This window comes from Columba livia, chromosome 1, assembly GCF_036013475.1.
Source record: "Columba livia isolate bColLiv1 breed racing homer chromosome 1, bColLiv1.pat.W.v2, whole genome shotgun sequence".
Classification (NCBI taxonomy): Eukaryota; Metazoa; Chordata; class Aves; order Columbiformes; family Columbidae; genus Columba; species Columba livia.
This window is the reverse complement of record NC_088602.1, coordinates 39,336,681-39,408,769: the sequence shown is the minus strand read 5'-3', so window position 1 is coordinate 39,408,769 and position 72,089 is coordinate 39,336,681.

Sequence of the window (72,089 nt, the reverse complement as noted above, 5' to 3'; positions counted from 1 at the left end):
ATGAATGATCATTTCATTGAATCTAGCTGATCACCTGCACTCAAGGTTATACCGTTAGCATACTTACAAGTATGCAAGTATCTTTTGATGTATTTTACCTCTTTTTGAGGAAACCACATGTGTGACTAAAAGCTGAACAGACTGGTCGAATGGTACTTCTTATTTTTATCTGTGTATATCCAAGATAAATATGAGTAATCTAACCTTTATGAGATCCCTAAATAAAGAGCATTGACATAACTTTGGGACATTAATGGGGGTATTTGATTGTGGATTCTACTATGGGATATACTCTGCCTAAATTAAGTTTCTAGTTTGCACCTTAATTTCAAATGAGTAATGAACGTGTACTCCTAAATTAATTAATTTTCCCATACAACTTTTAGGGATAGATAGATAGATAGATAGATAGATAGATAGATAGATAGATAGATAGATAGATGAGTTAGAAGCATAAACAGGGGAATTCTATCCACCTCTGCTAGGTACCCAATTCAGTATTTATGTGCCCATGACTATGACTAGACACTGAACACCTAAAAAGGGAAGGTTGAGTCACAAAGTGTCTCCAAAATAAGTTTATTAGAAAAAATCTCCTTTTTTTAAACCAAGTATTTACTAATGCTACTGGAGTAGGCACATAATTAAACAGTGAAATAACAAATGATGGCAAATACTTTAAGGAAGTGAAGTTCATATGAAATTCTACTTTAGTTTACAGGTCTTCAGAATGAATATCTGTAACGAATATCTGTAACAGACTACTTAGGTTTTGGTTTCAGACAAAGAAATATGTTGGGAAGTAGGAGTTGTCATGAAAGCATAGGGCAAAGTGTCACTGTGCAACATTACATACAGGACAGAACACGGTCATGTACATACGACCACTTCCACTGGTAACAGCAACAGAGCAGTGGTGCATGATTAAACCTGTCTGCCTTCACGTACAGGAAATACGGCTTCTCCAAAAGCTTCTCATAGTTCCAAGCAGGAGATAGAGTATTTATCCACTATGCTGTGGAAAGCTTATAATTTTCCTCCCAGCTTTTCTCTAACATTCTTAATCAGATTTCCTTTAATGTGTATGTCTTCAGAACTCAAAAAAGACTGAAACAGTTCCCTGCTCTAGTTATATGTGTACTAGACTATCCCCAGTTTTACTGGGAAACTCTATATGAATTTGGAGACTATACAGGGTTGGGTTTGGTTTTGTATTTATTTTCGTTTCCTTATACAGTTTCAAATACTACATGTCACATGGAGGAGCAGTGCTTCTTCCAGCTTAATCCCATCCAAAAGCTGTTAACACAGAACTGCCAGCCTCAGTGGGATGAAAAAGAGGAAATGCTCACCATTTGGCAGATCCATTACAATCTAAGACCTATACTACATGTGAGTTTAAACATCAACATGAGTACACAAAGAGGAAAGTACAATAGGTCCTGACTCTGCTTGCCTTCAGTTATTGGCAGAGGCACACAGCAAGCATTGGTATTCTGGATGACTATAGGCCCTGAAAAAAGTACACATCAAGATACACATTCTGCAACATACTGCTTACTTGAGATAAATTGTTATACCAGTTTGGGAATATGGATTTTGAGGTTTCAAAAAAGGAATCCAAAATTACCTGCCGCATTGACCAACCTTTCTCTTCAGGAAAAGAAGAAACTGTATAGACCAGAGAAAAAGAGAGGAAATCATAGAAGCAGAAAGAGGTCAGAGTGAAGAAGCCAGAGAGCAGGCAAAGCCAAACAGCTGAGTACAACAAGAAGAGTGCTGGTTTATGAAAGAGACTAATGTCTGCAAAACTAATGTGCTGTCTACAGATGTGAGTCATAAAAGTACTCTATTTGAGGGAGGAGTAATACAAATGAAAGCTTTCCTTTGAATAGATAGAAAATGACCATGCAGCTGATAGGAATATTTCTTTCTGATGTATTATGCTCTTTCATAAAGAACGATGCTTTGTTGAATAGAAGCAATGTGTTGTGCTTTCCCATCATGATCCATGTAAAATACTAACTCAAAATTATCACTTTTTTTTTTCTACTGTATTACTTTCACTGTATGTAAAACAAATCCTGTTTCCCTTTTATGCTTAGAAGAATAAAGAGGCTTTCCAAGAGTTAGTGAGCTATTATAACACTTAAAAAAAGAATATATATTTTTAATGAGAAAATTACAGTTCACCATGACTTTAAAATATTAACAACAATGGCTGAATCCCTGTGAAGATACTTGTATGACATATAAGAAAGTACATTTAGTATTAGGTATTAAAAAAAACAACAACTGAGATTCAATCTGTAAATGTAATAACGTATAAGCTGTGCATAAGAGAAAGAAAAAAAAAATTCCTGTTTAAAAGTGAGATTTTTCTCCTAAAAATTTAGCTGGAATTCTACCGAAGTCAGTGGAGCTACATCTTTTCAGATTTGATCCACTGACTATGTTTAGATATTTTCCAGAATGTCCAGTTATATCACACTAATTTTTATTAAAATAAAATCAGATTAAATATTCTCCACTGTGTATCTTCTCAATCATATAAAATACGCTTGTGATCTAAGTATCATTTGTGTTCTTTACTTATCTCTAAATACACTTAGACAATTTCCTCAATCACTTAAGCCGTTACTTTCAGTCTCTCTGAGTTTATGTTCATTCAGATACCAGATTTGTTCCTTCACAAAACATTTAAGGACATAGACTGTGTTTTGTTTAGAGATACTATTATGAACTGTCATCTGCCTACTAATTATGAGACTAACATCCTCTATTTCATCCTTTTATGAGTCTATTGATTATTCTATTGATTATTCCATTGATCTTTCTATTAATTGTGTGCTTGTGCTTTTGGACTTGCAACAGAATGTGACTTCTATACCTTGTTTCCGTATGTTTGCTTCAGATATAAGCATTAAAAGCTGGCAATGTGCTTACTGAAAAGTCAACTATTTTAATTTTATTATATGATAAGTAGTTGATCCACAATAAAGATTGTTTTATCTTTGCAGTCTAAAAGACAAAAGAGATTAAATTTGAAGGAGAAAAAGTGTGTCATTGTTACAGAAGGAAGGGAGGAAGGAAGGAAGGAAGGAAGGAAGGAAGGAAGGAAGGAAGGAAGGAAGGAAGGAAGGAAGGAAGGAAGGAAGGAAGGAAGGAAGGAAGGAAGGAAGGAAGGAAGGAAGGAAGGAAGGAAGGAAAATAAAACTATGTAAGAACAGCCCATAGAAAATATTTAATACAACAGCATTTCAGACTGGTCTGGGGACTCATAAAGTAAAATTTAAACAATGAAGAATTAATACTTTCTGAATGTAAAATGTCAGATACAATATATGTTTTAATATAGTCTTCTTCTGATTGTATTCAAAAGACAGTGACTGACTACTGTAATCCAATTTACCAACCACCGGAGATGCCAAATGTTATACTATAAAATACACAGGAAAAGAATGTAGAGGCAAAATGTGTAGTCGCTGACACTGCAAAGGACTAAGAACTCTGCATATATTCAAAATCCCATTGACTGTGTAGGAATATCTAGGGCTGTGGATCAACCATATAGTGGCTAAAACTTTTTCCCTTTTCCTCCTAGAGAAGATACTCTCAATAATAAGGTTTGAAAATCTTAATGTTTGTACCCCAATTTGAGAGGAGAAAACCTTCCTTTAAAAATTTATCTTTGTTTTAAGTATATATTAAATATCTTTAATGATGTCCACAGCTGCCCAAACCACGTGGTAAACTTTCTGCAGCCTTCTATCCCTGTCGAGGGTTTAGATTGCGGGGTGACAATAAAACCCTGGCAGATAATTGTCGCCCAACGTGGGGCAAGAGAAAGGGGTAAATTTGAAGATTTTTGGCTTTTCTACTGCTCTGACATACCTTTCAATTTTCTTGGCACAGTGCCAACCCATAGAGTTGTGATTCTCATGCGTCTGTTTGCTTCGGATATTATTCAGTGGTATTAAGGCAAAGTGAATTACAGTGATTTAAAGATATTATGGCATAAGTTGTATCAGTTATTTTCTACATTGTGCTCACTGATTCCATATCTGTGTTGGGGTTTCTTTTTAAGTTGAAGTATTCATTATATAACAACAAGAAACTGGACAATGATCATGATGATATTGTGTGGTTTGTGACTGGTTTATTTCATTATACTGCAGCCACTAATGAATTTCTACTTGTTTTTCCTTTTCCTTGAAAGCCTCTGGTAGAGATTAAAGAGCAGTATGGCTCTGTGTTTGCTAATTGGTCAAGCGAATCTTTAGAAAGGCTGACTAACAACACTTTTGTTTTTTCACTAGGACAGTTCGCAAATGTTTTAGAGAGCTTTGAATATCCTTGGAGCTTTGATAGAACGGTGATGGTATTATCTGGTTTGCTGAATGTGTGTCAGTTTGTGTTACTCTTAAGAGAAATGAGGTTCAATACAAGGTTTGTGTCTCTTTTTAGTCCTGAGATTTGCGGTGCGTCTTCAGAAGCTTTAGCAAAAAGCACTCCGAGCCGCTCGAGAAAGAGCAAAACAGCGAAAGCTGCCACTGCAGCCACTGTCCCCCAACCACGGCTTCACAGGCTGAAGCTACAACTCCTCCGCAGAGCTCCTCTGCCAAGGTCGCTGCAGATAACATTACTTCTCCAGCCTCAAAGGCTAACAAGGCAGGCCCCCTTCTTCACACACTGGTCAGTGTTGCTGCTGTAACCACAGCAATCACTGTGACAGTCATTCAGACTCCGGAAATGAATCCAATGATGGTGAACCCATATCAGCATCAGCTGCCGGTTGTAAGAAAGTCACTAGAAAGACTACCCACATGTGCACAGGGCCAACATCAACCCAAGGGGCATCATCAGGACAGGGAGGAGATGAAGTGACCACCACTCGGTCCTTTTCTCCAGGTGAACTGAGAGATCTGTGAAAAGACTTTAGTTGTCGTGAAGGCAAGAATATTTTAACCTGGTTGCTCCGATGCTGGGACAATGGGGCAGAAACAATTGTATTGGAAGGTGGTGAAGCCAGGCAGCTGGGATCTCTGTCAAAAGATTCCACCATTGATAGGGCAATTTCAAGAGAGTCTAATGCCACTACCCTCTGGACCCAACTCCTGGCAGCTATGAAGGTAAGATTTCCCTACAAGGAAGATTGTATATCCAAGTTAGGGAACTGGAATACTATGGAGAGAGGTATTCAGTTCCTGAGGGAATTAGCTGTGCGAGAGATTATATATTTTGGACCAAACAGCCAAGAGGGGACAGACCCAGATAGAATCAATTGTACACGACCTCTGTGGTGTAGATTTGTACAAAGCGCACCACCTGCATATGCTAAGTCATTGGCAGGAATGGTCTGGTCAGCTGGAGGTATACAAGATATTACTGAAGTGATTGAGCAGCTCCGGAACTTTGAGGACAGCCTTGCTGGTTCTCTACGGGCTTGTGTCTCTGCTGTAGAGAAACTGTGTGAAAAATCTGATGACTGGTTTGAAAAGCTGTTGCAAGAAATCAAAGAACTCAGAGAAGACACATACCATTCACAACCTGCACAAACCTATGTTTCAGCTATTAGGAAAAGGTGTTTCCAATCTCAAGAGAGAGGACAGAGACAGCCCACAAAAAGAGGTTCACTGTGGTTCTTCCTACATGAGCAGGGAGAAAACATGAATAAGTGGTATGGAAGACCTACCTCAGAACTTCAGGAACGAGTATGTGAGATAAAAGGAAAAACTCCTAAGAAGGTGGCTGCTCCAGTTTACAAAAGGAGCAGAAGAGATTCTGATGCTCTTGAAGGAACCTCTAATTCACACCCAGAGACTGTGCAAAACAGAAATTAGAGGTGCCCTGCCTCCAACCAGGTGGAGGAAAGGGATAACAGAGTTTATTGGACTGTACAAATACGATAGCCTGGTACAACACACCCCCAGGAGTACAAAGCTTTAGTGGACACTGGTGCTCAGTGCACAATAATTCCTTCTAATTATAAAGGAACGCAATCCATCAAAATTGTTGGAGTGACTGGGGGATCCCAGGAACTGACTGTTGTAGAGGCTGAAATGAGCCTAACTGGAAAAAACTGGCAAAAGCATCCCATTGTGACTGGTCCAGATGCTCCGTGCATCCTTGGCATAGACTACCTCAGGAGAGGGTATTTTAAGGACCCAAAAGGGTATAGGTGGGCATTTGGTATAGCAGCTGTGGACACTGAGAAAATTGTACAGCTGTCTGATTTGCCTGGTCTTTCAGATGATCCTTCTGTTGTAGGACTGCTGATGGTTGATGATCAGCAGGTGCCAATTGCTACCACAACGGTGCACCGCCGGCGATATCGTACCAACCGAGACTCTTTGATTCCTATCCAGAAGTTGATCCATCAATTGGAAAGCCAGGGTGTGATCAGTAAGACTCGCTCACCTTTTAACAGCCCAATCTGGCCAGTGCGTAAGTCTAGTGACGAGTGGAGACTAACTGTAGACTATCGTGGCCTGAATGAAGTTACGCCACCACTGAGTGCTGCTGTGCCTGACATGTTAGAACTGCAATTTGAACTGGAGTCAAAGGCAGCTAAGTGGTATGCTACAATTGACATTGCTAATGCATTTTTCTCTGTTCCTGTAGCAGCAGAGTGCAGGCCGCAGTTTGCTTTCACCTAGAGGGGCATCCAGTTCACGTGGAATCGCTTGCCCCAGGGGTGGAAACACAGTCCTACCATCTGCCATGGACTGATCCAGACCACGCTGAAGCAAGGTAAAGCTCCAGAACACTTGCAATATATTGATGACATCATCGTATGGGGCGACACAGCGAAAGAAGTCTTCAAGAAAGGTGAGAGAATAATTCAGATTCTTTTTGGATGCTGGTTATGCCATAAAACGAAGCAAGGTCAAGGGACCTGCACAAGAGATCCAGTTTTTAGGAATACAATGGCAAGATGGCCGTCGTCAGATCCCAATGGATGTGATCAACAAAATTGCAGCAATGTCTTCACCTACTAATAAAAAGGAGACACAGACTTTCTTGGGCGTTGTAGGTTTTTGGAGAATGCATATCCCTGACTACAGCCAGATTGTGAGCCCTCTCTATCGAGTGACTCGTAAAAAGAACCAGTTTGAATGGGACCCTGAACAACGACAAGCCTTTGAACAAATTAAGCATGAAATAACTCATGCGGTGACCCTTGGACCAGTTCGGACTGGACTAGATGTTAAAAATGTGCTCTATATCGCAGCCAGTGATAATGGACTTACATGAAGCCTCTGGCAGAAAGCACCAGGAGAAACCCGAGGTCAACCGTTAGGTTTTTGGAGTCGAGGATACAAAGGATCTGAGGTCAACTATACTCCAACTGAAAAAGAGATACTAGCAGCATATGAAGGAGTTCGAGCCACTTCAGAAGTGATCGGTACTGAAGCACAGCTCTTCCTAGCACCTTGACTGCCGGTGCTGAGCTGGGTGTTCAAAGGGACGGTTCCCTCTCCACATCATGCAACCGAAGTTACTTGGAGTAAATGGATTGCATTGATCATGTAATGAGCTCGAATTGGAAGTCCCAATCACCCAGGAATCTTAGAAGTGATTACAGACTGGCCAGAAAGTAAAGACTTTGGGATGTCTCCAGATGAGGAGGAAGTAAAACGTGCTGAAGAAGCACCACTGTATAATACTCTTTCAGAGACTGATAAGCAGTATGCACTGTTCACAGATGGATCCTGCCGTCTTGTAGGAAAGCATTGAAGGTGGAAAGCTGCTGTGTGGAGTCCCACACGACAAGTTACAGAAGCCACTGAAGGACAAGGTGAATCTAGTCAATTTGCAGAAGTGAAAGCCATCCAGCTGGCTTTGGACATTGCTGAAGAAGAGAAGTGGCCAATACTTTATCACTATATTGACTCATGGATGGTAGCAAATGCCTTGTGGGGGTGGCTACAGCAATGGAAGAAAAGCAACTGGCAGCGCAGAGGTAAACCCATTTGGACTGCCACACTGTGGCAAGACATTGCTGCTCAGCTAGAGAGCCTGCCTGTGAAAGTTCGTCATGTAGATGCTCATGTGCCTAAAAGTCGAGCCACCGAGGAACAACAACCAACAAGCAGATCAAGCTGCTAGGATTAAAGTAGCTGAGGTGGACTTGGACTAGCAACATAAAGGTGAACTTTTCCTAGCTCAGTGGGCCCATGATGCTTCAGGGCATCAAGGTAGAGATGCAACATATAAATGGGCTCGCGATCGAGGGGTGGATTTAACTATGGACACTATTCCACAGGTTATTCATGAATGTGAAACTTGTGCCGAAATCAAACAAGCAAAACAGTTAAAGCCTGTATGGTATGGGGGACGATGGTTAAAGTATAAGTATGGAGAAGCGTGGCAGACTGATTATATTACACTTCTACAAACACGTCAAGGTAAGCATTATGTACTTACAATGGTGGAAGCAAACACTGGATGGTTGGAAACATATGCTGTACCTCATGCTGCAGTCTGAAATGCTATCTTGGGCCTTGAAAAGCAAGTCCTTTGGTGACACGGTATGCTGGAAAGAATTGAATCAGACAATGGTACTCATTTCATAAACAGTCTTACAGACAATGGGGCCAAAGAACATGGTATTGAGTGGGTATATCATATTCCATATCATGCACCAGCCTCTGGGAAAATTGAAAGGTACAATGGTTTGCTAAAAACTACACTAAAGGCACTTGGGTGGTGAAACCTTTAAAAACTGGGATTCACATTTAGCAAAAGCCACTTGGTTGGTCAACACCAGGGGATCAACCAATCGAGCTGGACCTGCCCAATCAGAAATTCTTCGTACTGTGGAAGGAGATAAAGTACCTATAGTACACATGAAAAGTATATTAGGAAAGACAGTCTGGGTTACTCCTGCCTCAGGCAAAGGCAAGCCCATTCGTGGGATTGTTTTTGCCCAGGGACCTGGCAGCACCTGGTGGGTGATGCTTAAGTATGGAGAAGTTCGATGTGTACCGCAAGGGGATCTGATTTTAGGTGAAAATATGCCATACTGAACTGCATTATGTGAATTGCCATGCTAACAGTGTTTAGTAAGTGTCTTTCAGATCAAGACTGGTGATGAAACCAAAGCTAGTTTCTTTGAGTGGCGCCTAATAACTTCTTTGAAGTTGATGTCTTAACCCACAAATAGTGGTCATGAGATGCACTTGATGCGCCATTTTTCCTGCCCTGGGAGACTGTTGTGACAAAATGAACTTAATGAACTTTTCAAAGGATGGTCCACTGATTAAGATTAATTACTCCTGTGTATATATGTACATATGTATAAATATATATATATATATATATATATATAGTAGTAGTGATTAATTAGATTGTGTTGATAGATTGTATTGATAAGGTTTAAGTATTCAGTGAATGGCATATTATAAGGGGTGGAATGTCCTGGTTTTGTTAAAAACAAGTTTCTCTTTTAGTGATTTTGCCTGTTGGCTAATGCCTTCATATTAGCTGCATTTTCCTGGAGAACCAGGCACATGTTTTGGTAAACCTAGCAAACTTATTTATAAACATGGATGAACATCTCGCGAGAGGGGTGACGAGAAACCGGTGACCAAGAAACTGGCCAACTGTGTATAACATTCCGTTCACGTGAATACTTCATATAAAAGTGGGAGATCATGAGGATCTCGCCCCTTTCCCTTTTCCCTTCTGCTTATGGCCGACATTAGGAGAGGACCTTGCTAGTCGTCCCTGCGAACTGAGGCCTAGTGAGAGACTGAATCCAGCTCCGATTGGCTGCAGAGTCTAATCCAGGACTTTGGTTGCCGGCTCTGCAGTTGCTGAGATTTTCAAGATTGGTTTTGTATATTTTGTATTATTTTCTCTATTCTTATTAGTAGCGTTAGTAAAACATCTTTAATTTTCCCAACTTTCTTCTCTCTGTCCTTCTTTCCCTCCCGATCACCTGTCCTGAGTGGGAAGGGGGGAGAGGGAGGGGCAAAAAGGGGGAGGTGGGGGGAGGGGAGGTTAACAATACATCTGCTAGGGTTTTATTGTCACCCTGCAATCTAAACCCTCAACAATTCCCTACTCCCCTTCAAAGCTCCAAACCACTAGTAACAGTTATTCTTTTTCTAAACAGTGTTCTAATGCTTTGAGTGTCTATGTAAGCTCAGATACTTTTACATAGTGAAAGTATCAGATAGAACCACCTCACGGAACACTTAATTAGGCCTGAATCATTTTTACATAGAGGCTTAAATCCCGTATCCAAATCTTTGAGAAATAAGCCAGAATGAGAACAAATTATGTGTCAAGAAGAGGAAAAAGGGTTTCTAGTAGCTGCACTTTACAAAACTTCACATCTTGAGTTATATACTTAGTATATAAATATGAGAGCAAAGGTAACAACAATATTATATATGACTAATATGACAACTTCAGAAATTTTGGTCTCAAATTGAAACCAAAATTTTAGTTTCATTTCAAATAACAGGTTATTTCCAGAAGCATAAATTCATTTTGTCAGACCATATATTTAAAAGTAAAAGTTGCTAGTAATTAAGTAATAACAGCAGTTTCTGGAATTTGTATTTGAGTGACCAAATAGTCTCATTTTTTCATGAAAGAGAAGCAAATTCCAGAAGCTCAGAAATTAACAGAGAGGGTAAAACGCTTTCAGTAATCACCTATAATTTCCAATGTACAGCTCAAAACATTCATTTATCAACAAAAAATGGAAAACAATTTGCATGCAACTAAAGTATAGATCAGTTCATAATATAAAGCTGTAAACAACTTCACATAATCAAGATGATTAGTATTGACCAATATCACATTAAAAAAAATAAAGAAAATAAAGACACACACTCTTAGTCGCTTTTCTGTGTTTACTATATGAGCTGGTCCCACTAATATTGTGGAAGAGATATTTTTTTTTGGGAGGAAAAAGATCCATTATGTATATATATACATATATACATACACATAAATAATGGTTCATAGAGAACTTGGTGTGATCTTCTAAAAACAAGCATACTCCTAGCAGGTTGGTTGCTTTGTTTGTTTCTTTGTAAGATCAGAGATTTAACGTATCATAATCAGTTTACTGGTGGATATTGCTACTCTCAAAATCTGAAAATCTGATTATGGGCAAAAGGGAACTTAAACACATAAAAAACTTTCCTAGTCCAATTAATGTTTTTTAATGCTCTAGAATTCCACATTATCTAGTTAATATAATAGAAATGTAAAAATTGCTGACAGAACTTTCCTAATATCTTCCCCTTTCCTGAGATGGTATCTTATTCTCCCACAATGCCTCTGGGTCCTAAAGTCAGTAATCTGAGCCTTCCTCAGGAAGTGAGGTAGAGGCAGGAAGTATTTACAATGACCCAGCAGCACCACGATCATTCCTTGCTGGGTAGAGTCTGATCGTCGTGGTAGTAGAGTCTTCTTCCCCAGGCTTAGAATTTCCTTGCTTTTCTTTTTATATGATTCCTATCACAGTCACCTTCCTTCCCATGGGCTTCCATCTGAGGCTGCACAATTCAGACGTATCCTGGGGCTATTGATGCAATGTGATTAACTAGGGATAGCATATGATATATGCACTATCACATCTAAATTATCATATTATATATGGTACATGGGAGCTGTTACAAGCTAGAACTGGCTCACTCCAGGACAAGCTCAAACAAATCCTGAGACCTTGCAATGTCTATCAGTATAATATCTATGGCCTTCTACTAGTAATGGTAGAGTAACATTTACTGGGCTGTAGTGTGCTCTTCATCTTTCTGTAAACACAGGCATAACTTAATATTTTATAGAAAGTTCACTGATGTGGAAAACCTTGTGAATACTACTAAAAGATTCTGAGACTGAGCCCCCCACTCTATTTTTTCACCTGTATAATTTGGCAGCTATTTCTTTTGAGTTCCCTATCAAAATTTTTTGTGTTCTTGCACTCTTATTATTTTTATAAACATAATCCTTCCTATTTCTTTTACACAAGAAAATGCTGATTTGTATTTTTTTAATTATTTTTAGTCTTTGTTCTAATGATGTTTGTGCGTTTCACTGGGAACTGGTTTCTGCGTTCCCCTACTTCTCAGATCGGCTCCAGCCTCACTCATTGCAGGCACAAATTTCTACTGAAATACTCCATCTGGTCACTCTTCCATTTGCCCTCCCCAACAGGAAAGTGGCAGAATGTAAAATGAAAAAGCTCATGAGTGGAGATAAAGTCAGAGAGATTACTTACCAATTATCACCAGAGGCAAAACAGAAAATTAATTTGTTTCCAATTAGCATAAATACTTAATTAGTGAGTACTGGGAAACTAAGAAGACAAACATTAAAACACCTTTCCTTTCACTTTCCCAGGCTTAGCCTCTCTCCCAGGCTGAGCTTCACTGCAACTCTTCCCCCTCCTTGATATTGCCAGAGGTTACACCCAGTCTCTTCAGTGAGGCAACTGGCAGCACCGTGGGTTGGGGTCAGGACATAGTGGTTTGTCTCTGCCTTTTCCTGTGTTCCAGCATGGGATGCAGTAAATATGGAAGTGTACCTGCTCAAACAGGGGTTTATCCATAGATCACAGTCCCTCCAGAAGCTTGTTCTGCCATGTTCTACTCCTCTGACCTTCTTTCTTTTGTTGTTCCCCTCTCCTCTCTCACTCTAGTATTTTTTGCCCTTTCTTAAACCTATTTTCTCTGTATGTGCTACCACATTGTCTGAAGGGCTCAGCTGCACCCTGCGGTGGGTGGGTTGGAGCCGACTGGATCCAGCTGTGTCCAGCATGGCGCAGCCCCGGCCTCTCCTCATTGAGACCCCTGCAGCCCCCACTGACAGGCCCCGGACACCTGCACGAAATACAGTGACCTTTTCCAGTGATGCATGAGATTTCAAAGATGGTAGATAATATTTTTCCTCCTTTTTTTTCCTCCTTTTTGATATTTTTGTTTAGTTTTTGTCTTGTGGTACTCCTAGATTAACTAGCCATATCTAAATATTGTTGCCTCTTGGTCTTCATTGTTAGCATCAAACAAATTTTCTTGAATTTTTAAGTAAAACCTGATGTTAAAAGAAAAGAGAAAAGAAATAAGCTGAAAATAAATTTTAAAATTAAAAAATCTACAAGAAGGCAGCATTTCAGCAAAACTACAAATAGCCAAAGTATTCTGTAAATGTTGATCAATGAACATCTTTTTTTTTTATTCAGTTTTTAGAGTTTTAACTTGCAACAAATTAACTTGTAAGTATATTCCAGGATATCTTCTCTCCTTAGATTTGTTTATCAGCATTACAATAAGTTGTCTGCAACAGGAAGAAATGTGTAAGTTAATCCCCATTTTTCAAAATTCAGAAAATAATTGGAATTTGCTTATATGAGTAGAAGTGAAACTATATATGTAGTGGTTTCTTTCAAATTTAAAGGAACAAAGCAAAGATTTGCAAATTAGACATTTTCCCGCTTTGTCAACATGAGAAAATGCTGAAAAAATCCTCCTGAAGTCCTTCAAGGGTCTAGTGATATCTATGTGTATTTAACCTTTATTAATTTTCTGAAGTTGTTACATATGCATTAAAGGAAATTAATCAAGAGAAACTTTCATCACCTGCCCTACAGAGATTTCCCTTGGGCATTATTAAAAAATGCATGCATTGATGTATTTGAGAAAAAATAAAAATGAGTGTACTGCTTTCATTTTTTATTTAAAAATATTTTGGTACTTTGCATGCCTTTCAAAATCTACACTAAAATATGCTTGTCTTATTAGTTATACAGTGATTTGCAGCTGAAGTTACAATTTCAATGGCAGAAATCAAAATCACTCTTACCATCTGATGTTAGAAATATCACATTAAATGATGAATATCTAAACTTTTCACAGAAGTTTCTTCTTTTGAGCCTCCCAATTAGAACTTAAGTCATTCATCTACACATTTTCATAAACTTTCCTGTAGCTGGCTTTGTGCTAAATGTTGCCCTAGCATCTTCTCTCATTCTTTATTACTATGCATTTACATAATAGTCTTGTGTTGCAAAGATATTTGAAGTAAAATTCTTCTGCATCAAGAAGAGAACTTTCCATCAGGGATAAGAGGGTAGTTGAAATGAAAAAAAAAAAAAAAGGCAATCCGATGCTTGCAATTGAATTGCTAATTGCATTCAGACCTGACTTGATTTTTTCCAGCACCAGGAACTTTTCAGCTCTTTATGTCTTGACGTTTGGGCTATTCAGAATAAGTAAGCATGTAATTAGATACATAAATAACATTTTAAAGGAAATTACTCAGTATTTGTTGACCCTTAACTAACTGCATTTAAACTGACTTGGGCACCTTATTTTTGGAGGATGAATTCAAGTGTATGCGACACTACAATGATAATATGTACAAAAAGCCTTTACCTAACAGTATGTTTAAGTAACATAACTTCACTAGGATCTAAGTTGATGCTGAGAAACTGAGAACATTTATTATTTTTTTTAAAATATAACAAAAGGGGGTCTTAATAAGTAAATTAATACTTAAAAGTCTTCACCAAAGTAAGAGAAATATAAAATTTAATGTTATGTACTTTTAAAATTCTTGTTACATTTATTTATGTTGAATATATAGGCTAAACATTATCTTGTTTGCAAGTTACATTTTCTGTTATTTCTGATCAGATAAAGAATTTTTTTCAAAAAATAAAAATAAAATGAAAACATGTAATTTGCTTATAAATCCTTTAAACTTTAATGTGAATATTTGATTCTGGATCGCTGCTCTATGAATCATATTGAAAGCTAACTTTATGCCTTGAGAAACCAAAACCAGTAATGTGAACATCACCAAACCTGACCAAGTATCATTTAAATTGGTCTTAAACTGAGGAATAATAGATTAAAAAGAATATATAGATAGGCCTAATATTTATATAAAGGTATATCTTAAAGGAATAGTTCAAAGTAAGCTAGAGGTAAGCCATGTATATATAAATAATTTTGCCATAGTTCGTGCCTGTTGCTATTGTTACAAAAGGGAGATGCCTAGAATGGTTACTGAACACAAGATTATATAGAGAGAACAAATGTTACTAACACTGATGTAATAAAATTGCAATAGGTCTTAATGAAACTTATTTCTGGTTGCTTGTTAGCTATTGACTTGATAAAATATTTCTGAAATTGAGGTTTGAAAGCCCTTATTATAATCTGCATCTATCGTTTGAAATGTGATGGTTCCCTAGATGAAACTAATTGAATAAGTATTTTGCAAAAAAAAAAAAAACATATTAATTCTTTTCCAAGTACATTGATACAGTATTTTATGCATATTTAGAAAATTGCTGGTAAATAACAGTACTGAGTGTTACAAGATTTATTCAATAAAAATGTGTATTGTAATTTCAGACATATTGGCATTCAGACATTAGCCATATTGCATTAAAACAAAGGATAATGATTAAAATAATAGTGTATTTATTGTTGCAGTATTGTTTAAATTACATGCAAAGTTATAAACAAGATGTAAATCAGATCTATGAGATATTATTCCTGCTCCAGATAGCGTGTACATATGCACAGAGGCTCATATGCACAGTTCCTGTGAATTAGTTTTTAAGCAATGTATCTTTAGTGCTGCCATCAAGGAAATTCTTGAAACTTTTGTTCATTCATTACCATGTTCTATCTGCTTCATTCTTTCCTCTTATTAATGTCTTACTACTGTTTGATTTTTTATTATTGTTTTTGTGTGTCATCTTGCATTTGATATTTTCTTTTCTTCTTTGATTCTCCTTCAAAGATTCACCTAAGGAACTAGTCTATGGCAAAACTTAATATCATAGGTAATAAGCGTAACAGAATTTGTTAAACTAAATGTATCAGGACCATCTGGCAAATCTCAAAGTAACACCATTTCATATTTATTAAATAACATTATATCCTCTGATTTCATTTTTTCACAACATCTGCTCAGTACACTGTCTCAAATTTTCCCTTGTTTCATCAGAAAAATCAGAAAAAAAAGAAAAAACACAACAGAAAACCACATGTCTTAAAGCAGTTATTTGAAGAAAATTAATTATCTTCCTAATTCTATTCAGAATTATACGGTTTGAGAATTTCTCTCCTTTCTGTCCTTAACTTCTGTAAGGTCTGGTGACATATTTAAATGACACCAATTTAAATGACACTAAGTAAGGTTTAGTGACGTATGGCTACATCAGCCATTACTGTCACCAGAACAAACTGATTGGTTTTTAAACCTAAAGATATGAACTAGAGTGATTAACTAATTCTTCCTTAGTAAGCCTGGTCTTCAGGTACTGCCCTTACAATATGTACTATATAGTAAATACATTTGGTTTTGCTTATTTTTATACATGTATAATGTGGAAATGTTACAAATGTGGAAATGGTACAAGGCAAGGCCTAGATGAAGTAAAAACAATAAATCAACCAATCAATCAGCCCAGAATCTTTAATGACATTTCCTTTAAAATTTTACAGTTGAGGCATAGGTTTGTATGGCATGATATTCAACCTCAGAATTGTGCAAATGTAGATGCCTACAGTATCTACCTGCAGGCAAGGATGGCCTGATTCCATCCGCCCATGCAACAGCAGATCCACCTGGGGAACCCTAAGGCATTGGACACATGCACAAGTCTGGCACAGAGACACAGGACATGTAGTAGGGTGGAACTCCTTTGAGCATCAGTGTCAGGCTTTTCAAAGGCATTAGATGACTAGGTATGGGTTTCCAGATAGCATATATTGATGGGATCTGTAGAGCCAGTCAGGTGTCCCAAAAATAAACATGTGGACAGCAGGAAATAAAATGTGCAAAGGAGTTCAATATCACATCTGGAATTAAAACAAAACAAAACAAAACAAAACAAAAAAACAAAACACTCAAATCTGAGAAATGGCTCTAGGTTTGTTCAATGTGAATAATTTTAAGAAATGAGCACTTAGGTGAAAAATAATTTAATCAGGTCTCATTTTGAATTGAATTTATCTTCTAGAAATGTCTGTTTTCCTTTGATTTCTGTTTTACAGAATTACAGAATCATAGAATAACCACTCAGGTGGGAAGGGACCTCAAAAGATAATCTGGTCCAACCTTTCTTAGGAAAGGGAGCCTACATGAGATTACCTAGCACTGTGTTCAATTGCTTCTTGGAAACCAAATGTGGACTCTACCGCATCCCTGGGGAGGTTGCTCAAGGGAATGATTGTTTCCACTGTAAAAAAATTATTTCTTTCATGAGAGTGAAACCTTTCCCAGTGCAATTTATACCCATTGCCCCTTGTCTTCTCTGTGTGGCTCCTTGTGAACAGACCCTCCATCCTCTTTGTATCTGCCTTTTAAATACTGGTCCCCACTGAGCTTTCTCTTCTCCAGGGAGAAAATATCTTCACAGAATCACAGAATGTTAGGGATTAGAAGGGATCTCGAAAGATCATCTAGTCTAATCCCCCTGCCGGAGCAGGAACACCTAGATGAGGTTACACAGGAGTGTGTCCAGGCTCATTTTGAATGCCTCCAGAGTAGGAGACTCCACAACCTCCCTGGGCAGCCTGTTCCAGTGTTCTGCCACCCTCACTGAGAAGAAGTTTCTTCTCAAATTTAAGTGGAACCTTTTGTGTTCCAGTTTGTACCCATTACCCCTTGTCCTCCCACTGGCTGTCACCGAGAAGAGCCTGGCTCCATCCTCATGACACTCACCCTTTATATATCTGTAAACATTAATGAGGTCACCCCTCAGTCTCCTCTTTCAAGCTAAACAGACCCAGCTCCCTCAGCCTTTCTTCATAAGGGAGATGCTCCACTCCCTTAATCATCTTTGTGGCTCTGTGCTGGAGTCTCTCCAGCAGTTCCCTGTCCTTCTTGAACTGAGGGGCCCAGAACTGGACACAATATTCCAGATGTGGTCTCACCAGGGCAGAGTAGAGGGGAAGGAGCCCCTCTCTCAACCTACTAACCAGCCCTCTTCTAGTACACCCCAAGATGCCATTGGCCTTCCTGGCCACAAGGGCACAGTGCTGGCTCATACTGGCTCATGGTCATCATATTGTCCGCCAGGACCCCCAGGTCCCTTTCTCCTACAGTGCTCTCTAATAGGTCATTCCCCAACTTATACTGGAACCTGGGGTTGTTCCTACCCAGATGTAAGACTCTACACTTTCCGTTGTTATATTTCATTAAATTTTTCCCTGCCCAACTCTCCAGCCTGTCCAGGTCTCGCTGGATGGTGGCACAGCCTTCTGGCTTATCAGCCACTCCTCCCAGCTTTGTGTCATCAGCAAACTTGCTGATAGTACACTCTATTACGTCATCCAAATTGATGAATATATTGAAAAATACAGGCCCCGGTACTGACCCTTGAGGCACTCCGCCAGATACAGGCCTCCAACTAGACTCTGCCCCACTGACCACGATTCTCTGGCTTCTTCCCTTCAGCCACTTCACAGTCCACCTCACTACCCATTCATCCAGACCGCAGTCCCTCAATTTAGCTGTGAAGATACTGTGGGAGACTGTGTCAGCCTTACTCAAGTCAAGGTAGACCACATCCACTGCTCTGCCATCATCCATCTTCAGTCTTTCCTCACAGGTCACATTCTCCAGCCCTTTAATAATTTCCTTGGCCCTCCTTTGACCCTTTCCAGGCTATCTGATCTTTCTTGAATTGTGGGGAGCAGAACCCACAGTACTCCAGGTGTGGCCTGAGAAGCAGTGATTAGAGTGGGATGATCATATCTCTACCTTTGCTAGTGATGCCCCAGTGGATGCAATCCAAGGCCTAATTTGCCTTTGTTGCTGCATCAGTGAACTGATGACTCATGTTCAACTTGTCTGCCAGGTCTCTTTCAGCAGGGCTGCTCCACTGCCACACAGATCTCAGCCGCTACTGAGCTTGTTCTTTATGTCATCCAGATGCAGAACCTTACACTTAGTCAATTTCCCACTCATATCACAGACAGCCCATCCAATCTGTATCTTGCCAGTTTGTCCAGGAGAAGGCTGTGGGAAACAGTGTTGAATGCTTTGCTGAAGTCCGGGTAAACAGCACCCACTGCTCTCTCCATGTTGACTGAAAATATTACTTCAGGTTAATTTGCCTTTGGTAAATCTGTACTGGCTTTTCCCACTCACCTACTTTGTTTGATTTGTACTAGGAGGACTTATTTCATTACTTTCCCAGGGAATGAATCAAATCTCATGAGCCTGTAGTTTCCTAGGCCTTCTTTTGACCCTTCTTGTAGATGCCATTTGCCCTCTTCCAGTCAACGGGGATGTCCCCTGAGCTACAGGACTTTTCAAATGTTATAGGCAATGGACTTGGAACTAGTTCAGCCACTTCTCTTAAACCCTACGGTGGATTTTGCCCAGGCCCATAGATTTATGTTGGTTAGGCTCTTACAAGAGACTAGAGACTAGCCTTTCCTCCACTACTGGTTGGTTGACAGATGTGTTGTCAAAGCTACTTGGTCCTGTGATCAAGTATTTCAATGTAAACAGTATCTAAATGATTTGTTCCAACACAGCAAACCACACTGTTGATGTCTAAAGTTGTGTAATGTGAGTTTACAACAAAAACTATTATAATAAGAGTGTCAGTGGCACACTATCACACTATCATTTTTTCATATTATGTGCTTTTTGCTGTTTGACGTACTAGGACAGTATGCCAATATACTTTGAAACCTGCCATGTAACTAATACTGCTAATAATGTTGAACACATGCTAAAAAATTTGGGCTCTGTCCTTTCTACCACTAAAATATTGTCAAGATTTTATTTGCAGTGAAATTTTATGTGATATTGTGGCAATACAATTAGTCAATTATAGAGTATGTATATGTCCTTTCATGAGTACAAAGCAATAAATTAAAAGGTAGAGCTACATGAAAAAGCACTTCAGTTGTTACATTATTACATTCTCCTAATTCTATTAACAAACAAATTATGCCTGTATTTATGCAATACAATATCAAGTGAGAAAAGATATGGAAACTAAGGACTTTGACTTTTTCTTTATTTTGTTAACCTTACCAACATTTTTTACAAGTGATTTTTAAAATTTGTTTTAATACCCATATGAAGAACAGAAATAACTAGAAAAACATTAGTTCCTTCCCTTATTTTTCTGGTCTGAGTGTAGGTGAAGGGAAGAAAGTGATTTAAGGAAATGGCTAATCACTGTGTCAGCTATACATTTTGCTAAATAAAATCTAAAGGAAAAAGAAAATGGGTTAAAATAAGAAAAGTAGAAATTTGAATATTAATCAAAGATTTGGAGGACCAATTTTGGACATATCTAATTGCATATCTGAATGTGGAGCTCAGAAAAAGGACTGATCAAAGGATAAAATTTGCTTTGTGCTTAAGATCTTTAATTGTTTAAGTATTCCAGAATTTTGAGTTATGCTTTACTCTGTTTCTCTCTGAAATGGTCAATGAAGATGTTTAATATGGAGCACAAACTACATCATTTTAAGGCATTCTACAGACACACAAGCTAACTAAATGTGTAAAGCAAAGTCATAATCTTTCAAAACCTCATCTGCAATAATATAATTACATGATTACACCTCTGAGGTTCTCATTTCATCTTACTTTAACCTGCTAATCAAAAATGTTTTATAATAGAGATGAGTGATGATACCCTTGTATTTCGTAAGGTTACTTGAATTTTAATTATATGCTGTTTTTCGAAGTTCACAATACATTTTCAATTTACTATAGTTTGACCTTGGCAATAAAAGTTTCATTTTGTCAGCTAAAAGTGTAAGGAATGTATCTTGTTGTCTTATAGAACAATTCAGAAACGATAATTCAATTTCTCTTTAAAATAAAAATGCCAAAGGAACAGTAGAAATTAATTACAAGGTTATTTATTTCTGTTTTTGTTTTTGTTTTTTTTGTATTGTTTGTTGTTGTTGTTTTAAGGAAAAAAACAAAACAAAACAAAACAAAACACAAAAAACAGTACTATAACAAGAACTGGAAACTTACTTAATCTCTGACCAAAAATCATATGGGTTTTTCTAACAGAATTGTATTTCTGATACTATTACATGTCTTAGGTCTACATTTGCAAAGTATAATTATGTAACTAGAGTACAGTAGTATTAACTAAGTATTTCTGGGGCTATGAAGTGTTTAAATTAGCACAGATATTTGCCAAATCTGTTAGATGACTTTAATGGATATGGGGAGAGAAAACCTCACAGTATCTTTTCTATTTCAATTCGGGCCAGGCCAGGTTGGCTTTCAGCTGCAAGTCAATAAAATAAGTAGTTAAAAAAGCTAGGGGAATAACTGTTCTGGTGGAAAGTATACCTCCAAAAGTGAAAAAGAAAAAAAAAAAAAAAAAAAGAAGTATTTAAAGCAGTAAGTGTAAGTCTATGACTCATCATCTCCGCATGTTTTGAAGCCAGTCACTGGGGGAAAAAATGCACAAAGTATTTTTCTGCATAAAAGAAATGTGAAACTATATTCTATATGTCTGTTTTCAAAAGATTGATATTATTCTGACCGCATAGAATTAAACTAAACAGAATATGTTAGATTGAAATTAACAAGAAATTAAACAATAACAAAGATAGGAAAGGATATCTTATTGAAAGTCTTTGATAGAGCCATAGAGAAGCTGTTCCTTTGAATATACCTTGTCTGATTTCATCTGGGAAACAGGATTTATTTTACTCAGGACTAAACCTACTATCAAAGGAAACTGCAAAACCTTTACATTTCTGAATTTGGAAAGAAGAAATACAGAAACTTGTCAGACTAGTGTATGTATATGCATGTGAATTTATTAAAGTGTCTGTGTGACAGAGAAAAAAAGGAGAGTCAATGAGATGCTGTTATAACAAAAGAGCATTTTTTTTTCCTAGATGGGAATATGATTAACTCAGATGAGAAAAAATGCAAAAGGCAAGTTTTCAGAGGCTGTGTGCATGAACAGGTTTATGGTTTTTTATCGTGCCTCTCAGCATTTTTTTCACTTTAGTTGTTGCTTTTTGTGTTAAAGTGAGGAAACTATTCTTTTACTCTTTGAAGCCTTTTTTTCAGCCACTAGCACCGTATCCTGAAGTTAAAAGGCTTACTTATGTTAAAGCTGGTTGGGCTTGTTATGATAGCATAGATGAATAGAGAACAGGATGGGAATGAAGAATCATTGTATTCTCTTTCAGGGGACTGAATCAAATGGCTTCATACTGGAAGAGGTAAAGAATTGTCTGATGAAGGAAGACTATTTAAGACGAATTTATAGTGAACTGAAAACATGGCAACCAACAATGGCAAGAGATTTAAAGTGAGCTATATCTAAAAAGCAGAAATGCAATAAAAGAGACTTCTTAGCAAAGATGTTTCTTCTGCATAATAAGATGTCAGTTATTGTTAGTGGACCAACCTCATTATCTTTTCTGGTACAGAGACTTTTTTTAATATATTTGCATACACATACAATCTTAAGGCTCATCTCCAACTAATAATCCTTTTATTGGAAAAGGTCTTTCTCAGGCCTTCCATTCCCTCTGGCTTTCGTCCTAATGATCGGTTGTAAAAATACATCATGAGGAAAACAGTGATTGGAGCTCTCATAGATTACACATTGATGATAGACATCTTTATAACACTTTTGCTTTGATAATACACTATTATAGTATTCCAGTAAATCAGAGAGAAAAAAAAAAGCCATATTAAAAAAAATTATATATATATATATGCTTGAAAGTTCAGCAGAGGAATGAATATTTTATATTATATTTTGTAAAAAATAGAAGCATTGCTTGAACAGGTGAACCTCAACTTTTAAATAATCCACATTTTCTGAGAGTTAAATTTAAAATAAACAGGAAACAAATTATCTTATTTGTCTAAGGCCAAAACCATAAGCCTTCAAGTAGCAAGTATGTAGTAAAATCCTTACAAAAATTTGCAAAATCATACTCCCATTATTTCAGTCAATAAAATTGGATATGCCTCAGTAAATAACTCAACAGTGTTTTCATGATCACATGCTTATCCATGCACTTGTTGATAATTAACAGAATTTCACTTAGACAGTAGGTGAACAGATTTCATGTTAAGAAAACTCATTTCTCTTCCCATTTCCAGTGCAAATTTCTGGTGTGATACTGAACAAGTGTCTTTAGCAGGCTACATACACTGTTTTCCTGCTTTCTGAGCTCTCAGTTTAATAAAAATTCTGAGCATGTGGTTGCGCATCTGTGTGTGATACTGAGTCTAAAAGAAAAGACACAGCATCGAGAGAACATGTAAGGGCCTGCTAGATGTGTCCCTAAAAATGAACAACATTGAAAGTGGTGCTTTGGCTTTCTGTCTCACATAAGGTCTCTTCTGAAAAGAGGAATAATTTGAAGTATTCAACTAATATGGAGGACAGGAGTACTAACTAGGAGTTATCTTCTCTTGCTCTTCACAAGCAATTCAAATCTTGGTGAGCCTGAACTTTTTGTTTCAAGAGACTCCCATGTTCCATTTCCTATCTGGGAAAATTCAGGTGATTTCTATGTATACTGAGAGTTTCTTTTAAAGACCAGAAGATATTAGCAAACCTGCATATTACATGTAATAAAATAATGACTGATAGGACAAAATAAGAGTAAAAAAAAAAAAAAAAAAAAAGGCAAAACAAAACAACCACCAAAAACCAATATGAGAGTATTTAATTACAGACTGTACAATTAAACAAATGTATAAAAATATTTTAGTCTTGTTGTGTGTCTGATATAAGCTGCTTTTGTTCACTTTTTGTTCAGTTTTGTAGAAGAGGTGGTTTAGGGGAAAGATTGCTGCACTGTAATACTGGAAAACCTGATACAATATAAATGTTATGCCTATTCAGAGCACAGGCATAGATCAAATTATTTCCTGGTGTCACTTCCAGCCTAATTTTTTCTGTGATTCTATTTCTGTGCAACGTAAGAGAAGACTGTTATGTCCACATTTAAGCAAGGTACTATCTTCTGTATCATGTGACTAAACTTAGAGTTATAAGTTATGAAGTATTCTTTCAACTTCTTGGCTATTAAAGGAAATGAGTTCCCCCTTGAAGCAGGCATATAGGGAAATTTGGCCCATGAAAGTGATTTTGATAATATTAGTTACAATTAACTGACAGAATGGACAGCTAGAACCATCTGTCTGCTGTGCTTCTTTATCTGTTAAGATATGTTAACTGATGACAGGCTTTCAGTATGTGTGTTGCAAAACTGTATATTACATCATTCTGTCTTACAAGAAGGCCAAAGTTCATCCACAATAGATGTAACATTTAAAAGTCCCTGACATTCAGATGAGCATTGCTTCTTATTCATAAGGTAGTCAACTTCATTTAATCAGAAGGAAAAAGCTACCTAAGAATTTTCAGTGCAATCACTCACAAGTGGGAAATTGAAGGTTGGTCTTAGAACAAGATTTTTTGTGATACAGAAATAAATCTTAAAGACAGTCCAGGATTTCATCAGTATTCCCATACCAAACATTAAGCCACTGGCTACCTTGAAGAGTGGACAGTCACTGAGTAGAACAAGAGATTGCAGATGAACACCAGTCATCATAGCATAGGCACAGAATAACTTGTCAGTTAACTACTTATATTTAACAAAGCATTCAACTGAAGATTATTTTAATGAAGATTTTAATGTACCTGATTGCCACTGTTCATCCTATCTTCTTATTAAACTCTATTCCTAATGACTTTCTGTGTGACCTTAGTTTATCTTCTGTTGGAGTGAGGGGGACAGCGGCTCACTGTTAAAACAAGACTGACAGGTGAGGAGATGGAGACCAGCATGTGGAAAGACACAGCCTCTAAGCTGGAGACTGCATGATCTTCAAGTCAGTTTTTGAAGGACCAGCCAAGTGTGGCAGGACCTGTGACTTACTTAGTCATGGTATGTATAGGTTCCTATAAGCAAAGTTTACTAGTGAGTAGCTCTGAGGAGGAGCAGGATTAAGCCATTTCTGTCACTCTTGTTTATTTGAGTACTGCTTCATTTATGCTGATGCTTGTAAAAGTGTTGTTCACCTGCATTCAGCTGTTTGTGTCCCTCTGTGTCTGTATTGTGTGTTTTTGTTTGGGCAAGACTTCTGGGAGTGGATGCTCAAGCTCACTGCTGGAAGGACAGGCCTATGAGAAGCACAGTGGTCTCTCCTCCAACCAGCTGGGAAGGGAGGAATCTCGTGAGTCTTCAAGTCAAGACTAGGTTTTCTTTTCCTTTTACAAATACTAACTTTTTTACATTAAAAAAAAAAAAAAAAAAAAAGGTTGTTTAGTGAAAGAAAATTTCATAAATGAGAAGAAAAATATATCAATAATATCAATAATCAGCATTTGTTAAAAGTACCTTGTCAGTTTGTTGTTTTGTAAGGATGTCTTTGAGGTAATAGAATCATACATTACATGAGTTTGGGCACAATCTCCTTAGGTTCAGAGTCATAAGACCTGACTTACATGCAGAAATGAGAGCAATGGAATTAGAAATGAATAGAATCCACTTAGGAACTGAAATGTCCTTTAGATGCTCTTATGCCTCTCTTTCAAGTATAAAGCCAAATTTCTGGCATTGGTGTATCCTTTGGATGCTAAGCCTTGAAGAACACAAATTTTGTCCTGAAGTCTGAATTTCACTATAAAGATAAAGCTCAAAAAAAACCAATTTGCAATAGTTGCCATTTTGTTATGAAAATTCATGTCTATTTGAAAAAAAACCAAAACAAAATAAAATGAAATGCATGTTTTTGTATTTATCTGTGTTAACAGTTAATTGATTTTATTTATCCATCTCTTATAAACTGATACCAATAATTATAACATATTCTTTTTAGTAATTTATGAAGATCCTCCACTGTATGAATCTGTAGTTCTGTAATATAAAGTTATATATATCCAAATAGGATGGAACAGTCTTCAAAACTCCAGACTGGCAGATCAAAAAAGATGCAATTAGGTAAAGAATGAAAATACTCCTACCAAAACCTGCCATTTTTGTACATAAAACCAAGAAACTGAATTAACTATTGAATGTGTAGCTTACAAAACAAGCAACCTCAGCATCTGTAGCTTCAGTAGACAAGAGAAAAACATAAGGACAAGATTATAAAGAAAATTATATAAAAAAAAACCAAAACACAAACAGTTGTGAAAGACACTCTGCTGTTCACAAAAAAAAAAAAACCCCTGTACTTAAAAGAAATAAAAATTGTCCACATAATTTCTAGGTCTGTATGGTGAAAAAAAAGAAAGGATCAAGATAAACAAAAACCATGATTGATATACTTTAGGGGGAGAACACTTATTCTTTGTATGTTTTAAATTAAAAAAACTACCATCAAACTAGAAAAGAAACATGAACCTCTACCCAGAAGCATTTCAGATGTTTATAATGTAATAAATCCTATATTCCTATCAGGCCTTTTCCTGATAACCTCAGGAAAAAAACAGAAAAAAATTCATTAAGTCCTTAATTCAGTATTTTTTTTTTTTTTAATTCTATGTTACCTTTCATTACCTAAAATTAGGTTTCTAGTTAACTAATCATCTGGGCTTCCTCTGTAACCACAGAGAGAAGAGCTACTAGAGGGTGAACCTGTATATGCGTCTTAAATTCTTTAATTCAGAATGGCATTCATATTCCTCTGGAAATACCTATCTTTCTGCCTTAATAATAGAGGGGGTTTACATAATAGATTTAGACATAAGTTACATCCTAACTGCTGAACAAAAGCAGGTCAGGGAGTGCACTCCAACACTGACCATTTATTTTTGCACATTGTTTAACTTACAGATCATTTCCTGACTCTGGTTTTGATTATTCCAATTAGCCATGTTCATGAAAACCTGACACAAAGAATACTGGCTTTAAGTATCATGGATGCCAAACATTTGACATTTGTTCTTAAGTCTAGGGTTTAGCTGGTCCTCTTTTATTTAGCTGCCAGGCAGCTAAAATTAAGTGTGGCAAGGTAGAAGAAATATAAAGCTGTTATTTAATAATATCTAATTAATCTTTTTGAAATATGGGCCATTTGGTTGGTGGGTAAAACTGTGTCAATTTATGACTTTCGTGTGGACCCTTTGATCTACTTTATGTTGTGGTCCTAGGAAAGAAAAATGAGAAAATAAAAGCTTCTAAGCACATGATATCTAGGTATTCTCTTGAAAGATCATGAGGAGCATATTAACTTCATATACTTTTCCTGTTTCTTTCATGAATTAAAATATGTTTTGTCAGAGATTCTAAATTGAAAACAAACAAACCCAAAGAAAACAAAACTATAAACTACTATAATCTATTATTCCTGAATATGTGTGTTTAGATGACCTGTGTGGGAAGGGAGGAAAGACAAAGGTAGTGACCAGTTAGAAAACAGGCATTCAGTTAAAATTTTGAAGGAAAAAAAAAAATAAATAAATTGGTATATATATATATGTGCATATAGGAGTACAAATATGATTGCAAATAAGAGGGACATTGCCTTTAGAAAATAATGTTTTGACATAAATCTGCTATATTGGAATGTTATAAACACTGCTATTAATGTGGGTCTGAAATTATTGTAGGATAAAAATGTGATTCTTCTTGGAGTCAAAGAACTACTATTTACCTGAGAATAGACAAAATGACGTAAAGAAATCAACAGTAATTGGAAATGCAGGTAGGTAATAAGCTTACTCAAATTTATGAGTAACTTGAACCTAAATATTTCAAATATCAGACAAGTTAGTGACTCCAATGTTGAAACAAGCAAAAATGTAGCTGTATTAATTATGTATTGTAAAAATGAAATACAGGTCACATCCTCAGATTTCATGGCTCTGCAGAGATCATTTGAATTCAGAGGATTGCTCTGATTTACATCAGGGGAAATTTGGACCATACAGCGTCCTCTTTCCTTCAAGATATATTTCGTTGTCATCTAACCATAGCTACAATATGTATACCTTAAAGAGTATAAGAAAGGATGTGTTGCTATACATCTGGAATATTTTCACTGAAGGATTTAAACTGAAATATCTGGATCATTGGTTTAAAACCATATTCTATTCCCTGAACAAGTAAAATGTGAAGGGCCTTGTGTATTCTTTGAATTTTGAACAAACAGTAAGTTCAGTGACTCTCGCATGCGATTCAGGACGTGTTTGTTACTAAATAATGGTTAAACAATGCAAAGAACTTCAGAAATATAAGGAGTAGATAAGGCTATTCATATGTGAATAGCACATTATCATCAGCTGAATAACAGAATGGAATATCATTTATCATTGTCAGTCACTGGCAACTCATGCAGAGTGTAAAAAGCTGTTGATTACTGAATAATTGTGAATAATTTCCAGATAAAAATTTACCACTTTACTTTGTTCTCCCATTGCAGTAATAGTAATAATGTAATACCCCATTTTCTTACTACATTTGCATCTATTTTATATCATTACTTAATTATTTTTAATTGCCAAAGAAAAAATAGCAATAAAAACTGTGAAGAAAATCAGTAGAATTTTGAGTCTGGCTTCTGTTTAGCCTTAAATGTCTTCTGTGTGGTAAAATAGGCCTTCAGCTTCCTAGGAATCAGATCTGTTTCATGACATTTAGCAGCTTCTTGATAATAGTTAACACATTATTCCTAACATTGGAGAACATTTTTTTTTTTCTTACTGTGCCTAAAGAACAGTGTTCTTTAATACTCTTCTTCTTAACACTAGAGGAATTTAAACTTCTATGTCATAATAGTAATGAGTTATATTAACTGGGTGAATAAATATAAATATAAATATAAATTTAAATGTAAATGTAAATGTAAACGTAAATGTAAATGTAAATGTAAATTTAAGGGATTTACTCCACCCCAAGTAGGCTTTTAAAGTTATCTGTTGACAGGAAAAGCTCAATGCCTGGGAAGACAATGCAGTAGCACTATCTGCTCTTCACAGAATCACAGAATCACAGAATGTTAGGGATTGGAAGGGACCTTGAAAGGTCATCTAGTCTAATCCCCCTGTCGGAGCAGGAATACCTAGATGAGGTTACACAGGATTGTGTCCAGGCGGGTTTTGAATGTCTCCAGAGAAGGAGACTCCACAACCCCCCTAGGCAGCCTGTTCCAGTGTTCTGTCACCCTCACTGTGAAGAAGTTTCTCCTCATATTTAAATGAAACTTCCCATGTTCCAGTTTGTACCCATTGCCCTGTGTCTTATATTGGTTGTCACTGAGAAGAGCCTGGCTTCATCCTCGTGACACTCACCCTTTATATATTTATAAACATTAATGAGGTTGCCCCTCAGTCTCCTCCAAGCTAAAGAGACCCAGCTCCCTCAGCCTTTCTTCATAAGGGAAGTTAAAGTTGAGTAGAGTTCAATTTGCTCTCTTGTTGAAGTAGAGCTGCCATGTCACCAGGAATGCAGTTCAACAGGAAAATAGAAAAGACAAAGCTGGTCTCTGGGACTGTGCCAGCCTGGGTTTACAATCCTTTTTTGTGAGGGTGTGTGAGACTACAAATGCAAACAGAAATAGCCTGCCTGAAGGCTGTAAAGCTTTGGCTAGCAGAAATTCCCATCAGCAAGGTTCTGTTTTGTAACCAATATTTACCTGAATGTGGGAGAAAAATAGTACAATTAAAATAAAAATATATTACAGAGATCTCAATTATTTTCATTTTAATTTAATTATATAAAATCTAGAGGTTGTATTTAACTCCAGATTGTAACACCAAAATTTAGCTTTTTAGACTAGACTAGACTAGACTAGACTAGACTGGAATATTTCCATTGGAGTGGACCTACAATGATCATCTAGTCTGACTACCTGAGCACTTCAGGGCTGACTAAATGTTGCCTCTTGAACACTGAAAGGCTTGGGTCATTGACCACCTCTAGGGAGCCTATTCAGTGTTTGACCACCCTCTCTTTAAAGAAATGTTTCCTAATGTCAAGTCTGAACCTCCTCTGCTACAGCTTTGAGCCATTTCCACACATCCTGTCATGCCCCTGAATGCCCGAGAGAAGAAACCCCGTGTGGGTAACTGAATTCAACCCAATGAATTCTAGGGAGCTGTTCAGCTTACCCTGAAGTAGATAGCATTTGTTTGGCTGAATAGACACAGAGGTTATATTGACTTTATCCCTCATTAATTATGATGGAAGATTAAACATATGGCTTACAGGTAGACCCCATAACTAAGGATCTAATAATATTTAATATAAATTGTTAAACTGTGTCACACTTACTGTCCGGTTTAAGCTAGTTGTACAGGCTATTTCTGTAATCAAGTGTAGTCGAAGAAGAGGCCAGTAACATCTATAAATTGTAAGTGCACTCAAAAGGCATAACTAACTATAGCATGTGTTTTGTAACACTGTCATGGTGTAGTCAAATTCAATTTTACAAAATTATATAAGCAATGTGGTCATCAAAAGGGGCAAAGATGGGTGTAGTTGTACACAGGGAGCATGCAAGTTAGAAAGAAATGCCAGAAAAAAAATGGGAAGAAGAGCACAAAGACCTGGAAATAGGCAGGATTTCTTTCTGAATACACAAGAAGTGTGACTGTTGGGAAGGGAAAGAGAGATAATGGAAAAAGAAAAAAAGGAAAAAGGAAAAAGGAAAAAGGAAAAAGGAAAAAGGAAAAAGGAAAAAGGAAAAAGGAAAAAGGAAAAAGGAAAAAAAAAGGAAAAAGGAAAAAGGAAAAAGGGAGGGACATAAGCCTTACAGGGAGCGGAGAAGACTTTTTTTTTTTTTGGGAGGGCCTGCAACAGCATAAAAACCTCATGTGAGGACAAAAAAGAAAAATATATTTTCACTTTGGTTATGACTTTCTCCTTGATGAGCTCTCAAACCTGACCACCCTCATCTTAAAGCTGAGAGTCAACGAGAAATGCAGCTGTCAGTGCTAACTGTACAGCTTCAGCAAAATGGTAAAGTACACTCACAAATTGTAGAACTATAGAATAGTTTGCGTTGGAAGGGGCCTTGAAAGGTCATCTAGTCCAACCTTGCTGTGTTCACATGATTTAGAATATAAAAAGTGGGAGTTTTGTATATATGTATAAATCTATTATGTATATATGTAGTAATGATCATCAATAACTTGTAAGAATTGACCATTTGCAAGAAATCTTTTACTAATGAATGTATTCAGTAAACTTTAGTTTTAAATTTTAAGAATTTGTCAGTCTTCTAAACACTCCATCACAGCAACCTCTAATTCCTTGGTATAAATATACACATATTCATTTGCAACACAGGAGAGGAAGATAAACATCTCAGGCTTTCAGACATTCACTTCACGATAGGATTCTCTGTCATCTCTTCCAGTGTCCTTAACTTTTTCCTTAAATATCCAGTCATGGTTATTTGCTTTAAGTCCATGTCCAACATTTAGACAAACAAAAGTGAGAAATCCCATCTAAATTCAGATTTCTGGAGAGACACAAGGAAGATTGATTACATGAAAGAAGGGCTGGAGAGAAGTAGGGTTAGAAAAGAAATAAGGGGAAGAGAAAGAAGAGCTACTAGGCTATCTGTTATTGACCCACCTGAAATGGACCAAACTAAGGAAAGAAAAAACCAGAATACAACCAAAAGAAATAGTATGAATTATGTTAATATACTAGCTCACTAAAAAGAAAGCTTATTAACAGTATTTCACAGCTAACTGATTGCAAATGGATGGCATATCCATCTGACCTTCCATTAGACACTGCAAGTTCTAGAATAGATGCCTTTAAGAATATCCTGTAATCATACTTTTTTGAAATTCAAGATTGTTAAGAACACAGCCTTGGAGAAACTGTACCTGGGAAAGCAAAACAAGTGCTTTTCTCATAAGCTACTGGTTTTAGTTCTGAGAATAATAGATGGAGGGTACGTTTTTAAATGCTTGGTTACTGATGTGTCATTTTTTCGTCTTTTGGGGTGGGTGTTTGGTTTGTTTGTTTGTTTTATTTTTTTGTGTGTGTGTGTGTTGTTTTTCCTTCCTGTTATTTTAACACTCAGCGTTCATATTTGTTTTCTCAGGACTTTTTTTATTAACAATGAACCCAAAAAGTTTACATTAGCTCATCATAAAGCAGCATACAGTATGCTATATACTAAATAGCCTCTGTTATCCTGGATCAAAATTTATCAACAGCCATACTGTCATACCTTGAAATACAGAAAAATTAACTTCCTAATATTGCATTCTGCAAATAGCTAGGTATGATGTGGAGCGCAATTGTTATGAAGATCTAGTTGGTAATCCTAACATTTATTGAATGTCATCTAACTTATTTTTCAACACTTTCAGATCCATGTTCATATCACCATAACTTATTTAGATTGCATGTCAATGATTTATATATACAACTTTTCATAATGTCCTGAGGGCCTAGAGTTTTTACCTTTATATTGGTGTTTTTTTTCTTAAATAAAATAATGATTTATACAGAGGCTTTACTCTCTAAGTTTCAAAACAAAATTAAAGAAGCAGACTTTCTGAATATTGTGAAAGCTCCTACTAAGGAAACCCACTTTAAATTACAGAAGAGAAAATCAATACTGATAACATAAATATATAGAATATTTTCATAAAGAAACACTGGCAATATAGATAAAACAGTGACTTTTTACTGTTAATGAATAGAAGTATGTTAAAGTAATTTAAGTTTTACAGAGGCCTTTTTCCTAAGGCCTCCCTCTTCCATGGTTGTTCAGACTGTCTGCACCTGCAGGACAAGCCCCCAGAGTAGTCTTTTCTGGTACATCATAGACATACCCATTGAAACAAAGATAATATAGAGTAACAAGAGGTTGTGACAGATCTGTCAGTCATTTTTAAAATTCTGATTCAATTGTTTCTATATGTTACAGAAGATACAAGATTATATCAGAGTTCATTAATATATATTCGGTTCCTAGATTTCAAAACATATTTTAGAAAGACTCCATGATCTTCTACTGAAATAGAGTTATACATTCATATAATTTTTTAAAGCTCATGGTGAGGTCGGATAAAATAAAATTTCATAAACTGATTGACTACACATCTGCACTGAAATACCTTCATGCTGTAAGATGTTAGCTAAAACTTTTGTTCTCAAATTTTTAATCAACTTCATTGTTTCCTTTATTAGTATTGCTAGAGTTTTGTAACTAACACTATTTTAAAATAAAAGATATATGTACTTTAATAAAAACATTGCTTGTTACTTATTTTTAGAATGCATCATTCAGAAGCTATTTAAAGATGCAAATTATTGTAGCAAAACATCATGGGGCCATTAAGATTTATAAGCTGTTAAATGATCTTCAGGGCAGAAGCAAATAACATGTAACACCTGGCATAGACAGTATGTTTAACGATAATACAAATCCTTTATGGTACATTAACACCTTCAGAAATGACTAATGTCCTAAAATCAATTCCACAAGAAGTTACAGATGAGGGTCAACACATAATATAATTGCGCTGAACAAAATAAGCAAGTAGAATTTATCTATCTCCTTTATGCAAGCTCTCATACCATTAATATTTCCAATAAACAGAATTTAAGGTGTGTTTGTGATGGATGATATTTATTTCCTTGAGGATCTGAACTATTTTGCTATTTATCAGAATTAGAGCCATTATGCATTCTATTCCTCATTACTTGCCTAATTAATTTGCTGTATTAAAAATTCATCTTACTTTGTTCAGATCAGGCAAGCCAAAACCTTTTAATTTCATTGTGCTCAAAAGATTAATTTTCTCTGCTACTGTAAGGACTAATAATTTATTCATATTACCTGAATCAATCAGAAAATCACTTTTTTTTTTTTTTTCCCATACACGCATTTATTGCCAAGCTAGAGGGCTTCTGTAAGTATTTGTTTTCCTGTAAATTTAAAATATTTAATTGGCAGAAATTGTATTAGATTGAACTAAAGAATGTGAGATTTTGCAATGCATATAGGGACACATAATTGTTTCACAGTGAAAAAAGGCAGCAAATTGTTCTGCTGAGCACCATAACTGTAGTGAAACTCACCAGAATTTTTTTTTTTTTCTACTTTAAAAGAAACCTAGGGACTTATGAAAACTAGTCATATTTTTTGCATTTTGAATAGTTGATTCCATTGCTTATCTTTCAGTTTGTATCAAAATATCAAACAATTAAAATTTCCATGACAATAGAGTGGTGTCAAGAATAAATACATAAATAAGTAAGTAAGTAAGTAAGTAAGTACATGGACAGTCTATGTATTCTCTGCATGCAAAAATCAAAGTTATTTTGATAAAAGATGATCTTTGATAAAGACAAATATTCAGTTCTACTATGTTCTTTGAAATATTTACATCATAGGTATAGCTGTACATATCCAAAATACATATGAAATAAGTCATTTTGTTCTCTACTGAAGGTCTTTTAATGTGATTTTCCAAACTTTTTGACATTTGAACTTTTTGTCCTCAATCAGACTTTTAAGAGATTTTCATCTCTGACTTCGTTTATTTGAATTATTAAAGTTCAGATATAGGTCATTTTGTCTGATTGAGATTGAACAGAATGTTAAAACTGCACATTCTAATATGGAGTGGAAAATTGTAACTGTATCAATTCTTTCCCCTGTTTTTCACCACTGTAGGATATAATTTATTTCACATTAAAATTGTAATTATGAAAAAAATATATAACTTTCTGTGGGTGTATATTAAATCAATGCTCATAAATTTCACTAGGAAATTTGATGGATAAGATGTTTCATTTATCACTGGCTCAGAAGGAGATTTATCTCGGCAAACATTAACTATCTTTAAATTTGGCATATAGTCTAGGACAAACTATGGTGATTAATTTTATTTCAGACTCAATTATAAAAGATTGAAGACATATGACCATAAGATAGATGGAAAGAATAGACATTCTCAAGTGTTCTCTTTCCATAGATCACAGGGCATAGAAAAATTGATAGGCACTTAACTTATAGGAGGATGAATAGAAGGAAGATAAATCCTACCCTTGACAAATGAAGGGGAAAAAAATGACCATTCACCTAAAAGTGTCTCTGTACACTACAAGATAGGTTGAAAAAGAAAGGATCCATTTGTGACACTAACAAAGTCTTATAAATTCCTGATATTCTCAAGAAATGTCTGTTGAAAGAACAGGGAAGATGGTATTCATAGAAAGACCAAGAACTTGCCATCTTCTTCAATTTCTGCAGGATAAACTGCCAATTACAGATTTGTCTACGACCACATAGATTTGAATTTCAAGGAAACAATTATTATATTTCTGATATACATTAAAACTCATGAGGATGGATTAGCTGAACAGATAGATGTCTCCAAGATCCCAGATTATGAAGCAGTTCTTCCAGCTCAAAGACCACATCTTAAAAGTAAGGTATTTTCTCTTAAGGCAAACAACTCTCTTTTACAGGCAATAAGATCCTGAAGAGCTGTGCAGATTTGTTTTGGCTGGAACAGACCCTCAGAATCATCGAGTCCAACCATAACCTAGCTCTAGCACTAAACCATGTCCCTAAGAACACCTTTTAAATGCCTCCAGGGATGGTGACCCCACCACTTCCATGGGCAACCTGTTCCAATGCCTGCCAACACTTTCCATGAAGAATTTTTTTCCTAATTTCCAATCTAAACTTCCCCTGGTGCAAATTAAGGCCATTTCCTCTTGTCCTATCACTTGCCACTTGAGAGAAGAGACCAACACCCATCGACATTATTTAAGAACAGGAGATTCACAGGATTATGCCTCTGACATTACGTCTATCCCAGTAAACTAAAAAGATAAGTCATGGGCTTAAATACTGGCACACACTTCTGCGTGCTGTTTGACTGCCTGCATGCTCTTCAGCATGTGTTGTCCCACACTGGCTACCACAATACCAGAAGAGGTTCAGACGTGGTTTCAGGGATAACAAACTCACTGCAAACAGCCTGGTCAAGGCCACTCTGCTCTGAGGTGGAAGAAAATCTAGCTATATAGATATGAATCACCATTTCACACACCTGTGGGGACAGAGAATATGTTGTGGTCTCTTTTGCAGCACAAAAACATAGCCTAACAGAAAAAGATATAACTTTTTGATCCCATGCTAGGGATAGGCATAAATATTTGCTGTTGTCTAAAATCACATCCTTAAATGTGTACGGAACTTTAAGGTCAAAAGCTAATTGATTGTTTAGTTAAAAAATGTCATGATTAAGTAGCACTTAACAAGAGTTTTTAAGAATCTAATTACAGATTTAGGTCTTGTGTTTTCCATGTAAAATTTTGCTTCAGTAAGTAAACTTTCTAGACTTTTTTTTTTTTTTTTTTTAAGAGAAAGAAGTGTCAACTTATTTTTCCCTTGCACTGTCTAAAATCCCAGAAATCATACTTCTCTGGGATCTATGTATCAGTTATTATACATGTCTGTTTCAACAAAGCAGATGTTAAGAATGAGACATTGCAACATTTGCCTAAAAAGATCAATCATCTCGCAGCATGGGGAAACTAGGCACAGTTAAGTAGTTATTTAAGATGTAGTGATAAGGACCCCACACTACCTCTTCAATCCTGCATGCTGTTATGGAATGTATGTTTGCGGGACCCAGTTCTTTTAAATGCATGTGTATGTTCACATGTAAAGAAATTGGCATAAATGAATTTCTGGATTTGAAAAGTTTATTATACAGACATATGTACGAGATTCTGCTTAAGCACTCCTTGCAAAACAGGAATTTTAAATCTGATAATAAAGCCCAGCCTTTAAGGTCTGTATACAAATTGCCGTATAGTATCAGTTCAGACACGATGTTTCAACATGATACTCTGCAGTCTTTAATTCCTGCCAAAAACAAACACACACACTTTTGTAAATCCTTTATGATATTTTCTTGTCTAAAGCTGCATATTCCTCCTACAGCTCTCTGCTCTGTTACATAAACAATTCACAGAAACAGCATGAGCTGCTTCTATATATGATTTTTTTTTAATGTACAAAACACATTTTAACTGCTTGGTTGGCTTAATATACCTAAATTATACCAACAGATTTTAATTATTTAGTAGTGGTATTGCATATAGGAACATTATGATTCAATGACATAAAATTAAGACTTTGTTTTTTTTCTACTTTTAACAGTAGCTATCAACTATTGTATGTGGAAGCCACACTCCATGGATATAAGTCTTTTGATTTGTTCAATTTCATCCCCACGTAACAAGGTAATTAAATCTATCTTCTCAACATCTCTGGCATATTTGGAAATGTTTTATATTGTAACATTGCTGCATATGCATGCACGGTTCACTATTAATAAACTGATGCCACAAATATTTAATTTAATTTAATATACATAGCAAGACTAGTAATAAGGTAAAATTGATACAAAACTGTAAAAAAAAACAAACCAGGGGTTTCAGATACAGCAGAAGTTTTAGGCCTGAATTTAGATTTTTGCTGAACATAGGTACACCTATGAAAAATTGCAAACCTGATAGTCCTCTGTCAGGTGCTACCAGATAATGAAGCATAGAAAAAAAAGTTGACTTGAGGAACACTGTGACTACAAGTTTCCTTAGTTTCTTCAAGATGTGCTTCTGTATATAACAGAGCTTTTCTGAACTGGTAAGAATTCCACGGTTCAGTGAGTAAGCTGATGTGGTTGAGTCCTACAAAACTTGTAATAGCATGAGTGACTTTGTTAACAACTATTCTAAGTATATATATGTGGGTGTAAATATACATATAAAGAGGAGTTATTCTATTCTAATTATTAAATAAATCACTAGTTAAAAGATTCAGCTAATTGGTGGAAATAATGGTTCTGTTTTCTTCTATTTGAAGAGATTCTTCAGTTGCAACAAAAATACGTGATATAGTAAGATACTTAAGATAACTATGAGTTCTACTGCAGCTACAACACAAGGCCCAGAAAAATCAAGAAGTCATGAAGAAAGGAAATAGAAAGAAAAAATGTATACATGAGAATAGTTAACACAAATGTGGAAGAAAAGCCACGGGCTTTAGAGGCAAATTCTACTGGTTAAAACACAGAAGCTGTCCCATGAGTTGGCACTAGATTTAGGCTTCTGCCCAGCTTTGTAAGGTTTATAACTATTAAAGCTACAAAACTGTACTCCTTTTTGTGTTTTCTTTGTATGACCCAATGATTCTTGAATTACGTTCTGCAAAGTGGAACGATCCTAATAGACTTAGTAGCTTACACAATGGTTAGGGCACTTAAGTGGAAAATTGAAATACGGGTTTTAATCTACTCATGCACAGAGAGAACTGGACCTCTATTTCCCTCTTCCTAACAAATTTTTCTTTAACATACAGCCAGTTGTTGAAGAATCGGGCAGATTCACAACTGGGTTAAAAGAATAAAACAAGAAAATCAAACAAACAAACAAACAAACAAACAAACCAACAACCACACACACACAAACCAAAAACACAAAAAGCAAAATAAACAAAAAACAACCAACCAACCAAAACAAAGCAAACAAAACCAAAACCAACAAACAAACAAAACAAACAAACAAAAAACTAGACAAACAAAACAAGCAAACACACCTGAGCTTTGCTCAGTTATTTGGAAGAATAAATGTGAATACTTGACCTGAACTGGGAACTCCAACCTGCAAAAGAACCTTTTTGAATCTGCTGAGCAAGGTATTCGAAGGGAAGACTTGAGCTTTGTATCTTCACTTAACATACTGTGAGGGTTAAAGCATATTCCTGCTCAACGTTTTGAAAGATTTGGCCCATAGTTGTTATCTTTACTGTTCCTTTTTTGACCAACATTTACTATTAATATGTATTTGATATGATAGATCTATATTTTAAGTTACAGTCTGCACCAGAGTGAAGTGGAATTATATCTGCTGTGAGTCAAGAGCACTTGTTAGCATACACATTTATCAGATAAAGTAATAAAGATGCAACTTATCATTTTGCAGCAGCAGTAAAATCCCCTGGATAATGACAAAATGTAATGACATGGATGCTGAGTGAGATGGTTGCATCTGAGAAGAAAGCAATTGCTTTATGGAGAGAGTAATATAAAAATATGCACATCCCAGTACTTTCATCTCTGCAAGAAATTTTTTGACACTGCCATCAGAGCATGTGGTATAAAAAAACATGCATTTTTGTAAGAACAAAACATTAAAAGCTATTCATACTGACCACTTATGATTATGTTATCTTACCTTCCAACCTTCCATGGAAGATACAGAACAACTTTTTTTTTTTTTTTTTTTTTTTTTTCCAATCTAATACAAAGAAACCAGAACTAAAACATTTAAGGTTCTTGAAAATGTAAATACATCTGTCAAGGTTTAAGGCAAGGTGGCAATAAACGGTGGTAGACGCTCCCTGTTATCCCCTCACTTCCTGCCCCCCCTTTCCTTTAGATTGGAAAGATGATAGGAAAGATAAGAGGAAAGAAAGAGAGACTTAGACTTCAAGTTGGAGAGTTTTAAAGGGTTTTACTAATGCTACTAATAAATAGAGAATATATATACAAAATATACAAAACCGATCTTGAGTGTTCGATGTGGAGTTGGCGTCACTCCAGCAGCAGAGCTGCGTGTGTGGAGCTGGAGGCTCCAGCAGGTGCAGCTCAGGCCCTCAGAAGTCATGGGTGGGACTTCACAGCAAACCAGAAACCGGTTGCAGGCATGCAGGGCCTGAGGCCTGTAGATCACAGGCAGACAGAAAGGGTCCTCTCTAGATGCCGGCCATGGTCAAAGAGTGACCCTCGTGATCACCCCCTTATATAGGGGGTATGACAATTATGGGATGGAATACTTCTGTTGGTCAGTTCTAGTAACCCGTTCCATCCACCCCTCCTCAAACACGCCCCTCTCACAACGGAATGTGAGAAAACTTATCAGTCTTTCTTAGCTACCATAGTAATAAATCTAAACACAAGCTTCTTCAGCATTCCAGTGGCCTCTTATCAGCACTGAGTACAGCATCCTAGGGAAAAATATGCAGGCTAAAACTCAGAAAAATACAGCCACCTAGAAGAACTTAGCTGAAAGAAAAATCACTAAAAGAGAACTGGTCTTGTTTTTAACAAAACCAGGACAACATCTTTATATGGATTCGTTATACATTTTTAAAAGTTAATTAATTCAAACAAACATAACCACCCCAAATGCTGAAATCCAAACCCACTCAGATATAAAAATTTCCAGCTTTACATTAAAAGAGAAACTTCAGTTTTTCACAAAAATTTTGTTGGCAGTTATACATATCTAAAGCAGTGTTTGAGACAGATTATAGAAATATAAAATATAGCATTTTTATAAGAGAGTCTGAACACATACATTGTATGAAATATGATGTGTAACTTGTGAAATTTCATCTAGTACCATTTTTGTTAAGTTAGAAAACTATTTTTTAATGGCAATATGACATACTGCCCAAAGTTAACATAGAGTTGTAGAAATCTTTTGCAAGTCTCAGATTCAGCTTTTACTGTGTGATTAAAAAAAAAAAAAAAAAAAAAGGGTACTGTGGTACATGTAGCTTTGGGGAAGTATTTTTAGTAATATGTTCTATTGATCTAGATCCCAACCGAGCACCTTCTGCTGGTTTCTCTGAGGGACAGTTAAAGCAACACCTTCATCAACTGCAAAAATTCTACACATTATTCTATGCAATATCTTCTTTAGAAAATCAGTCTGAATAATTACAAGTGAAACTACTGTTCATTCCATAGCTGCAGATTTATGTCAAGATGACAGGTTTTTCAATACTAACATTAGACACACTTTAGCCAAAAGGATATCAAGTTGTTCCTGTTCATTACAGTAAATTAGTGCATTGTTGACAAAATATCACTGCAGAGCTTGAGAAGCCAGCTGTCAGAAAATCTGAACAGGATTGTAGTAACTGAACCATGTGAAATATCCATGGGTGTTGTTCATGGACTCCTTGATTGCTTCCATGTTTCCCATTTCTAATAGCTCTTCTAAACAATTTTTAATGGACAAGTTTGGTATTTGGATAGTTTTGGGAGGAGTAGTTCTTCTGCAAGAAAAAGAGAATGTTCTCCTTTAATTTCAGCTTGTAAGCATATGGAAAACTAATTTATTTAATTAAACTTTCTGACCGATTGTTCACATTCATTGACATAATGAAGTATCATGCTAACAGTGTGCCATTTTGAAGAATCAAACTGAGAACTTTTGTTAATGTCCTGGATGTGACCAGAGTTAATCACACTATACAGATAACTTGGAAGATTTTTGTTTCTGTTTCTGATCAAAAACATACACCTAAGTTTTATAGAATAAATTATTGTAGGACAGACATTAAAATTGTCCACGGAGCTGAGGCATGCCTCCTTCTGGAATGGAAGTTAAACAGCTCCGAGCATTTCAAATGGCAGTAGATGGCTTTCAGTTGGCATCTGCATTGAGTACCAAAAGCTTTTAATTTGTGCTAGGTTTAATTTGTGCTAGAATAAATTATTGCAGGAAAACCATTAAAATCTTCCATGGAGCTGAGGCATGCCTCCTTCTGGAATGGAAGTTAAACAGCTCTGAGCATTTCAAATGGCAGTAGTTGGCTTTCTGTTGGCATCTGCATTGAGTAGCAAAAGCTTTTAGTTTGTGCTAGGTTTTTTCCACTGATTTACTACCATGATAAGTGAAAGGAACTTAAAAAATGTTTGTTAAGTTTGTACTGGAAGAAGAAATGCAAGGGAGAAGGATGACTATGTTCATACTCTGAGTACAAAGCTCAAGAGTTAAACTGTAGTACAATGAGACAGGGAACCTTGTTCAGAAGTTTCTGTGATAAGAAGTCAGACATAATGAATGGAAAGCTAATGGAAATAATGTCACAGGGAAAATGGAGCAGGCAAACATTAAGAAATAAGCCCTAATAAGTATAAAATGGTGAAATGTGTACTGTATTGAGGACATGACTTCCTGTTTTCTAAAATCTATTTTCTCAGGTGTAGTAACGATAAACAACATCAAAGAAAAATTAGAAGGATCCAAAATCAGTGCAGAATGAAGAATTTACTGAAGGCATGAGGAAAAAGATGAAACAAACACAAAGTTTCAGTTGTTTGCACTGCACAGTACAGAAAGGCCACAAAAGATCTGTGGATTTGCTGTGAAAAAACTTCCTAAAGGGACGTAAGAGAAAAACAGGATAAAAATGTTCAGACACATTGCAGTGAATAAGAGATTGCCTTGTATGATCGACAGATCTAAAAGCCGCTTTTATGGCTACTAAGCAGGACTGAAATCAGAAGTGAAGAACTGCCTGATGTGTGCTTAGAGAGAAACTGAAAGAGAGAAAAAAATTATTTTGTATTCTTCAGTGCTAAAAATATTAAAATCCATCATATGGTAAAATTAAAACAAAGCATATGTAGCCCAGACTTAAAAACAAAACAAAACAAAACAAAACAAAAACCAAAACAACACACTATTCTATTCTCCACAATTAATTCTTTAAAGATCCTCTTTGGTAAGCAAATTCCATTAAATAAGAGCTCATGCTTTGAAAGAATTGTGTGTATGTTATTATGGGAAAGCTCATGTTTCCCGTTAGCAAATTTGTCTTCCTCTGAAGAATGAAAAGGATCTTTACTTATCAATGCTTACAATTCAGTACATGATTTGTTACTTGTTTTGCCTGAACTTAGTGATGCCTCTGAATTTTCTGGGTAATAAATCATGCTCTGTCACAAAGAATGCCTTGCTTAGCCAGAAAAAGAACTAGAACCATATATTGATGACTGTTGCATATTAAAAATATTAACCCTTACATATTACACTGTTGATACCCTATAAGTAAGGTGGAAAAATTTCCAAAGAAGGATATTTTATGAATTACAGTGACATCCTAAATATTCTGCAGAAAGAAAAATGCGAAAAAGTTGATTTCTGTTGAAGACATTTTTTAAAATCCTTTTTTAGGAAAAAAATAATCTTATTTGTGAAACAAATATTTTCTAGTTCCTGTTCCAGAAAGAATAATCCTCTATCTAACCTTTCTTCTCCAGAAACCTCAAGGACTTTTCAGACACCTGAGAAACCAAATTTATACCTAATTAGGCTATTAAACAACCACATAAATCTTACTGCTGCTATAAAAAATGGTCAAGCTGCTATAGATATCAGATACTGCAGTGATACTACACTTGCATCTTAAACAAAACAAAAAAAAAACACAATGAGGTATTTAATTCAGCCTTAAAATGCTATGCTTGATATGTTGAGGGCTTCACACAAAGCATTTTGATTACTACTTTTTTCAGAGTATTGAAAAGATGAAAGATGCGCCATCTTGGAAAAGAACAAAGACCTTACACAAAGTCCTCAAGCATATAATGAGGCTATTTACAGAAATGCAATAGCAAAAGACTGAATTTAACATTTTTAAACTTATTATTACTTAAATTACTTTCAAATGAAAATTGTGACATTAACAATATAGCACATGATTTCTGAATGCTTGTGTTGCTGGTATGATCATCATGGTCAGCTTTACATTAATTTCTCAGAGAATAAAACGGTGATACAATGATATTCAAGTTTATGTAGAAGAACTTAGAATTTCTTCAAAATTAATCCATATAGGGTTTTTCCTGTAGACAAATGGGAGATGAGGGATAGTGGAACACAGTGTTCATTCACGTATCAATCACAGAATTCAAGACAGTGGTGTTAACTTCCCACTCTTCTTACTAATTGGCACTGAAAAAAACATTATTTCCCTGCACATGTCTTCAGCAGGAAAGCTCCTGTGTTGCCAGATAAATAAAGAAGAATATTGGCAGTGAATGTGATCCCAGTAGTGAGGACCACTGTCACGGTCCCTACAGCAAAAGCAGACTCAGCACAACATTTTGCAACACTTCAATGTACTGATTCAGCATTTCTGAGACAAGTAATTTAAAAGAATAAATTTAGCATAACATCAGGTTTGAGTCTAAAATGAGGGACATCCTTCACAATGAGGCACATTTGGCAGGAAATTTTTAAATAAACAGGCTTACATACATGCCCACAATCCCTGGTGTATAAATAAATAAATATATAATGCATACTCGACGTGGTTTCACTTAAGTAGCAGTAGTTTAGAGAAAACTGCTGTGTGAAGTAAGCAGCTTATACAAAGCATCTTCGGACAGCTGAATTTGTTGCACAAATTAAGAACATGATACAAAGCACAGAGGAGAACAGGATCAAAACATTGGTTTGTCCAAATGAGTTGTCTAATTTAAAAAAAAAAAAAAAAAGCTCTTGTTAAATTGCAGATATTATGTACATTTACACAGATATGAGGGTGAAGCCATTAGAATCACAGAATGCCCCAAGTTGGAAGGGACCCGCAAGGATCATTGAGTCCAACTCCTGTCCCTGCATAGGACAGCCCCACAGTTCACACCATGGGTCTGAGGGTGTTGTCCAGTCTCTTCTTGAATACTGTCAGGCTTAAGACTACGATGACCTCCCTGGGGAGCTTGTTCCACTGCTCTACCAACCTCTGGGTGAAGAATCTTTTCCTAATGTCCATCCTAAACCTCCCGTAGCACATCTTCCTGCCATTCCCTTGGGTTCTGTCATTGGTCAATAAACAGAAGAGTTTGACACCTACCACCCCCCTCCTTCCCTTGTGAGGAAGCTGTAGACCATGATGAGGTCTCCTCTTAGTCTCCTGTTCTCCAGGCTGAACAAACAAGTGACTTTAGCCACTCCTCATACAGCTTCCCCTGCAAACCCTTCACCAACTTCGTAGCCCTCTTCTGGACACTCTCCAGTAGCTTAATATCTTTATTATACCGTGGTGCCCAGAACTGCACAGAGTATTCCGGGTAAGACTGCACCAGTGCAGAGTGCAGAGCCCAATCTGTGATTTGATATAGCATCTTTAGTGAAATCCATGAAAGATTTTGAAAGAGTGAGAGATTTTGCCCACTGTACAGCATATCCAATCAGTATCAATTCCAAAAACTTAGTCCAGCTGGAAAGCAGAAGACCTTTCTGTTTTGAACATTCTAACTATTTTACTAATGATTGAAGAACATCTCAACAAGGGCATATGTACTGGAAGACAAATCTGACTAGCTATTATCAATTAAAAAAAAAAAAAAAGTCTTAAAGGCAAAGTAGAATAAAAAATTATACTCTCCTACTTCACCTCTTTTTCATCATATGTTGGAGAAAAAAGAGTCACATAATAATGTATATTTTTTGCAACTGAGTGTCTAAAAAATAAGCTTTGAAAGAAGCTTCATCTTTATTCTTCCATGACTTAAGATTTTCCTTTTTACAGAAAATGATGGACTGTTGGATAATTTGCCAAAGAATTATGGATGTAAGAATCTAAGTCTGTGTTGATAGCCTAAATTTTGTCTGCTTTCAGATATTCAGTTATACTATAATTCATCAGTCATACTAATCTTTTAAGAAATGACCTGTTTAAGAAAGCCAAATCCCACCTGTAACTGAATCTTTCCAGGGATGTCAAAAGCAACAAAAAGTGCTTCTATAAGTACATAAGTAACACAAGGAAGTCTGTAGGGGAAATGTAGGCCTGCTGCTGACTTGGGAAAGTGACACAGGAGATGGAAAAGGCTGAAGTATTGAATGCTGCATTTATGCCAGTCCTTACTAGCAAGGCCAATCTTCAGGAATCCCAGGTACCTGGCACCAAGAGGAAAACCTTGAAAAAACCTTTGTTGGAAAAAGATCAGGTTAGAGAATATTTAGGTGAAGTGGATATGCAGTCCATAGTTCCTGATGGAATACACCCATGAGCGTTGATTGAGCTGGCTGATGTCATTATGAGGGCACTCTTGACAATCTTTGAATGATTAAGGTGATTAGGAAAAATGCCCAAAGACTGAAAGAAAATGAATGTCACTCCTATTCGCAAAAAGGGCAAGAAAGAAAGGGCAAGCCCAAGGAAATACAGGCTCATCAGACTCACCTTGATCCCAAGGAAAGTGATTGAACAACTAATCCTGGAAAATATTTCCATGCACAAGAGGGACAAGTCAGTCAACAGGAACAGTCAGCATGAATTCACCAAAGGAAACTCATGCCTGAGCAACCTGATAAATCTGTGATGAAATAACTGGCTTGGTAGTTGAGTGGAAAGGAGTGGATATTGTCTGCCTTGACATCAGTAAGGCTTTTGACACTGCCTCCCATAAGATTCTCATAGACAAGCTGTTGATTTATGACATGGCTGAGCAGTGAGCTGGATTGAAACCTGGTTGAATGGCTGGGCCCAGTGGGTGGTGATCAGTGGAAAAGTCTAGTGGGAGGTCAATGAGTAGTGGTATACCTCAGGGGTCAATACGGGGTCAAATCCTGTCCAACATCTTCATTAATGAATGGGATGATGGGGCAGAGTGCACCTGCAGCAAGTTTGCTGCTGACACAAAACTGGGAGGAATGGCTGATATACCAGAGGGCTGTGCTGTCATCCAGAGTGACCTTGACAGGCTGGAGAAATGGGCCAACAGGAACCTAATGAAGTTCAACAAGGAGAAGTAAAAGTCCTGCATGTGGGGAGGAACAACCATGTGCACCAGTACATGCTGGGAGCCACTCAGATGAAAGCTGCTTGGCAGAAAAGGACCTGGGTTTCCTGGTGGTCACCAAGTTGAACATGAACTACCAACGTGCCCTTGCAGTAAAGAAAGCTAGTTGTATCCTGGGTTGCATTAGACAAAGTAGGTCAAGGAAGATGATCCTTCCTCTCTGTTCAGTACTAATGAAGTTGTACCTGGAGTTCTGTGTCCAGTTCTGGGCTCCAAAATACAAGTGAGACATGGCCATCCTGTGGAGAATCCAAGAAAAGGTCATGAAGATGATGGACTGGAGCATCTCTCCTATGAGGAAGGGCTGAGAGAGATGGGACTGCTCAACCTAGAAAAGAGAAGGTTAATTTAGCTGATTTTTTTTTTTTTTTTTTTTTTTTTTAATAATGCACAAACCAACCTGAATGTTAAAGCAGATGACCAACGTACTTTAAAGTTTCTTTACCACTATTCACACAGCTACAGATATGGTCTGAAATTAATGCTAAGAATTCCACTGCAGTTGTCAATTATTTTAGCTCTTACTCTCCCTGGTGGATCTACATAACATAACAACACTAATGCCTTCATAAATCTAAATTTTATTCTAAGGAAAGGTTAATTAGCACGTTTTTATCACCTCCAATAAAAGCCTATCTTTATGGCAGTGATGGTTTTAAGTTAAAAGAAAATTCAGCTACTATGAACATCCCTTGCTAAAAGAACTGAGATTTAAAACTTACTATAACTTGCAGCTTAACAGATACATACAAACTCGTGGTTATTTATAGTTACTGAAACAATCTGGTAAATTAAACAGTCAATCTGAAAACAATTGTCGTCAGAGCAAATGATTGTTTCTTCTTCAATAAGTACTGAATAAATAAAAGAAAAAAAATAGTGGAGAAAAAATTAGTGTTTAAGTGTTTTTCTCTGAGTGACCAAAGCATTATTATCTTTAGCTCCTGGGAATCTATTAAGCTTTCTCCAATGCTCTGGGAAGAGAGGAAATGTCTTTCCTAAGGCTTGTCATCCAAGGACAAACTGCATATATCAAGTGTGCCTTTGAATTTCTTTTTTTACCTAGACAACAGCCGACTCAAAGTCTCAGATCTGTCTTTCGTTTTTTTTAATAGCTGGTTCATAGGAGCAACAGATTTTAAATTAGGAGAGTTCCTAGCAGAATACCTTTTATCAATCTAATATTTATGTTCCATTAGTTCATTTTTAGGTTTCAGAAAACTCTTTTAGAGTGTAAGCCTAGAACACAGATCTCTTTTTTTCCAGTAATATCACAGTATTTTTTTGCCTGTTTTCCTTTTTTACGTAGCTGGTTTAAATTGCCAACCACAACAGGATCTTTGGCTGCTGTTCGACTAATTATACATCCAAAGGGCAAAAGCTCTTGCCAGTTATCTCCTACCTAACTGTATGAAACATCAGAGACAGAACAACTTCCATGCTATCTGATCTCTTCTCCATTCTGTATTTTTTTAAGGTGGCCTTCATTTGGGGCAAAACATAAACAAAACAATACAAGGTGAATATCCTCTTACCAAGGGATGAAGATCTGTTCTGAAACAATACCTCAGCAATTTTTCCAGTTTTCAACCAATCCAGTCTTCTATTTCTTAACTGATGTAATATAAAAACATAATACTGTAACATAACTGTTCCCTTTGGTCTTTTCCTACAAAGTAGATGATAATTCATGCTGCAGAAGTCCTTGCTTGTAGCATCTTTCTTCAATATACAGGGTTGACTCTTCAGAAAATCATCCAATCATCCTAATTTTTATGGTCAACATGAGGGGATATACTGCTCTATCACCTGTTTTCATTATGTGTGCTGAAGACACTTTCACAGAAAGATCACAGTAGAAATATGTAAACAACATGGAATGAAATTCAGCCTGTGAGGGATCTAAAGAAATGTTGAATGCAAAGTGGAAACTACAATGGAGAGACTTTTTAATTAGGATAGAATTCTTTAAAATGTATTTTTCTCCATTAATAAATTTGCATAAGACTCTTTTAAGTTTTTTAATGTAATTTAGGTAAACTAGCAGGTATTGGAATAAATGCTTTTTCCCATCACTGGGAGTGAAAATGATTACAATTTGAATGTATTTTTCCAACAGGAAGTTGAAAATACATTGTTTCTGATGTTCTTGCTGTTATTAATAAACCAGATCAAGTACACCAGTTGTTCGGAGGAAAAGTAACATATTTCCAAAATAGAGTCCAAATAGCTTGCAATGACAGGTTAGCAGCTTCTTGTAATTTCTCTACATCACCTTAATCCTTCTGGGTCTATTATTCCACCATTTTCAGGAATGAAGTATTCCTTACCAACTTCCCTTTTTCTTGTTTTCTGGCTTCCTCCTTATATATTTGAATTTTCCACTCCTTTCTCATGGTAAATACAGATTGAATCAGGATTTTAAAAAGTCCATTGCTTGCATCTTGTATTGAATAAATACAATGTTACTGTTACCTATACTCACTCCTTAAATGCAGGGGAAATAGATAAGAAAGAAGACAGAAACTTTCTTTATTTTCTGAATACAACACATATATATATTAAAAAATTGGATCTATTGCATTGGTGTTAATAATTCAGTTCTCTTCAGAGAAAACATATTCCTAGTTTTAAGGTTTTCATATATATTACATTTTTAATGCAATCTAGTAACAATTTATACATAATTCCATGTTAAAAAAGTAACTTTGTGTTGTGCAATACAATAACACTTTGAAGGAATTTCTTTAAAAAAATCCTTAGAATAATTAAATTGTCAACAGCTAATAACATCAAAACCAGTTTTTGCTGTTCACTATAATTGCCTCAGCAGGAAAAAAAAAAGTATCAATATTGCTTTCTGAAGTTCAATGCAGTTTCCATTCAGTGCACTCTTACTTTGATTTTCTAATATATTACTTTGAAATCTGTGAGCTGAGACACTCATTACTTTCGACTACAAATGGCTGCAAAATTGATGGGAAATCTGCCTTAGCATACTCAATAAAAGGCCCCTTTTATGATGTTCTATTGGCAGAACTTCAGCGACAAAGAATCCATTTGTCTTCCCTGGATAACATGAAGAGTCACACTCTGTGTTAAGGAGAACCTTGAATGTATAAAGGTCAACCATGGCGATTGTGGAAGCCGTATTGATTGCCTCTGGGTCAGCATCAGAGGGGTCATCTCCAAGGGGATCTTACAGTAGGCATCTGCTACCAACCTTCACACCAAGGGATAAGACCAATGAAGAAATACTTGGGTCACTTAGGCAAGCTTCAGGTAAACAGAACCTTGTTCTTTTGGGTGACATCAACTATGCAGACATTTGTTGTAAGAACAATACAGCAGCTCACATGTCACCCATCAAGTTTCTGGAATGCGTAAAGGACTGCTTCTTCATACAAATGTTAGATGTGCCAACTAGGAATGAGGCACTGCTGAATTTGCAGCCTACAAACCAAGAAAACCTGCTTTGTGATATCTCAGTTAGTGACAGCCTTGGCTGCAGTGATGACACTATTGTGAAATTTGAGATCCTGATGAGCACACTGAAAGTTAGTACTAAAACAAAGGTGGGAACAGAAATCCAGGTTGTGGGGACAGAAATCCAGGTTATGCAAACATAGACCCACCACCAGTGAAAGAAGAGTTGGTATATGAAGTATTACTGAAGCTTGACCACTGCAAGTCAATGGGCTCTGACAATATCCACCTATGGGTGTTAAGAGAGCTGGCTGATGTTGTGAGGCTGCTTTCCATAGTTATGAGAAGTTGTGGAGATCTGGGGACATCTGGAGACACTTCCAGAAGACTGGAAGAAGGCTAATTTTCCCCCTATCTACAAGAAGGGCTTAGAGGAGCATCCAGGAAATTACAGGCCCATTAGTATTACTTCAGGCTCTAGGAAAGTTATGGAAAGAATTGTCCTGGGGATTATCACCAGTCAGTTGAAGCATGTGATTGGGAAAAGCTAGTACAGATGCACCAAGGGCAAGTGATGGATGTTGTACACATGGATTTCTCCAGTGCTTTTGACACAGTTTCCTACAACCCTTTCCTAGAGAAACTTGATGCATTATGGGCTAGACAAGTGGTGTCTGCGGTGGATGGGGAACTGGTTGACAGGCAGTACCCAGGCAGTGGTGGTAACTGGCTCTTTTTCGAACTGGCAACCTGTCACAAGTGATGTCCCCCAGGAACTGATACTGGGCCATCACTGTTTGTGGTTTAATGTCTTCATAAGTGATCTGGATGGTGGGATCAAGTGGAATCAACCCTGATAAAGTTTGCCAGGGATACTAAAATGAGTGAGAGAATAGACACTTTGGCAGGGACAACCATCCTGCGGGAAGACCTGGGTAGGTTTGAAGAGTGGGTTAACAAGAACCTCATGAAGTTCATCAAGGACAAGTGTAAGGTCTTGCACCTGTGAAAACATAATCCAGAAGTGCAGAACAGGCTGGGATCTGCCTGGCTGGGGAGCTGCTCTGTGGAAAGGGACCTGGAGGTCCTGGTGGACAACAAGCTCAGTATGAGTGAACAATGGGCTACTACAACAAAGACAGCCAACAGGATATTGGGCTGCATCAACAAGGGTATCACCAGCAGAGACAAAGAAGACATTATACTGCCATACTCAGCTCTTGTCAGGCCATACCTGGAATACTATGTTCAGTTTTGGCCTCCGGTGTGCAAAAAAAGATGTGGACAGACTGACAGTGTCCAGAGAATGGCCACAAGATGATCAAAGGCCTGGAAAGCTGCCATATGAGGAAAGGCTGAGAGAACTATGCTTGCTCAGCCTTGAGAAAAGAAGGCTCAGGGGAGACCTGTTACCATGTTCCAGTATTTAAAGGGTGGTTACAAAGAAGACAGAGACTCCATTTTTACAAGAAGTCTTGTGGAAAAGATATGGGGTAATGGGTACAAGTTACTCCTGAGGAGTTTCTGGTTGGACACAAGAGGGAGTTTTTTCATTATGAGAATAATTAGCCATTGGAGTAATCTCCCCAGGAATGTTGTGGATTGTCCAACACTGGACACTTTTAAGATTTAGCTGGACAGGGTGCTGGGCCTTCTTGTCTGGACTGTGCTCTTGCCAAGAAAGTGTGGACCTGATGATCCTCATCGTCCCTTCCAACTTGGTATTCTATAATTCTATGATTGAATATAAACCAGAATTCTATTTTGCAGTTTTTACTTCCCAAAGAGATAGAGGTAGATTTGAAGATTATATTCTCATCTCCAGCATAATTGTTTTCACTTTAAAAACACCTATAGTATACAAAGAAATATACCTTAGAATTAGTTACATACTTATCTAAAAGGTGTTTGTGTATGTTGGAAATAGAGTTTAAAAAAAAAAAAAAAAAAAGAAGAAAAAAGGTGCAAGCAGAAAAACTAAGGAGATAAACTAAGGAGATAAAAATGCAGAGGCACTTTCTACACGTAAAACATGAGTATACCAAACAAAGAATAGCAAGAAAAGCAAACTAATAAACAAATATTTATACAATATTCCATTTATTTATTTTCAGTCAGCTAAAGCAATCATGATGTTAATAGGTAAAAGGAACTCTACTGCAGAGGCCTGTTTACGAAACTGATTAAAACTTGGTTTTACCTAGCTTGTTTGCAGAAATATGGAAACCATGTCTGACTTTATCCTGTGAATAATAACTCTTTTCTCCACTCAGAAAACTGTTAAATTGTTTTTAAATATAGAACTGAAGAAGCATAACTCATAAGCAGTATTTCAGAAAAGAAAGGCATTATTCTTTAAAGTATTTCTGTTGTCATTACATCTTGAGTATTGTGCATACAGAAAAGAAACGGCACATTCAGTTCAGAGATGAAAAACATCTTGACTCTCTGTGCCTTGGAAGAGTAGAGGTTTAAAAGTAATACCTGTATGAGTAAAGGAAATTTCAGGACTACTAATTAATTTTCATAATTCAGAACATTCTCTAAAATATGAAGTGTTTCATCCTTTCTGTTCAACTCTTGATAGATTCCTACAGAAGGCAGAATACTAATAAACACATTCAGATGCTTTTCTACAAACCATTGTTCTTGCAAAAAAGTTTTTTTTTTCTACTGAAGAAATCAAGAGTCTATATTGATAGGCTGAATAAGACTCTCTGTGTGTAGTCTTGCTGGTTTAGAGTACTGACATTGTATTTCTACTACTTATTTAAGTACAAACTTATGGTGTCATAATGCATGTAATACACAAACATATTCTGATAAAATGCTAATTTTATCTAATATATACAGAACTTTATAATTGTTAGTAGCCCTAGTCTTAGGACTTCAACTTATGTGGACACGAAGTTTGCAGACAGGGTTATATCTTTGAATCTGAAGCTAAATTCCATTTTCAGTGTATCATCAGCTATATAAAGTCTCAATTAGTGAAGAATGTCTAACTAACTAGATTTTGCTCTAAATATTAGTGAGTGTCTCTCTGGGTAATGCTGAGAGCTACTTGTCTCTTTCCATCATCTACACCATGGATTTACTAAATCTAAACCCTTGCATAAAGTATCTTAAAAAGGATGATAAAGTATAGGTAAAAACACAGTTCAGAGGTTTTCATTCAAATAGGTTTGTTGACCAGGATTACTATTTTATTCCAACAAATAAAACAGACAGCTACAGAAAAATTTGAGTTGTAATGGTTCACAAAAACTGTGATTTATAAACAAATGTGTTAGTTGTAAACACTAGGTAAAACTGAGTTCAAAAGTCTCTGTCATATGTCAGGAAAACAAAGAATATACACTATGATTGATTTATGTAGGTTTATTTTGTCAGGAGGATTGTGAAGAATCATTACAAAATTATGCTTGAGGATGCAGCCATATAAAAGAGTTAATCTGTTAACAAAAGATAATACAATTCATAGAATCATAGAATGGTTTGAGTTGGAAGTAACCTTAAAAATCATCTAGTTCCAACCTCCCTCAAAGGAGCTCTCAGGAAGGCTCTCAGCCTGTCTTCATAGGAGAGGTGCTCCAACCTTCTGGTCATCTCCTTGATCCTCCTCTGGACTAGCTTCAACAGGTCCATGTTCTTCCTATGTTGGGGCCCCAGAGCTGAACACATTACTGCAGGTAGGGTCTCATAACATCTGGATTCTTCAAATCCAGCCAACTGCCCCATTATCCAATTTATCTTCTAGTCCAAGGGCTAAAAGTTGCTATACGCTACCTCACCTTCTTTTAAATTTGCTGTTCTGCTTCTTTATTTCTGTTATTCCCCTCTTCTAAGTTTTTCTCTTACAAACAGAAACCATTTTGGTAAAACTTGACAGAAAATAATAGAAAAGAAACAGAAGTTTCTCTTACATAGAAACAGATTATAAGATAAATATTTCTGCATACATATTTAAGATACAAATAAGAGGAAAAACCTTTTCATGATGACATAGCTATAACTCAGAAAATGTTGACCAGAGACATTGTGGAGTTCAAACCCCAACCAGACACAGCCCTGAACTAGTCCAGGGTTGGATTAGGAGATGTCTAGATGTCCCTTCCAATCAAAATTATCGTATGACTCTGTATCCCTGGAAGTCTTTGCTTCAGTGTCAAGTGTGCTTTTCAATGGTGTAGTAACACAAAATTGTGTTAACAGGGGTGGTAGCTTTGCAGGCAATGCCCCATAGAGCACTTGGAAAATGGTATTGAAAACAGCATTTAAATTAGCCTAAATTTGAATCCATAGTAAATAGTCGTAAAGGTTCAACTAAATTCAATAGCTTTTAGACTATCTGTGTAATTGAGACAACAGAGGTAAATGCATTTCAGTGTAAAAAAAAAAAAAAATAATTTTTTTTTTGACAATAAGTTGCCAATGCTGGGCAATTTTTCTTAAATTAAACAGTCATTGAATATAGTTATCTGAAAAAGGTTTTATATTGTTATTCTGTAAGAAAAATAAACAAACCCAAACCAATATTTTGCAAGTGGCAAAGTTCTGGAAATACACTCTCTTTAAAATCACAATTTTTTATCTACAGGGGAATGCTGATTTTAGCCAATTTTACAAAATAGACAGTCTCTTAATGTCAATATGCCAAATTAAAAGCTAATATTAATATATTAATGCCATTATTTGTATGATGTTTTTGCAGTATCTCATTATCTCAGAATCACTCATCAGCTTTTCTTTACCATGCCATTATTAGATAGTGTTATGAACAGAAATGACAGTAAAAAAAGACAACAGGTAGAGATATTGATTTTTTTTTTCTTGAAGACTCTGAGGAAGTCAAACCCATTTATCTTACAGAGCTGTCCCAAGTTGTTCATCCTCTCTACACTACATATTGCACACAAAATTGTGTACCTATACATGTGTATATGCAGACATATGTGTTTATATACACATAGAGATACACATTTGATTTTTATTTATTTATTTATTTATTTATTTCTTACTGCTTACCATGACATTTTCTAGGAATGTTGTCCATTGCAAAAAATAATAGCAGGCCTTAACATTAATGTCAGAGTCCAATACTCTCTGATCGGGTTCTTTTAGATATTTCATGCATGAAGGGCGTACTGCTTAATATCAAATTTAGTTATTTTAGATATAGTTGATGTTATACAGGATTTCTGATTTAGGAGAGTGATACAAAATATACTGCATAACACAACCAAATATATGTTACGCTTAGCGAAATGCATAAGTTGCAATACACAGTCCAGTCACAGTACCAATGCGATCCCCATTACTGATCTCTATGATGTGCTCACTGTCACGATGCTGAGCATCCCCAGTCACTGAGGAGAAATACATGGATTGAAACCAGCTCAAGCCCATTGTTCTCAATAGAATTATTTTTCTAGTTGTGCAGTTTTTAAACTTTATTGTGAGCTGAAGCCATGTATATATACCTTTCCCATGCTGGTCTGGTTAACTCAGGGAGACATTCATACCTCTGGGAGAAACATATACACTAACAGTTGACACAGTCATTGATAGCTTCTTATCAAGAAAAGGTGACAGCCTGTTGTCACAGACACAGCCTGCTGCTATTGAACACAGTGTGGTGCCACTGATTTCAGCAACAATGTATCTGCCTTTCTGAGATTAAAACTAACTAAAACTTCCTAAGCTAAAGTAGGCAATTAATGTAATGTACAAGAGGTTTTCCAAGCAGAATGCTAGGCTAACAATCTGACAAGTCTTCAAGAGGAAGGAACTATTACGCTTTAATTGAAAATAAAGTGTAGTCTACCTTGATGTCTTCCAAATCGACAGGCACACATTGTCACAAAACTTCTTCTTTCTATGGACAGCTCAGCTACTGAAAAAAAAGGGGAATTGCAAATGAACAGATAAATGACCAAGCTATACAGCATGTCAGCCAAGAGGCCCATCAATCTAGCATTCTGTCTTCAATAGTACCTAAAAGTGGATTACTGTGAAGCAGCATAGTAATAGACCCCACATGCAGTGATATTTTCCCAGGCTATTCTGCTAGCCTCCAGCAATCTGCAAATTCCTGAGCCTGAAGGTATGTTTTTATTTTTTAATGGCTGTCAAGGGAATTGTTTCCCCCATAAATTTTTAACAACTACAATACCTTGTGACTAGGAGATCCACACCTTTATTAAACACAGTGAGAAGCCACTAAGAGGCAGTTGGACTGATTTCTGTTATTTCTTTAATTGTCAATAGCTAGGTCTGTGCTGGTGTGTATTACTTTTCCCAGTCCAGACTTCTATCCTACTCTGCAGATTCTTAATTAATTAATTCAGTATCATGGTGCTTAGATGTCTTTCATTCTTTCTGTAAAATAAATATTTTGATAATGACTAACTATGCTTGTGCAGATGGTACAACTGATATGCTGTGATAGATTTTCAGAAGAGCTGGTTTAACTTAGCTAGTTTAGCAACAAGGAGGTGATTCTCAAATCCAAATGACTTTTTTTTTTTTTTTTTTTGGTCAAACTACATGAAATGGAAGCTTATTTTAAGCTATTAAATGAAAAATGAAAAGAGAGTAAAAAATGCTTTTTACAAGACTGTTCTTATTTTCTTTATAGCTCATGCTGTCAGCAATGTTCAAATAAGAGTAAAAGGTTCTCTTCAGCTTATAATGGAACTGTTTGTCATTTCTTTGTTCTGATGTTATTTTCAATATAACTTTCAAGCATACAAGTAGCTACCACAGGGTTAATCATTGTATTGGGCTCAGGCAGCTTGTTTGATGTTGCACTTTTTCATAAGCTACCTATATGATTTAGAAGTTTAATTCCCACTCACATTAAATGAAACAGTCCTGTGAAAGGAGAAAACAAGAGATGGTTGTCATGCCCACAAAAAACAGTCATTATTCAGAATTCTACCTTTGACAGTTAAAATTCTTTTCTTGGGTATATGAAGCTGCTTTTTTTTTTTTTTTTTTTTTCTTACAGGCTGTTACTATTTAATTATTAATATGAATTGGAAATCCCTGAGAAGGAGAAATTAAGACAGATGTGCCCTGTAGCCCATAGCCATAATCTGATGAGTTTGGCAATACTCAAGTTACGTGAACCAAGGTTAAAGTTTCTCCTTTGATTACTGAGACAAAGTTTGAACCTGAGGCTATGGCTATGCTATGCTATTCCTTTATTTTATATGGCCAAACAAATCAAAGACAGGGATTAGTCCTTCACTTTAGACATAAGTAACATGGTTAGATTAAAGTTGAGGGTAGGCAGAACTCATTCCTCTTATAGTCAACTGGATGCATGTATAAAATACTGATGTTAGATTGATGTTAGTCCAAGTTTCAACTCAGCTCATGCAGTACTGACACCCTGTCTCCTAACACCCTGCACTTTGACCAACATCATTGTCATAGACTGCCACCAGCTTACCTCTTGACATCCTGACCCTGATATCAACAGCGTAGGCAGGAGCTGTCCACATTATCCATGTAACATGTGATTCTTTCAAATCATACCGATGAAGTCAAGGGATGGCAGAACTCCCACCTGCATTCAAAAAGCATTTACATGATTGGCTGTTGCTGCCATGTGACATGGCTCCTAGGTGCCCCCAGCAACCCGCAGAGCCATAGCGTCACCTATGATCCTGTATTTGTTATTGGTGATTGGCTCAGTTGTATGGGCATGTTGTTGCTCAGCTTTCTTACTGCCTCCATAAAGCTTTGTTTTCTAAGATGTTGTCAGAATTCATTACTGTTCAGACCACAGGACATAACTGTTATTTTTAAGGCTTTTCAGGCCCAAATATCTGAAATGTTAGGACATGTTTGTATGCACAGAGCAGTGCTTTTAAAGAAGAGGGTATATGTTGCATGTGACTATATGCTGTTATGACTTCAGAGCATGTTAGAGTATATGAAAGCACAAACCATTTTGGTATTAATGTTATGGGATCGTGTAGAGATGAAGGGGTCAGTCCTATTTTAGCAGCATCCTCTTGCCTTTTGGAAGCTGTAACTGAAGGGAACAGTGCTTCAAGCTATGCTCAATCATTATCCTTGAAAGACTTAATTGACATGTCCTGAAACAATTAAGCAGTGAGGAAGATCTGCATCCACTGCCTGACCTCATTCACTGGTGCTCTTTCACCTGCTTAGATCCTGAGAGTATAGTTCAATGGTGCCACCAAGAGCGCTGAATGGTTTAATGTCACCAAAAGGAGCAGTTCTGTTCTCAAAGCCTCCTTCTTTATTACCCTTCTACTGTCAATTCAGTCTCTTTTGCTAGCCTTGCCTCATTCCTAACAAATCGTTTTCCAAACCAGCATAATTTGCATCCACCCCATACCATAGGCCCAACTTCTTTAGGTCTTTTACTTTGCTTCCAAAGTTTAATTCTGATTGCCTTTTTTTTTTTTCTTTTTCTTTCCAGATTGGTTATGTTGATTAAGGAGAGAGATGCACTGCAGAAAGGATTTTGAAACAGGTTTGGTTTTTTTTTTCTACCAGGCCATTTTTTTCAAGACTTTCTTTAAAAAAAAACAAGGGGTTGTCTGAGCTGCCTAGAAAAAATTAATATTACTCTTAATATTTGTTGTTCTATGAATTTTACTGTGGAAAAGATAAATTACTTATATCCCAGCTGCAGTTCATTGATTTCCTTTTTAATCTAAAAATAAACCCCCAGATATACAATACTGTACTATGGTTTAGGAAAAAGTAAGCTGCTGTAGCGATGTGGATGTCAACACAAGGAGAGCAGTAAAAATGTTTTAAGTCATTAAGAGTAAATATGAATGTATCAGTATGTGTATTAGCGAGAAAATAAAGGAATTTACTATTAACTAAAACAATTAAAAACAAACTAACAAATGCTTATGCATTTATTTAAATGACTGGAAGTTGGCTAACATGATGCGCATCTACAAGAAGGGCCAGAAGGAGGATCCGGGGAACTACAGACCTGTCAGTCTAACCTTGGTGCCAGGAAAGGTCATGGAGCAGATGATCTTGAATAACATCGCACAGCACATACAAGAGAACCATATGATGGAAGTGTTGACCTGCTGGAGGGTAGGATGGCCATACAGAGGGATCTGGACCAGCTGGGTTGTTGGACTGAGGCCAATTGTATGGGGTTTAACAAGGTCAAGTACCAGGTCTGCACTTGGGTCATAACAAGCCGAGGCAGAGCTACAGGCCCAGGAAAGAGTGGCTGGAAAGCTGCCTGGCAGAAAGTGATCTGGCGGTGTTGATTGACAGACTGCTGAATATGAGCCAGCAGTGTGCCCAGGTGGCCAAAAGGCCTGAGAGCATCCTGGCTTGTATCAGAAACAGTGTGGCCAGCAGGACGAGTTTGCCACGATACTTGGCACTAATGAAGCCACACCTTGAATACTGTGTTCAGTTTTGGGACCCTCATCATAAGAAGGACACTGAAGTACTAGAGAGAATGCAGAGGAGGGCAATGATGCTGGTGAGGAGTATGGAGTACAAGTTTGATGAGGAGTGGTTGAGGGAACTAGGACTGTTTAACCTTGAGAAAATGAGACTGAGGGGAGACCTTATCACTGTCTACAACTACCTGAAAGGAGGTTGTAGCATGGAGGGTGCTGGTCTCTTCTCCCAAGTAGCAAGTGATATGACAGGAGGAAATGGCCTCAAGTTGTGCCAGGGGAGGTTAAGATTGGATATTAGGAAAAAAAAATCATGGAAAGGGTTGTCAGGCATTGGAACAGGCTGCCCAGGGAAGTGGTGGAGTCACCATCCCTGGATGTGTTTAAAAGGCGTTTAGACGAGGTTCTCGGGGACATGGTTTAGTGCTAGAGTTATGCTAGGTTATGGTTGGACTTGGTGGTCCTGAGGGTCTCTCCAACCAAAATGATTCTACAATTCTATGATATATCTTTATAATATCCTATGAAAGATCTTTATAGAGTTTTCTTCATTATAGTTTTGGAATAAAACACAAAGATACAGGATAATAAAGTATATATTAGATGATATAAAATGAAACAGAATAAAATTTCTTTAAATGTTCATAATTTAAAAGACAAATATTGCTATTTTATATTTACAATAATGTACATTTTTATGACATATTTTTTTAAACTTTCTATAACATTTCCTTAAAATTAGTTCAATTTTTGCTTCTCAAATATTTTATGTGAAAGGAGAACAAGGTATTAATATTTTTAGCAAAGCATTAAGGATTTACACCAACAGAGGAGTAAGGATTAAGGGGTATTCATTATAATTGAGTATTTATTAAGCATTCCAAACACAATTAATATTTCTAACACATAAGCCGAACTATACTGGTGTTAATTATATGAATCATCTCACTATCTTCTCTGGCACTGGCATAAATAAGTAAGATAGTTAAGGTGGTGGTTCTTTCTTTCACATATAAATCTGTATCAACATACAGATTAGTAGTGATAAGTGGACTATATGGAGATCCCATTACTTTTTCAAATGGCTTCATTTTATTTTCCTACAGAGAAAGATCAAATATTGTATATTCCCAGTAGGCAAAATATAATTTTCTGCTCAAATTAACTTTCAGAAATTCTGGTTTACTGGGGGTTCTAGTCTCTTTTCTTTTTTTTTTTTTTTTCCTTAAGAAAAAGAGGAAAAAAAAAAAACTCTGTAACGAGCTTTTCTAGATAAACTCGTAAACCCCTAAATCATTGTGCAATATCATGAAAAATTCATACCAGATTGAAAGGAAAGTGTTGCCCTAAACAGCCAAGGGAAAACAAAACAAAACAAAAAAACAAAGAAACAAACAAACAACACACACACACAGACAAAAATAAACAAAAAACCCACACAAAACCAAACAAAAAAAACAACCCAACCCAAAATATATAAAAACTATAAATATTGGTAAAATGACTGAAGATTACTCAACTCATCAAAGTTTTGTTTTAGCATTGCATGTCTCTGAGGATGTTCTATAATTATTGTAACAGCTCCAGTGCTTTTGACTCAATGATTATGCTTCATAAGCTATTCCACACGTTTACAAGTCTCTGCACAATCAAATGTTTCTTGACTTCTGATACCACCTTTATGAAAAGTTATAAAACCTGCTAGATTGCCTGCCTTCCTTCCTTCTTTCCTTCCTTCCTTCCTTCCTTCCTTCCTTCCTTCCTTCCTTCCTTCCTTCCTTCCTTCCTTCCTTCCTTCCTTCCTTCCTTCCTTCCTTCCTTCCTTCCTTCCTTCTTCTTCTCTCTCTCTCTCTCTCCCCTTTCCCATATCTTCTTTGTAATTTATACTTTAAACCTCCTTTCATTTGTCAGTCATTGTTCACAATTATGCCTCCAGGGTATCTTCACATATAAAGTAAACAAGTTCCATGCTTTAACACCTTCTCCAATTCCAGAAATTGCTTTATGTATCCATAAATAGACAGTGAACATGATGATAAGCAAATAGGTGTTTAAACTACATTGCAATTGCTGGGAAGTGTTACCAATTATGCTGCATTATAGATAATTATCTAACTGTATAGGGTGAGACTGCATATGGAATGAGTTAGAAATCAGCCAATGTTTAGACTTGTCTCTATTTTATAAAAATAAATCAAACAAAGAAACATCAGGCTGTTATTAATACATTAGAGGGTGAAGATTCTTCAGAGAGATTTCAAAATAAATATTGACACTTCACTATCAACTTTGCCTGTAATGAGGTATTCATATGTGTAAAAGAAATCTTCAGAATCTGTGAAAGCTTATACCACAGGACCAGATTCCTAAGAAAGTCTGTACTACTACCTCATCTCAGCTGTTTTAAAGAAATAAATTACACTTTATAGGTCACTTACCTTTCATATACATCCTTCAGGGGAAAAAAAATAAAGATAGAATGAGAGTTTCATAAAGATATTTTAATTTTCTGATGACTATGGGTTTAAGAACTATCAGCATAATATAGTCTTATATGAAAAACAATAAAAGACACATTTCAATACAATAAAAAGCGTAAGGCTTCTCTTTGCTCATTTGTAATTCAACTAAAACATATTTTTCTAAAATATCCAAATTCATCTCAAGTATGTCAGTAATAGAAAGTCTGTTGTAATCTTGATTATTTCTGATATTGATGGATTATCTCAGTAGGTGTAATTTTGGTCTTCTACATTACACTTTTTTTCTGTTATTGCTTGTTCATTCTCTATATATGCTGATCAAGTTATACCTTAACTTTTTTGATGAACTAAAATGATTGAATATCTGGTGTTTTGAACTGTTCAGAATGCTTTTAAAGTTAAGAATAGTTCCTTTGGTCTTTGAGTCTTCTGCAGCTAACACTTTCTTTTTGAACTGCAGATACTAGAACTGGCCATGGCATTCCATTACTAGTTCCACAGATGCATAGTGGAGAAATGTCCTTCTCATTGCTCAGTATTATTCTTTTTATCTAATCTTTAATCTTTACCAAAATCATGCTGGCTTACTCACTTTCATTTGATACAGATTATATTGATTTCTTTGTCTTATTTAAGATTGTTCCAGAAAATATAGGATATGTTTCTTTTTCCTTCGAAATTTAAAAGCCTGTGGAAAACTTCTGTAGCTGAAAGTATCACTACCCTTTGGAAGAAAGAAAAAGCTGCTCCTTTTACAGTGTGCACATTTCAGTCCTCTTGCTTTTTGCATCTAATATAACTTAAATGCAACCTTTGAATTATTGTATATTCTTAACGTGTTTGAGAAAAGTTGCTTTGAAGTCTGATGAAAAGAATACAGGAAGAACCTTTAATGATATTTCTTATATAGATTTCTTTTTTAATAATTGATTCTTGTTCACAAGTCTCTGTTGCCATAGTTCATACAGATTTTGCTCTTTATTTGGTATCAGCCTTGCTGGAATTTTAAATAAGCTTTTACACACATTGCTTTCTGCAATGTTATAATATTGTAGGTTAACAAAGATTTGCTGTCCTCAGTGTGAATCTGTCTCTATCTTAGCACTATCCTGAAAGTAATAGACTAATGTAAGAAAGCAATGTGTTTGTTTTTATTTTTCCCTCTAACTTAAATATATCTATATAGGTATCTATATACATTAATCTACTATGTGTTTCAGCTGTTACAGTTTAACTTAATTCTTACAGAAAATAGTAGGATGCTTGAAGACTTTTTGGGATTTCTTTACTCCTAGTCATTTTGGGGTCTTTACCTTTACAAACAAATAAGTTCTAGAAGACGTATACATGTGCATGCATTTAGTAAAAGATTAGATACAGATATAAACAGAGGAAATAATAATAAATAGATTAGATAGAACAGACAGGCAGACAGATGAATAATCAGTCCATAGAGGAAAAGAAAATGCGATATGAAATACAAATACGAGATACAAATTCAGTGGCAGCAACAGTGAGGAAGTAGCAGCACTGGCCTCAAGTTGATCTCATTGCCTGATTGTACCCCTAACATTCTTAACAGGCTTTAACTCTGCTTTTGTTTCTTCTTTCTTTTTTTTTTTTTTTTTTTTTTTTTTCCCCTACTGAAACCTAAGAAGCTTTGCAGAGTCACTGCAGATACATTTTCCTAGGCTTTCATTTTGACTTCTAAAAACACTTCGTAATTTCATTGAAGAATCAGTTTTACGTTCTAAATGGTCAAAGAGAATAGGATTTCATTGCATGTCATGGAATGGCTGTTGATAAATGACCTTAGTTACTTTTTTCATTGTTTATTTTTTTTGTTTCTGGCTTCTTTTTGCAGAAAGAGACTTCTGCTTTAAAAAATAAGTTGAATCAAATGCTGTGTTTTTGAAACATCTTTCAAATGGTCCTTCCTATTAGGGATGATAAAAAAATGTGTGTAAAGGAAAACCAAGTAAAATCTAAACACACATGCACAAATAGACTAATTGAACTCCTTTTTCTTATTATTACGTTAGTCACTATTCATGAGTATTTGGGCATCCAGACCCAAATATTTCGACTTGCTCACTATCTCATGAACTGAAATGAGACTAAGGGGATTTGCTGTTAGATAGTAAAAAAAATGAAAGGTATGATGACAAAAGAGAAGAGTAGAATGAAGATTAAAGAAATGGGATAGATTAAACCATGAAAGTGTCTTTGTTCAATACATTTTGAAGCACTTAGTATACAAACCTAGTATAGTCATATAAAGAATATAAAACAGCTGTCTCCTCCCCAAAATGTGCATCTTTTACAAATTAACTTTAATCTAAATCCTGTAATACCACCAACTTCTGGAATTTGGAGAATAATTTCATCTTACATCTAATTAATAAAGTATAGAGCAAAGACCTTTACTGAATAAGAGTGTTTACCAAAGATATTTAACATTTAAACCATTACCCTTTACATATGAAAACAGTAAAGAGCCAGTTCTGTTTTTGTAGTTCAATTTCAGAAGCAAACCTTCTGACAGTTGCATTTGCAGAATTAGCTCTTGTTCACTTTGCCAGAGTTTGGCTCGAAGTGCTGCAGCACAGAATGGCTCTTTCTAGTTCTTCCACACTCAGCCTGGCAGAGACCTCCTTGGGTCTACAGCTTCCTCACAAGAGGAGGAGGGGGAATAGGAGTCAAACTCTTCTCTTTAGTAACCAATGACAGAACCCAAGGAAATTGCAGGAGGATGTGCTGGGGCGGGGGGTAGGATGTACGTTAGGAAAAGGTTCTTCACCCAAAGGATGGTGGAGGACTGGAACAGGCTCCCCAGGGAGGTAGTCACAGCTTCAAGCCTGACAGTGTTCAAGAAGAGACTGGACAATGCCATCAGACACATGGTGTGAACTGTGGGGTTGTCCTTTGCAGGGACAGGAGTTAGACTCGATGATCCTCATGGGTCCCTTCCAACTCAGGACATTCTATGATTCTATGATTTGGGCGTCTCTCGTCAGACATCATAATTTGATAAAGCAAAGCTGCTCAAATTAAATTTTCCATTGAAAAGTCCAAAAAGCACATAAGTGAGAAATGTCTCTTTGGTACAAATTAAAAGGGAAAAAATATGTATTATATATTGTACTCATTTGAGTGTACTACTGGTTTGGTAGAAATTTCCCTAAATGTTACTTACTGGTTGAATGCTCAGATGTCTGTCTAATGTCTTTAAGATATAATTGGCATGTAATTCCATTCAAATACAAAGTTGCAAAGGGATGACTTTCTTGTATATTCTAGCAGCAGTTTGTTGCTATCTAGTGGAAGGCACAACTATTGATTCGTAAGGCCCATAAGTGGAGGCCAGTATTGGCCACTTCTCATTTCCACTGTTCTCTAACTTACCCTGAAGGCACTTCTTTTTGACCAGAAACCAGCATTTTCCTGTTTGCTGACTCTAAAATTAGCTCTGCGTGGCACTAAAACAGGATTTTAAAATGCTAATTGAAGGTCACCTTAGCATATACAATTCAAATGTAGTGTATGAACAAGAAGATCCATTTTGAAATTTTGTTTTCTTTATCATCTGAAATCCCAGACTAGAGGATGAAAAGGAATACAGTGCTACCATTTTGTAGAACTCTGAATTACTGAATGAATATATCTGCACAGTGCTTCAGTGATCCTTTTAAGCATCTGAAAAGCATTGAAGTGTGTACTAGGAAACCATATGTTTGCTGCTATTCTTGATAACACATATCCATTTCACTTCATGTTGTCCATTTCACTTGAGGTGAATGTAGTTGTTTCACAGGTAAAAACCACAATAATGGCTGCCAGTATGCAATCTGTTAATGTAGCAATGATTTTGTATTTTATATACCTTCAATAAAGTACATTGATAGACAAGAAGGTATTAATAATTTCATAAACTAAGTTAGTGCTACAGAGCATTCTCAGGCTGTGGGATTGACTGTTAATCTAAGTGATTAATGGGAACAATCCCAGGTACAGTTTGGCTTGGACTATTTGGTACTTTGCCCTGCCACACAGGTGAGTCCCTGTTGGATGCCTGTGGGTGCACTTGTTTGGAGAGCAGCAGAGTTCAACAGTATGGTCACAAACCTTTCTGTGGCAGCTGGCTTTGATGTCAGAAAATAGTCCTGGATATGTTTAATTTATTAGCCCTGACAAGGATGATTAAGTACCAAAGAGCAGTTGCATTTGATTCCTTGAAATGAGCTTTGCAGTTAGTTGAATTTTATGGAAAAGAACCTTTTAGACTTACTGGCATGTAATAAGGCACACAGCAATTTCATCTAAATTTAGATCTGTACCAGCTGCCATCTAAGTTATCCTAAGATCTCATTATGGCCAAAGGGAAGGGATAAATACACCCAGAAGACACTCATCTAGTTTATGGTAGATGTCTGTCTTATAACAAACTGAATTTTATTTTGGAGATTTTTTTTTTCTTGTCATTGATTACAAAGTGATCCTTGCTTAGATTCTGAAGGCTAACTTTTAGATCTCTAAACACAGGTTCAAAGTTAATTCCAACTGAATCAGCTGTTAGCTTTTTGAAAGTAAATTACTAGGAAGTGATTTCTCAGATGCATCACAACAGCATTTAATTTCTGTTATGTTTCCTGTAGTAAAAAGTGAAAGTTTGAACTAGGTTGACTAAACAAAAATTTTGTTGTTTTTTTAAGTGCTCACTACAGCAGCATATTTATATCAAGGTTTGTACTGTACCTTTTGTTCTGCTTCAGTTAGCATAACTTTGAATCGGGAATTTTGAGTAACTTAATGGGTAAATGTATGAAATATTTATCATCATTATGATCATAAGAAACAATATCCATATTATTAGTTTTTTATATCTAAAATAAACATATTGATAGAATTATGAAAGCAGATATATGTCTGTGGTAAAACTGCAAAACGTTTCATATATCAAATGCTGTTTTTGCAATTTTGTCCTTATACAAAAAGTAGGACCTAAGAAACACTATAACTATGATTTTTATTATTCCTCTGTAATTAGTAGGTTCAACTATTTTTATTGTTAAAACCCCTCATCTTCCTCACTGTGAAAATATCAAAGCAACATCATCACCTTCTCATATTTTGATTGAAAAAGCCGTCTCCATGCTAATCTAATGGTCAAGTGAAAAGGCATATTGCTGGTATTTATTGTGATTTTTTTTTTTTAGTGCAAATAAACGGTAGTGGAAAAATAAAATAAGCTGGACAAGACAAACCATATATTTTCATTTAAATGGCTATCCACAGACAGTGGCCAAAGTTAGCCTAAGCTATATTGACCTTTTCAGTATTTAATTAAGGAGAATATTTTTTTATTTTAGAGCTAAACCACTATTATCAGATATGTAAATGACAGAAATATTTCTTATAATTTCTATTGTAATCTCATGTTTTCACAGCGTCACACATTTTTGTTTTCTTACTTGAATACTCATGGTCTAAATGAAATTTTTTTTGTAAATATGTGCTTAATTTTATTTTGTTATTCTTAATTATTTTGAGAATAATTACATTAGCCCACTTTTGAGTTACTGAGTAGTGGAAAATATTTAATTGTTTATCATTTCAGAGGCTTTAAAAGTTGTAAACTTTTAAAGTTGTAAAAACTAAAAAACTAATAAAGTTGTAGAAAAAAATGCTATAAATGTTGTCAAAACCCCTAGAAGTTGTAAACTAATGTCAGAGTAATACCAACAATGTAAATAAATAAATTTCATTAGTAGGTCACTCACTCTATTTTGGGAGGAAATAATTTTGCAGTTGAAGAAGTCCTCAAAATAAGTCTGAAATGAAAAGTCTTAATGGTGACATTTTTGATCACAGCACAATAGATTGACACCCTTTTATTCTGTGTTGAAAGATGTGTATCCCTGATTTGTTAATTAGTGAGAGACAGATGCAATAAAGTAACTTGGAAAACTAAAATCTGAAAACACTAATTGTCCAAATCTTCAAATTTCTTTGGGATTCAGAATTTGAATTTTATTCTTGGTCAAGATCAACTGTCTTGATGATGTTCACCATGCTGGCAGAAATATTTCTGAGGGTCATCTGAGCTTCAAAAAAGATGCCCACCTTTTTTATAAAGAATTCAGGAAAGCCCAGAAGAAAAAGCACTTTACACTACACCCAGGGAATTTATAGTCCATGGTCAAAGGTATAGCACTATTCTTTACCTCTCTTTTCTGCATAGGATTGGCTCTAGGTTAATCCAAAATATTGGACCTCTTTCTACTAATTCTGCTTGCTTGTCTGCCTTGCCAAGACATGAATCTCAACAGGAATAATTAAGCCCTAACAAAGAATTGAATCAGAAAGGTTATGCCCTACATACATTTGATACAGATGACAGAATCATTGTCTGTGCTAGTGACTTTATGCTTGCAGAACTGACTCACCTGGAAATCCATAATATCGCTAGAAATATTATCAGTCCCTATCTCTACGTGCTGCATATTAAAAAAAAAAAAAATAAACCCACAACATTTTATTCTCCCCAGGCTTTGTGAATAATAACAATTACAACAATAATAGTAATAATAGAGCCAAATTGCTGAAACTTTCATGAAGGATGCTCTGGAGACATTAAATTCAGCCTCTAAACTGATGAGAACTCTCTATTACTTTTCATAATTAGATAAACACATGGACATAGGTCTACAGACAAATTCTGGGGCTTTATATTACATATACAAATTAATATAGAAGTTTGCTAAGGATTTAAAAGAAACAGAAAACCTTAAAGTGCTTACTAAACCACTTCTTTGTAATAGGATTAATGAGTGCTGGACTTCATTAATTTCATGTATTTGTTCTTAATTAGGTGCTGCCCTTGTGTGACTCGGAATGTAAAGGTAATATGGGGTCAGAATCACAATACATGCTTAAGCTAGAATATTACTTTTTACTTTGTGTTTGTTAGATTTTAGATCCATGTGTATTTTACCTATCTTTTGTTGTTGTTGTTGTTTGAGAGAAATCAGCATTTCATACTATCATTGAAATTAATAATTATAATTAAGCATAGTCTGTATGAGCTACTGGACAGACACTGTCAAGAATCAGCCAGACAGGCAAAGGTCAATAATATTTCAAATCTACCAACATAAACTCCAAGAATTATACTTCAGGGTTCAAACTGATAAATTCTGTTACCATCTGAGAACTCAGGTCTGAGTCACCTGATAGTATTTAAACTAAATTCATCTGGCTTTGGATTTTCATCAGTATAAGTGAGAATGAATTGTGGTTTGTTGTAAATTTCTTCTGTCAGGAATATGATAGCACTCTGGAGCAATCTGAAGGTTGCTATGCTCTTGCTGATGGTAGTGTGAGCAGAGGCAATGTTGATTACTGGCAACGTGAAGTTAAAAAAGGCTGAAATCAATGTCATTCCTAAAGAAGAGCTGTCGACAGAGCTCCCTCCCAATGTGTAGTGCAGAAGTCATGTGGCTATACAGACACAGAGTATTCTGACTGCTAATAATGAAAGAAGACTGCAAAAAGCAGAATCTTTGAAGTTGTTACAGTTTCCATAAGTGAAAAGTAACATGGTGTAATATGAAATCTTAGAGAAGCAGAATTATTTTTGTTCCTATAATCACATCTGCTATTGTTGGCACGATATTGTATGGAAATTATCTCATAGCTCTTCACTGCAGCTGCAGGAGTTTGACTTTACATTATTGTAAGTGTAAACAAGCAAGTATTTAAAAAGATAAATCTCCACTCTTTTCTTTAAGTGGGGTAAGGAGAAAAAACTTAAGGAACTAGAGGCCTACCAGTCTGCCAGATCCCTCTGTAAGCTATGTCTAGTTACAAGAAGGACAGGAAGGTGATTAGAAACAAGTGATAAAGAAGTATCAAGGCCAAATCATGCCTGGCTCATTTGATAGCCTTCTAGGAAGAGAAAATAAGCTCTGTTGACTATTTAGTATCATTAAAGACCTAGAAGGTGGGACAGAAAGCCTGAACTAGTCCACAGACAACCAGTCGCAGGGACCAGCTGATGAGGAGAGCTGGTACACAGAGAGACCTCAACAGGCTGGAAGAGTTTCATTAAATTCAATGAAGGCAAATGCATAGTCTTGTCTTTGGGCAGAATAACTCTAGTGCAACCAGGCAGACTAGGCACGTGCTGATTAGAAAGCAGGCTACTGGAAAAGGCGTAGGGATGTGAAGGACAAGAAGCTAAACATGAGTCATCAATAGGCCCTTACAGTAAAGAAAGAAAGGCAATTACCTGACAGACTGTATTAGCAAGACTGAAGCCAGCTGCCACTAGTTAGCACCTGGAGTACTGACCCCTGCACTCTTGGGTCTGAAGTACAAGGAAGACTCTGACATGATGGAAATTAGTCAAAAGGAGAAATATCAAGGATGGTTGGGGAGTTGGAACAAAAGATGTGCCACTGAGAGGAAAAGCAACACTGCTGAGTTCAATTTATCAAGGAGGGAGAGCAAAAGATAGGCTGTCAGGGAAAAGGTTCTCAAATAACTCATGCACACACATCAATGGAAACCGCCATAGGCATCGATGCAGGGACATGGTACTATGCAGTTCAGAAATCAGCTTAACAGTTTTCCCCCAGTCTCTACTGATGCTTATATTTACAGCTATGTACTATAATGGTATGTGAAATCAGACTGTCTGCTCCTCTAAGGATATATGGTCAAGGGCCTTTGCAATTAAAAAAAAAAAATAAAATAAAATGAGGAGGAGGCCATAAACAAGAACATACCGGAATATCAACTTACCAGCTTGAGGGACAAATGATAAATGAGGCAGTGGTAGAGGGAGCAGGGAGGAACAAAGTGTGGAAATGGATGGAAAAGGTATAAAAGAGGCCAGTCAAGTATAAAAAAGGGCCAGTCAGTACACATGTCTGTCTGTGCTTCTGCGCCTGATCACCTTGGGTTTGGGCAGGGTTATCAAGCAAGTTGAGGGTCCTTGTTGGTATTTGGGAGGACCCACAAGTGTGAGGTTCCTTTGGGATGAGTATGTAAGTGCTGTGTGTGTGCAGCAAACACTCAGCTGGGCCAACCAGTGGATCAGGGACCTGTGGGGTGGGTAAAAGGGACCGGGGTTCTAGGAGGGGGTGCTAGGCAGGCAGAGGGACCATGCTAGTTCTCGAAGGATCTGTGAATGTGCATGTGCTTGTGAACCTGTAGAGTGTGATGTGTGTGCTGCACTAGTGACCTGCCTCTGCCAGCTCAAGAGGAAGAGGGGACATGGCTGTCTGTGCCTGTGTCTGGTGTGAGTCCTGAATGTTTGGGCTGCTGGAGGCTTCACCTTGTCTGTGGCCACCTGTGTGACCTGCCATGTCAGTGTCCTCTGTGTGCCTCTGTGTCTCTGGTATATGTGCTCACCTTCACTGCTGGTTGAACTTGCAAAGGGGAAAGTGGCAGCCACATCCCTCAGCCTGGGCAGAGATCCCATGTCCCCAGGGCACTCTGATGGGCTCCAGCAGCTGAGCAGAAGGGTTTTGGGCAAGGATGGCTGGAGGAAGTGGCCACTCCTAATTTTCCTTAAGAGTTGCCTGCAGTAGTCACTAATCAGATCAGCCCATGCTGATATCACAGTGAACCTATCTCACCATTTCCGGTATTGTTCTCCTGTCATTTGTTGATCCACAGGCTGTAATAAGGCTCATTGTACCCTGCTGTTGTTTCCATTGTCCTGTTTGCCACAGGACATGTTACACCACATGAAGATGAGAAAACTGGGTTTAGATTTAATAGGAGCTAACTAAAGAGAGATCTTACTGCTGTCTTCAAGCACCTAACAGCACATTATACAGAAGATGGAGCCAGACTCTTCTTAGAGGTACATAGGGACAGAATGAAAGGAAAGGAGCACAGGTTGCAACAAGAGTAAATCAGATTAACTACAGAGGCTTTTTTTTTTTTTTTTTCCCAACATTGCAGCACTGGAACAGGTTGCCCAAAAATGCCATGATTGTCCATCCTCGGAGATACTAAAGCTTCAACTAAAATATAAACTGCAAATATAGGAAATATAAGAGAAGAAAATATTTTTCTTAAAAGTCATGAAGTGCTTAACCAAAGGGAGAAATACTACCATAAAATGTATCCATGAAGGGTGTACAGTAGCAACTACATACA